Source organism: Aedes albopictus, chromosome 3, assembly GCF_035046485.1.
Source record: "Aedes albopictus strain Foshan chromosome 3, AalbF5, whole genome shotgun sequence".
Lineage (NCBI taxonomy): Eukaryota > Metazoa > Arthropoda > Insecta > Diptera > Culicidae > Aedes > Aedes albopictus.
In genome coordinates, this window is record NC_085138.1 from 439792507 (window position 1) to 439864595 (window position 72089).

Here is a 72089-nt window from a genome sequence, read left to right on the forward strand (position 1 = left end):
GAACCTTATTTGTTGTGGAGGAAATTTGCCTGGCAGTCTAACCTATGCTCAAAACGAGTACAATTAAATTCATGTTTTTCCATTAATTCATGTCAATTACCGCACTATGCACATCAATTTGAAAGCACTTTAACTGACGGCAACAGCCTACTCAAGCGCACCCCACTAGAATATCGAAATAGACTTTAAATTTATAATTTCAATTTCACCACGATATCTCGCACTACAACTGCTCAATCTAAGTTATGTTTTTGTTTTATCTTTCACTTGTCTCCGCATTCTATCCCTACGATCAGCATCGAAGACCACCTTGCGATAGAACCGACAACTGCACTAACAGTGCGGCCAGCTCGATAGGTTTCTTAACAGTCATGGAAAAAACATAGCTTGTTACTTAAGATGTTCACATTTCGGCACCCCTTTACTGGTACACCCCTATAGAAATGACTACAGTTTTGTACCATTGTTCATATGATTTTTCTAAAGCGTGAGCGTAAGATTTGAAGGAGTCGGCTCACTCTTACAGGATTCCGAAAGCATTAAATGGCTGATTAAAACTCGTCAGAGAAACCTGGCATTCCCGACGAAACCCTCGAAGGAATATCTGAATCAACTGCGGGGGGATTTTCATTGGAATTCTCTAAATAATTTATCAAAAATGGGAAAACTTCTGAATAAATTCCTCATGAAATTCCTGAAAAAAATCAATCAATTACTGTAGGAGTCTCTGGGCATATTTCTGGAAGAATACTTCAAGGGATTTCAGAGTAAATTCCTAAGGGGTTTCCAAATGAATTTCTTATGAAATTTCTAGGTGAACTCAAGAAAGAGTTTCTCAAGAAACCTGTAGTCGAATTCCAGTACAAATATCTGAAGGAATTCTTGAAAGAATCCACGGAGGAATACCACAGGTAATACATAAAAAATCCCTGAAACATATTTTGTAAAATTTCTAAGGAATTCCTTTGAAGCATCACAATAAATATTTCTGGAGAAATTTCTGGATAAAATCCGGAAAGAATCTGTAGATAAATTCCTCTAGGTAACCGTAACCTTAGACAAAATCTCGGAAAAATCTGGAAAACTACATGAAGAATTCCTGAAGAAATCTCCGCATAAGTTTATGCAGAAATCATTAAAAAATATCCTGAGGAAACTACTAAAGAGGGAAGAATTTTAGAAGGAATATCCGACACAATCCACACAAAGTTTTCTAAAACAATTATTTTTGACATTTCTTGTTAAATTCATAAAAACTTCCTGGAAAATTCTGATGGAACCTTGAGTAGTTTAGAAAGCAATCTCCGAATAAAACTTTAAATGGTTTCGGGAGTTTTTTTTTGTTAAAAAAACAAAGATTTTTTGAAGAAGTTCCTGAAGGATGTCTTCAGGGAATCCCTCCAAATAAATGTTAATAAATTGCAGGAGGAATCCCTAGATAAAATGCTAAAAGAATTCCCTGCAGATGGATAAATTTCTGACGAATTTTTTGGAGTAATTACTGAAAAATTTTCCTAAATAATTATTGGTGGAGTTTCTTGAGGAACCCTTGGTGGGGTTTCTGAAGCAGACCAAAAACAAACAACAGAATTCGTGAAGTGATTTCTCTTGAAGTTTCTGATGAAATCGTTGAATGAGGTTTCACTGGAGGAATGTTTGAGATATTTCTTGGAAATTTTATCAAAAATCCCGGTATCATTTCTGAAACAATCTTTAAAAATTATTTTGGAGAAATATCAAGAACAGTTTCTCAAAAAATCTCTAAAAAAAGTCTCAACAATAATTCCGAAGGTATCACTGTATCTGGAGTGTTTCTTTTCTTTGGAGAAATTTTAAACATCAAAGTAAGCGAGGGCTGAAAAAGATCTGAGTTCTGAAAAAAAAAACATGCAGGAATTTTTGATAGAACCCCTGCTTGAATTCATGAAAAAAAATCTTGGGATAATGGAGATGTTTCTGGTGATATTTCTAAAAAAAATGTGTACTTGAAAAAAATTCAGAAGGAATTCTTCTATAGATTCCTGAACGAATCTCTTATTGAACTGCTAAAGAAAAAAAACCGTGAAATTCCTGGAGAAATCTCTGAACTGGTTCTGAAAATAATCTCTGTAGGGGTTTCTATAGGAATCGAAGGTGAATTTTCTGAAGAATTTCTCTTTGGGGAATTCCTGGTGTAATTCCTAAAAGAATCGTATGAAATTTTTTAAGAATTATTCCTGAACGTATTTCTGGAGGAGCCCCTCGAGGGTTTCCTAAAGAAATCTCGAAAAGTTTCTCTGAAGCAATCCTTGAAAAACTTTATGCAGGAACTCATTGAATTATGTTTCATAGAACCCTATAAGAATTTCTGAAGAAATTATTAAAGAAATACTTTAAGGAAGCTTAGGAGGAAGTCCCTAAATAATCCTCGGAAGAATATTACAAACAATTTTCAAATCTTTCTGAATGAATCCCTGCAAAAAAAAAAGGAATCGCTGGAGGAATTACTGAAGGCATTCAATTCAAACTCTCTCGGACAATCACCGGAGTGGTGTCCGGAAAAATCCTTTGAAGAATTTCTGATGAAGTCGATGAATGATTTTCTACAGGAATACATGCTTAGAGAAACTTCTTAGAGGATTTTTTGAATAAATGTTTCGATACGTATCTGAAGGAGTTTACGGAGTTATTCTTAAAGCATTCCTCGCAATATTTTTAATAAGTATCCTTTGAGAAATTTTAGAAAGAATCTGTGAAAAAAATTCTGTTAAGAATCACTAGAAAGTTTTCCAAACATCATCTCTAAAAGATGTTTGGAATAATCGCTGGAAGATTTTCTCAAACAATTTTTGGATGAACTGCAAAAGTAATCTTTGGGGGAATTTCTTAAACAGTCTGAGAAAACACAAGGAACTCTTGAACAATTTCCAGGAGAAATATTTTAAGCAAATTCAGAAAGAATTCCAGAAAAAAAAAATCCCTAAAATATAGAACAAATGCTTTGAGCATTTTTTCAGAGAAATCCCAGGAAGGTTTTCTGTGAATATCGCTGGAGATAAATTTGAAGGAATCCATGGAAGATACACAAAGAAATTTTTGAAAGAATCTTAAGACTAATTTCTAAAGAAACTTCTGAAAATCTTCCAGAGTCTTTGTAAAAATTTCAGGAGAAATTTTTCCAGGGTTTTGTAAAGGAATCGAAGAAAAAAAAAATTGATGATATTTCTAAAAGAATCCGTCGAGAATCAACGGTCTCAAATTAAGTCCTGAGCACCTATGGTGGTGCAGAAGGTCGAATGAATTTTCACTTTCTGTAACGGTTTTTGGGTTTCGGGAACAGTAGGTTGTTGGCCAAGGACCCTTACTCACCGTGGAGGGCCTGCTACCTTAGGTATAGCTTCCGGTGGAGGAGTATTCCATACGCTGCAGCTGAATGCCAGAAAAGACTCTGTTTGAGCCGCACCTCTTTGGTGAACAGACGCTCGGGACGTTCCTCCTCAATCTAGCTGAAGTCAGAAAGATAACATTGCCTAGGCTGCATCACCAGATAAGCACACAGCCGTAGCTGGCGGGCTTTGTCATCGATTGATCCAAGGGAACATGAGGTAGGGACATGTGAGGACCAGAGCTTTTTGGATGCTCTTCTTATCGATCTTATTCTTTGTGAAATCTTTTTGAATTCTCTTCGAAAAATCCCTGCAGAAGGAAGGAAACAACTTTCAAAATACCTTTACCAATTAGTTTGTATTATTTTTCTGAAATGCATCAGTTATTCCTTTCAAGAGAACTGCGGCAATTCCTTTAATTCCTAAATTGCTTGCATCGTTTTCAAAAAAGTCCGAAAATTACTTTTCAATTCCTTGAGTCATTATTTTGGGAATCCTTACCGAAAGACATTCAGCATATTCTTTGGGAGATCCTTTAGGAATATCTTTTTGAAATGCTCACGGAAATTTCTATTGAAATTTCTTCGACAAATCCATTGGACTATTTTTCCGGTTTTCCTTAAGGAATTTCTCTATCAGCTCTCATAGGTTTCCTTCGGAAATTTCTTTAAATACAACTTCAATGCAAACTCCCTCGGCAATTCCACTGGGAATTTTTCAGACTAATTTTCGGAAATTTTCTGTGACATTTTCTACCAGAATTCTCCAATGACATTTATATTATAATAATGTGTTCAGATCCCTACGGCTATTCTTCTGAAAATGGCATTTTTTGTGAATTTCCTTTGAAAGTAATTGTTCAAGCATTTTAACTGGAGATTTATGAATTTCCGATGAAATTTTATTGGAAACATTCAAAGGAATGGCCGAAGGAATTCACAATGAAACTGGCGAAGAATTTGTGGGCTTCATGGCCGTGCGGCTAGAGGCGTCAGTCATCTAGACGTTTCGTAAGCCTTGGAGTGTGGGTTCGATTCCCGCTCCAGTCGGGGAAAACTTTTCGTCAAACGGAAAATTCTCCACTGGGCCACTGGGTGTTATGTGTGTTGTCCGTTGTCATATGTTAGTGCTTGTTCAGTCTGTACAACCTCTGGTTGAAGACGGTGTAGTGTCTTTTTTTAAAGAATTAGAAGAATCGGAAATTCCCAAATATATGGCGGGTAGAATTTGTAATTAAATTGTCATAGACCTGCTTCATGTCATAGATCGGAAGTTTTCAAAATAAAATAAGGAATTCCAAAAATGTTTGGAATTCATATAGAAACTGGCAAAGGTATTTACCGTAGAAAGGAATAGCTGAAGGATTGCTGCGTAAATCTTAAAAGAAAGTCCCAACTAGTTTCCGAAGAAATCGTCGAATGAAAACCTAAAGAATTCTAAAGTAGCTGCAAAATAAGGTACAAAGGACTTACGGAAGCAGCCTCAATCAAATTGACAGAGAAATTCTCAAAGCTGTTACAAAAGGAATTCCCATTGGAATATCATAGAAAGTACCGTTGAAAATTTCAGTTTTTTTTTTCAATGCTTTTGTGATTTTTTTATGTATTTGCCAAAAGAAAATTCCAACCACATTACGGAAGGAATAAAACAAATTCCTGTATAAAATAATCACCGAATAAACTTGCAATATTCTTGTTATGTATTGGCTAAGCGAGAAATGCAAGTTCAAAATTGAAACCAAGCACATTCCTAATGTTAACATGTTGTGAGCTTCTGTTTATGTACCATTGCAACTTCTCCCAACTGCTCATGGCCCCAAAGCGCGCGATATATGGTAATGTTTATTTGCTTTGCATAATTTCCTTGCATCTTTCTTTCAATCCAATTGCCATTCCGGCGCATTTACACTCATCCACCCACACGCACATTAATTCTGCCAGAGAGCAAACAGATTTGAACTCCGCGTTCTCTGCAGTTCGTTAGAGGAATAACTAAATCAGCTAGTTTCTGCATCCTCCAGCGCTGATTTGTGCGCAGAGGCAGGAGGCGATATCCAACCAAGCTCACTAACTGAGACTCGAGGAAGAAGCACGGAATGTCCCAACCGAGTCGCGTCGCCACCGAGATTAAACAACGAGAACATATTCAAATGTGTATTTTGCTCTGGCTAAACACGCGACTTGAATTGCTCTCGAAATTGCCTGCCAGAGCAGCTTATTAGGAACGGCGCGAAATCGTATCCATTCCGAGCCAGACGGAAAAGACAAGCCACGGTTTGTTGTTTTCAGAAAATTAAGAAACATGTTAAATAGCCCCGGCTTGACTTCATGTCGTATTTATTGAACTCTAGGGGGCACCCCGTCCGTTCGGAAGCCGTTCGGAAGCTCAATGCTTTTTCAGATTAGAAGGAAAAATAGCGAACATCGGAACAATGGCGCGGTCGTTTCGTATATCACATTCTTGGACATACGTGTAGAATTTTTTGTGGTCTTTTCTCGAGCAGCGCCGTTTTGCAAAACGCGTTCACAAAAAACAGACGGCGGCGCTTTTGGTACTTCACCATTGAGTACTAATTTATCAGTCAAACTATAGGCGCGGGAGTTCATTCAGGATTGCCACCAGGAAAAAAGAATTCGGAGCAGTCCGTCCGTAGTCCGGGAACCGAGGCGAAATGTCACCGGTCATGTTTTATGTATCCGCATGAAATAAATTTCCGCTTCAACGGAGCAGCAGTGACTGAGAGACGGAACCCCCTCGTTTAGGGTTTTGCAAGGCGGGAAATTGCACTTTTGAATGTATGGTTGCCGGGTGGTTCGTTGTTTTTTTGGGGAAGGAAAGCTTTGCCTTGGTTAACGGAAGCTAGAGTTAAGAGATCGTTTGGGGTTTTGTTCGTCGTTGGGAAGAGGTGATTTAGGCAAACGAGGAAGCAAATATCAGCACTGGGCTTTGTTCTGATGAAGTGACTGTGCGGAAAGAGTAGATAAAACTTGATGTTGCTCAGCTTAGTCAAGCCCTTTGAGGTTTTTACCTTTTATGGTTTTATAACAAGTGATGAAAAGTCACAATTTTTCAATGCCTTTCTAGCAAAGTTATGTCTAGTAAATAATGATTGCATAATAGATTCACAACACAATTATCATAATAACTGTGGAAATTTAGAGGTGATTTTACCCAGTGGTAATATTGGATCCAGAATTAATTTGAGATTTTGGGATTTTCGAATTTTGAGACGACGCCGTCATCAACCTAAGAGAAAAGTATAAATTTACTCGTACTGTAATACGTTGCAGTAAATTACCGAGTTCCTTCCTTACGTCAATCATGTGCAAATCCTAAATACCATGACAAATCATCTCAAGCAGAAAATCGTTTCCAAACCGCAAAAATTAGCATCCAAGAGGACACATTCCGCATCGGCGAGCTAATCGTTACGCCAATTAACTAACCGCTGGTGACATCTATATAGCCGAGGCGGTAAACGCACGGGTATTCAGCATGACCATGCTGAGAGTGACGGGTTCGATTCCCGGTCGGTCCAGGATCTTTTCGTAAAGGAAATTTCCTTGACTTCCTTGGGCATAGAGTATCTTCGTGCCTGCCACACGATATGCACATGCAAAATGGTCATTGGCAGAGGAAGCTCTCAGTTAATAACTGTGGAAGTGCTCATAGAACACTAAGCTGAGAAGCAGGCTTTGTCCCAGTGAGGACGTTACGCCAAGAAGAGAGAGAGAGTGGTGACATCCAATCCACAATCAAGAAATTTTAGCCCTGTCTGCTTCTCAACCACGTTCACTATCGTCTTCCATCCGCAAAGCTCTCGCCTCAAACGACAGTCCATGCGTTCATGTTTCCAGATGGAACAGCAGTACTGTAAACTTTTGAGAGACGAATTTCCTGATTAACTGACTGGTTGTTGGTTTGCTTGCGACTTTATGAATATGTAGCTTCCTTCCACCGCGCCAGAGCCGTCCAACTATTCGCTTTGGTCTGGGCAGGAATGTTCTAAGCAACTTCGATGACGCTACTGACGACGACGACGGGTCGGTAATCAAGGCGAAGCTAAGCACAGCACCCACTACGACAATAATTTAATTTCGCTCACTTATGCACACTGTGTTAAGTTTACTGCTTCGGTTGTGTAGAAACTGGATTCTGGGACCAGAACAGTGGCAGCTCAGAATTCAACGTTAGACCCACGGTACCAGATCTCACCAAACAGATAAAGTTGAAAAGACTTCTTGGCTGGAAAATGTGTTTTCATTTTGTATGAAAACAGGATTTAGATATTTTCGGATGTACGAACTTTTGACTACCCCTGATGTGTAGACATACGACTCAGTTCGAGTAACATATGGTAATTATGCACCTTGAAAGCGCCAGAAATTTAGAATTGAAAATCGACAAAAATGTACTACACCCAGGTAGAGGAGAACATCTCATATCGAACATGTTTTGATGCCATATCTCGATGTAATTTTGTTGAAAAAATTAATAAACATCGCACGAATAACAAAAGATGACATGATATCAGTTTTTGGTTTTTGTCAAAATATCTGAAAATTTCTACATAAGAACAAATTTAGTTCTTCTAAACGAAATAGAACACATACACCTAAAGAGATTGCACAATGTTAGTGAAATACCATGTTCCCCTTTCTGAGCTATGGAATTGAAGAACCGTATGCTATTTTTGTCACCATATTCTCATAATTTAATTCGACAGGGCTGAATTACTTAACATTGCACTGCTTTAGTGGTGCAAATGTTTAAAGTTATGGAGAATTTTCATTTTTTTATGGAGCAAATTGTATTTTATGTGGTGCAGTTTGCTAATACTTATGGAGCATTCATCTATTTTCTATGGTGCAATTTCAATTTTTTATGGTGCAATTTAATTTTTCTATGGAGCAATATTCAATTTTCTATGGGTACAATTTTAATTTTTAAGGAGCATTTGCATTTTTCTATGGAGCATTTGTATTTTATTATGGAGCATTTCAGTATTATTTATTGGTGCAAAATTTCACTTTTATTGAGATTTTTTTTTGTTTTACCGGTACATTTTTTATAAAGTATGGAACGTTTTCAATTATTTATGGGTAACATTTCACATTTTCATGGAACATATGTTCATTCTTTATGGAGCGCTTTTTGATTTTCTATGGAGCATTTGCAATTTGTTATGGTTGCATTAACCTTTTGCCGATTCTAACAAAAACTTAATACAATTATAACTTACCATGATATTTATATCTCATTGTGATATAATCATGTTTAACATCTTTGGTGTTTAAAATGGTTATAACTCAATTATATCATATTATGTTATGGATGATGTTTAATAACTCATTGTGAAATCATTTAGTTTTCATTCTTCGATGTTCAGAAAAAAATCTTAAACAATTGTATCAAAATATGATAGAAACTAGTTTTCTTGTAGCTAAAATTTATATCATATTGTGTTATAATTTTGATCTTTTTATAACAAAATAGGTTATTATTGTGATTAGAGCGGTGTACTCTTTGTTACAATTTTAGTTATTTTAACATCATCCTGCATCTAGTTTATAACACAATAAGCTAAAGAAAAATTTAATATCATCATAACACAATGTGTTATAAACTTGATATGTTTTACTAGTCGGGATCGAGGTTACTTATAGTTACTCATCTCTTCAGAATTAAAAAAAGTTAAATACCCCAGTATGAGGTAACGCTTCTTGAAAAACTATAATTCAATTCAAACGCTACGAAATTTGATTATGATGAACCTGGGCGTGTTAGTGGAATCCCTGTAAGTGAAGACGTGTCGTACATGACTCAACTACGAGACACTGAAGATGACCTTACAGTTGACGTCGAAATACGTAGCTATCAAAGGATGCAAATTCTTAGTGGAATTAAAAGGAACAGTACCTAACCCGATTTTCTTTAACTTTTTTCTTTGTGTATCGGACTTCTACCAGGGATTCCTTCAGATGTCCATACGAAAAAAAGGATTTCAGGAATAACTTCGGATTTTTTTTCCGGAGATTCTGTCAGAAAAGCGTTCAGGTATGTCATCAGAAATTCATCCAGATATTTGTTCAAAATTTTCTGCAGAAATTCTTCCGAGGGTTTTCAGGAGTCTTCCAAAAAAAATTATTTATTCTTCCAGGGACTCCTAAAAATCACTCATTGAAATTTTTCACGGAATTAGTCTTCAATTCGAAAATTTTGTTAAGTAAAGTATCGAGAATGCCTTCAGGGGTTTATTTCGAAATTCCATCAGTGATTCTCACAGAAATGTATCACAGAATTATTTAAGAAAATCTTGCAAGGATTACTTCTCAAACTCCTCCGTAAATTTCTTCATAAATTACTCCAGGGATTCTTTCAGGAATTCGTATATTTCTACCGTTTGTCTATTAGTAAAGAATTTGCTGAATAAATAGAAAAATCTTCTCCTTCAGATATCCTTCCGCTATTTGTTTTTCAAAATTATTCCAAAATATTATTCTTTAGTTTCTTCACGGATATTTTCGGAAATTTCTCCAGGAATTCCTTCAGAAATTCCTCTAGGCATTCTTCCACGTTTTTTTTTTTTTTCAAAAAATCTTCTTTAGGACTCGTTTGGAAATTTTCTACATATAAGGATTAAGCTCCAGAGAATTTTACTTCAGAAATTTCGTTAGGTACTTCTTAAGAATGCATTCTTTTGGTAAATCTTTCATGGAGTGCTTCGGTAGCAACACTATTAATTTCTTTAGTAGTTCTCCAAAAAATTCTCCCAGAAATTCATTCAAAATACCTTCAGTTATTTTTCATAAACTTCTCTTTGCATTTCGGCAGAAAATTTTCCAGTGAATCCTTTAGAAATTCGTCTAATATTTTTGTTCAGAAAATCTTCCAAAAACTGCTTAAGAAATTTTTCGCAAGATTTTTTTCGGATATATCTTACTGTATTACCACGAAAACTCTTTTGAGAACTCCTTCACGAATTGTTTCAAAACTTCTTCCAACGATTTATACGGAAATTTTCTTAAGGTTTTGCTTTTGAAGTTCTTACAGGGATTTCCTCATAAATTTCTCAATGAATTCATCCATCATTTTTTAAAAATCTTGGATTGATTTAAGGTTGAAGGATTTATCATTGACATAACCGTCATCATCGAAAATTCTAAAGCAGTTTTCTCGTTCAAAACTTGTTTGTATTGAAAATGTATTCACTGTAATCCTTTCTGCATCCGTAGTACAGTGAATACATTTTCATAGCAGAAATTTAAGCCCTGAACGAGAAAACTGCTTTCGAATTTTCGATGATGACGATTATGTCAATGACGAATCCTTCAACCTTAAACTCCTGCAGTCATTTTTAGAATCTCGTCCAGAGATTCCTTAAGAAATGTCTCATGATATGTATTTGAAAATTTCTCCTGGGATGCCATTTGCCAGAGATTCTTTCAGAAATTCTTCCGATTTTTTTATCTCCACGAAAAAATGTTTAGAAACTTTTCTTCAAATTTCTTCGGAATTTTGTTGCTTGAGAAAGTACTATAGAAATCACTTCATAAATTGGAAATTCTAGGAAACGTCTATAAATCGCGTCACGTAAAAATTGACAATTTTCAACCTCCTCCCTTCTTTGTCAAACTTTTTTGTATGAGATATTTCAAATTTGTATATGAGTCGACACACTTTACTGCACACTTCCTCTGAAAGTGTGACGTAATTTATGGACGTTCACGTACAAGGATTTCAGAAGCTAGCAGCAAGAAGTTTTCAGGGATTTCCTCAGAAATTATTCTAAAGGTATCTCCAATACCAAATTTTCCAAAGGTTCCTTCAAAATCCCCATATGTATTCTTTCAAGGCTTGTTGGAATACCTGTAAGTAAAAGAAAATATAGTTGAAGTCTGTTCCTTTTAGTTTGTGACAGATACGTATTTCGACCTCAACTGGAAAGTCTGCAGTGTCTCGTACTTGGCTCGACCTGAGTCAAGTACGAGACACTGCAGACTGCAGACTGGAAGGTCCCAGTTGAGACACTGCAGACTGGAAGGTCCCAGTTGAGGCCGAAATACCTATCTGTCACAGGATGCAAAACACTTCTTCTTCTTCTTCTTCTTTATGGCTCTACGTCCCCACTGGGACTTGGCCTGCCTCGCTTCAACTTAGTGTTCTTTGAGCATTTCCACAGTTATTAATTGAAGGGCTTCCTTTGCCTGCCATTGCATGAATTTGTATATTGTGAGGCAAGGACAATGATATACTATGCCCAGGGAGTCGAGAAAATTTTCCTGACCGGAACGGGAATCGAACCCGCCGCACAGTGATGCGAGGGCGGAAAAAAGTCGAAAAATCAACTTACGTATTTTGATTCAAATGTATTTTTTCATTTTTTCTCGACATTTGAATAGTCTATTTTCAAAATTTGGTGCCGATTGAACGAAAATTGATTTTTTTCCAGAGCTTTAAAGTGGGTGTAAATCATACTTGAAATTTAAGCTCCCATATAAAATGTATGGAAAACAAAAACAAACTTCCTCTAAGTTTCCAAATATGAGCACACATTTGTACACATTTGACGCTATATTCATTTTGAAGATTTTTTTGTCAGCTTTCAGAAAACCTAGGGGTTATTTTGCGCAAAGTTGCGCAACATATGTTTTTCGGAAAAGAAACAACTAGAAAGCCCTTATGTTGAATGACATTTGACCTCCTGCTTATTGTTAGCGTATTGCTTTACTTATTTTGATAATAAGAGGAGATACATGTATATCTTCAAATTGTTACGATTGTGTTGCTTCCATTTCTTATCTTTTATCATTCCACTTTTTATTTTCAAGGCTCAGATGTCATGAAGCTTTGCGGAGCCATGCAAGCAACTCATACATAGACGAGAGGTCAATGGGAAAACATCTTTATATCTAAATTATTTCCAACATTTTCTCAAATTCTACATTGAAGGATTTCCTATTAATTTGTATCGGCTCAGCTACCATAGCGCATAACAGAGCCGATGTTCGTTGTAGAATGTTAACATTTTCATGTGTGAAAAGTATTTAAGTTATTGTAGTCTGTGTTCGATTTATGACCGTTCCAGAATATTTTTCGTATTTAAAATTTCAATTGCGATGGTGTCTCTTTGGGCCCTGTTTCTTGATTTTCTCGAAGTAAAAAGGACCAATTTTAATTAGAAAGCATGAAAGGACCCTAATATTCAAATCCGATCTTTTGATAAGTTGGTTGGCATGAATTTATCAACAAGCAAAAGTTTGATATTCACGCAAAACGTAACGCGTGGAATGTGTCAAACGCCAAAAAAAGGTAAATTGGCATAGACAATTTTCAGTAAATAACTACAGAAGTCTTTAAAGAACTTTAATTGAAGCTGATGAGCAGATTTTGTTGAAGCTGGAACGTTACGCCAATAAATAGAAGGAAGTTGTTTTTATCGAAATTGTAAACCCACGTATCTAAAATGAAAAAAAAAATACTTGAACTTATTAATCCATGTTAAATATATCAGGTATTGTAATTGTTTGCATTACACACTTCTGGTAAACTTTTTTTTTGTCCTGTGTGAGTAATTACATGCTTTTGTTTTTCTATCGGATATTTTGCCTAATTCAGATAGATGCTAATTTTCGCCACTTCCACAAGCATCAAGCAATAACTCTATGCTCTGGCTTCTTTTACCGGTAGCTGTTCGAAAAATATTTCTTTACAATATTTTTTAGTATTGATTCAACATTTTTTTGTGTTCATGAATATTAGAAACTTATGGAAAATATAAATAAATACATAACTATGTACTGGTACGAAATTGTTTTAGTTGGATCAAAAGTGTAACGATCAAACGAACTGGTTCTTCTGATCATTTAGGAGAACTTCATATAGGAGAACTTCAACGTTTCTCAAACTGAACAATAATTTATTTTAACCGGTTCATAACTAAGTTGGTTTTAGCCAGTTTGCAAAATTATTTAGTTTCGTTGATCTGTCATTCTTTAAAAATAATAATGTTTTTTACACTGACACTGCACAGGCGGAACTTTTTTATTCTTTTCAAAAGTTTATCGGATTAGTGAACCGGCTTTCCTTATCACTTATTTTGGTCCTATGTTTAATCGTTCATAAAAATAAATTAACAATTATAAAGCTGGACAGCAAAATTAATTAACTGGTTCATAAATTATTGTTTTTGATTAACCGGGTCTCAAAATTATCTTTTTTTTTGTCGAATGGGGTCGAATTTCTTGATTTTACCGGTTCGAAAATGAACCGGTTTTCCAATTCACTTATTTTATTTTTTGTGGAAGGTTAGCTATAAGAAGTAGTAATAAAACAACTATCCTCAAGAGATATACTGTAATTATTTAACCGGTTAAAAAATAGATCGGTTAGACAAACCGGTTCAACAAATAATGCATTCTCCACTTGTTTATCATCATAATGTATAGAACATCAGCATAATACCAGTTGGACGAAATCTTTGATTTTACCAGTTCAAAAGTGAACCAGTTTAGCAAACCGGTTCGCAAAATAATACATTTTATTCATGTTTAATTTTCCATGAAAATAAATTATATAAAAAAAATAACAATTTCTAATCGGAATCATAAAATATGTTTTACCGGTTCAAAAATGAATCGGTAAAATGAACCGGTTCGGTGAAATGAACATTTCTATTGTACTGTTCACTTCTCACCCAAAAAAAATCTGTTATCTCCATTGGTTCCCTTTTGGACGTTGGAGGGTAAAAACATTCCCAAATTGTCCACTTCCCCAGGGGAACCAGGATTCCGGAACGGTCCTGAAAGTGGCCAACCTGGTCCAAAAGTTCTGAATTGACTTTTAGTGGTCCTATTTTGCAAAATTATGACAAACGATGTGTCGCAAGATAGGTTTTAAAAAAAATTCAAATTTTCCACTTCCCCAGGGGATCCAGGATTCCGGAACGGTCCTGAAAGTGGCCAATGTGGCCCATAGGAAGTCAACATGACTTCTAGGTAACTTATTCTAATAAATAATAATGTTTTTATAAGCTTTGAACGAATATCATGCATGTTAAGACTTTTTGCCACCTTTTGTATGGAGCCGCATCACTGTGCGCCGTCTCCGGATTGGCGATCCATAGCCTTAACCACTAGGCTAACTGGAGACCTAATGCAAACACATAGTTGGAATTAAAAGGAACAGTATTTAACTCGATACTTCAGACATTCGTTGGGGATTTTCCTTCAGAACATCGTCCATGGATTGGTTGAGAAATTTGCCCAGGAGTTTCTTCAGAAAGTCATCTAAAATTTATCATCGGAAACTCCTCTATTGATTCCAAAAGAAATATCTTCATGGATATCATTGAAAAATAATCCATTGATTCTCTCGGTAATTTCTTAATAAAATGCGATCCTTAAGGCGAAACTGGAAGCAAATCCTCACTTTTTGATTTTTGATTTTTTATTAAATAACGAAGCAATATTTTTAAAATCGGTTTTCGTGCACATGTAGAGTATGGATTAGGGTATCTTCTGAATTTTTTACGCGGTAGAAAATGTTTTTCGTTTTTGCAAAAACCATTTTTGAACAAAATTTCACTAAAAAATTGTTTCTGCAAAAACGAAAAACATTTTCTACCGCGTAAAAAATTCAGAAGATACCCTGATCCATACTTTACATGTGCACGAAAACCGATTTTAAAAATATTGCTTCGTTATTTAATAAAAAATCAAAAACCAAAAAAATGAGGAAATGCTTCCAGTTTCGCCTTAAGGATTTCTTCAGAAATTCAATTTTTTTTTATGAATTTCGTTAGAAAATGTTCCAGGTTGGGATTCAACAATTTCTCTAGAGATTTGTCCAGAAATTTCTCCAAGATTATTGGATTATTGGACATCTTTGATGGATTGCTCCCAAAATCCTTCAGAAGTTCTTCCAGGGATTCCTTTAAAAAATGTCCACATATTACTTTAAAAAATCAACTATGGACTTTTTAAAGCAAATCTTGGATTACTACAAAATTTCTACAAAAATTGCTCCAGAGTTCACCTTCATCCAAATTCATACAAGGATTTTTTATTTTTTTTTTCAAGAGTTCCTTTGAAGATTTTTTCAAGGGTTGTTCTCGAGCACATTTTAAAAAATGGTTCCTTACACTATCGAAGAATCCCCATACGCCCGCTATCCCTCGCCCTTCCCACATGAAACTACTATCGTAAGAATCCCGAAAATATTTGGAGGAATCTGCTCTCTGGAAAAAATCCAGGGAGAAATCCTATAAGGAATATCAAACGAAAACAAAAAGAAATATCTGAGAGAATCCCGGATCGATTATTCTGGAATAATTCCTAAAAAAAAACCAGGAGGAGTCCTGGCTCAAGTTCCTGAAGGAATCCCAGGAGAAATCCATAAAATACTGCTGGAATAGTCCCTAAAAGAAATTCAGAGGGGTCCTTGAGAGAATCCCGGAAAATCTAGGAACACATCCAGAGATTCCTGGAGAAATCATTAAATGAATCTTGGAAAAAAAATGCAGGCAACGCGGTAGAAATCTCCGAAAGAATCCAGCAGATATCTCGGAAACAATCTTCAAATAAATTTCGTGAGGAATGGATGAAAGAGTGCCGTAAGGAAACACGAGAAAAATCCTCAAAGGAATTCCGGGGAAATCCATGAAAAAAAAAATAACTGAAATAATCTCGGAAGGAATTACCAAAACGAATCCTGAAAGGGCTCAGTGAAAGAATTCTGGGAGGAATTCCTAAAGAAATCCCGAAAGAAATGCATGTAAGAATTCCCACAAAGTTTTTTTTTGTTTTCATTAATGTGTATTTTAACTTAAAGCTTAGTCAAAGTCTTTGACTAATCCCTGAAAAGGTCTCAAAACATATCTCTTGAAAAATCCCAGAAGAGATCTTTGTAAGAATTCTAGAGGAAGGAATTCCGGGAGAAATCTCTGAATCATTGAGGGAACCCCAAAATCTCGGTAGAAATTTCTGAAGGAATAATATTTAAAAAAAAACCTCGGGAAGCATCAATGAAGGAATATTGCCGAGAGAAATCCCGGGGAAACCGCGATAGGAATCACGGGAAATATGTTCATTCGATAGAAAACAAAATGAAGAGATCCCGGAATGGAATCTCTAGCTATAATCTCTAAAAAAAATAATCATGGAGGAATCCCTAAGGAATCCCTGAAAGTATGTCGGAGAGAGTCCCGGAAGAAATTCCCAAAGGAATCCCGGGAGAAATCAATAAGAGAATTTCGGAAAGAATCGTGGGAGATGTCTTCAGCAATCCTGGGAAAAAATCCTTGAAAGATACCCCTAAGGAAACCCCGGAAAACCAATGAAGGAATCCTAGATATTCTAGAAAAAAAATCCTAAAGGATGACATTTTTGAAAAAGAAATCCTAAATGAATCCTTTCAAGAATTCTGAAGGGTCGCAGAAAAATCCCTTAGTTAATTTGGGAAATCTTTGATGGAGTTTTATGGAGTTTTGGTAAACATTCCGGAAAAATCCCTGAAAGAATCCTGAGGGAAACAGTTGCCGAAATCTTGGGAGGATTCCTTGACGCAAGCCCAGGAGATATTTTTTAATTAAATCTCGTGAGAAACCCCTGAAGAAATACTGTGAGGATTCAATGAAAAAAACCCGGGTGGATTTCCTGGGAGAAGCCCGGTAGAGATCCCGGAAGAAATCCATAGAAGAATACTTAAGGTGAAGATATGACGAAGCCACACCTCGAATTCTCAAGAGTTGATGTTGATCGATTAGTCACTAACAGTCATAATGAACATAAAGCCTTAAAACATTTCGATCAAGCTAAGGTTGCCGTTTTCTAATGTTTTATCACAATTCTTTTTCTGAATATCTACAGAAAAAAGTTTTGAATATTAACAAGAGCGTAATAGAATATTTCGTGGAATACAGCTTATCGTAAACATATTTCTCACGCGGATTTAAACAATGTTTCATGCACATATAGCATTCCATGAGAGTACATCAAACTTATAATATCTGCTTCGTATTTTCTATTACGAGCGTTCACGATTCAGCTCAACTAGCAGAAATTTACATGACTTTCGCTTGAGTCAGCTCTGGTGCCGCCGCAACTCGAAATATTTGCCGCCGCCATATTGCCCAACAGTCAGTTTTTGCACTCGGTGTCTGAAGTAAAATTGTGCTTTAAAATTTCTTAAATAAAGTGAATGTGCATGTAGGTGGTGACATATACAGTTCTACACATACATATCATTGTGAATATCGTTGTTAAAAGTGTGGTTCTTTGGATCGTGCATTTTACGGAAGCAAGTGAGCAGAAAACCGAAATTGTTGCTGAAATTGTTGATTGCCTCCTGCGTCGTTCATCGCTGTTCCTGGTTGAAACTTTACATAAACCAGAAATATGTTGGAAAATAAATCGATTTTGTTAATTGTAAAAGCTAGTTTATCACTTATTTTCCCGCAATTGAATCTGCTGTAGCAGGTGCCTTGATTGTAAGTTCCGCCGATCGGTGGTGTGTTGCTTTTTTTGCTTTGTTTGATGTCCACTTCAGCAATGGGGCAAACCAAAACAAACGAAACATTCCACGATGCATGAAATTTACATCAATGGCCATAAGTGAGGGTCTGAATTTGAAAGCTCGTGTAATTGTACGCCATTCGCAGCTGCTATCGAATCCATTCCGAGAACGAATGGTCTCCCAGCTAAGAAAAATCAAATATGGTGGAATCGTGAAATCGGGGAAGTGATAAAGGCGCGCAGAAAGGCACTGAGGAAACTCAGAAAACTAAGACACGATGATCCGGGTAAAGAGGTAGCAAGACAACAATTCAACACCATAAAACATGAAGCAAGGAAGATTATTGATGAGGCAAAACAACGCTCCTGGGCAAATTTCCAAGAAATCTTTACAGCTAAATCAAGCACATCCCACCTCTGGCAAAGCTTCAACAAGCTGACGGGAAAACGACGTTCCAAACTCCCAGGACTGATCATCAACGAAGAGCACAAAAACAATCCACATGTGATAGCGGACCACTTCGCAGATTTTTTTGCGAGCACTTGTTCTACGGCAGAATATCCAGAAGCCTTTCTTCGAACCATGCAAGAACAAGGAGAAATCGACCTTCCACTTAGATCACAAGGCGCTTCCCCGATGGACGATAAATTCTCTATTCAAGAACTCTTTTGTGCTCTAGAAAGTGCGAATGGAACATCGGTAGGTGCTGACAGTATTGGATATCCTATGCTGAAGCACCTCCCTTATCAATGTAAAATTGTACTACTGGATGCGTTCAATCGTATTTGGCAGAGCGGTAATATCCCCTCGATATGGAAAGAAAGCATAATAATTCCAATCCCAAAATCTGGTAACGCGACAGAGCCAAATAAGTTTCGACCGATTTCTCTGACAAGTTGTGTCGCCAAAACAATGGAGCGTATGGTGAATCGCCGTTTGATGAACCACCTAGAACGCAACGAAATTCTCAACCACAGACAGTACGCGTTCCGTAAAGGAAAAGGCACCAACTACTACCTAGCAGATCTCGACGAAGTCATCACCAATGCAGCACAAAGAGGAGAGCACTGTGAAATTGTCGCCCTCGACATCAGCAAGGCGTACGACCGAGTATGGCACAGGCACATCATGGAATCCGTCATCGACTGCGATCTGGGGACTAACATGAATCAGTTCATCAACAATTTCCTGCAACATAGAACGGCAAGGGTTAACTTTGCTGGTGTGCTTTCTAAATCAACAGTTCTAGAAAACGGTGTACCCCAAGGCTCTGTTCTTTCTGTCTCCCTTTTCCTATTGGCTATGAATTCGTTGTTCTCAGAAGCTCCAAAAAATGTTAAGATTTTTCTCTATGCGGACGATATTGTCATCGTTTCCACTGGAAAACGCGTGAGTTACCTACGGCGTAGACTCCAAAAGGCTGTGGAGTACATTGAAAATTGGGCTACCAGGATCGGGTTTCAACTATCACCGTCGAAATCGTCAACCATGCATTATTGCAAATTGAAAAGACATCGCAATTGGCATCTAGAGGGAGCAAAAATTTTCCTGGAGGGAAAAGAAATAACCAGACCAAAAACAACTAGAATTCTCGGCGTCATCTTTGATCGGAAATGCACCTTCATTCAGCACACCAAACAATTGAAGGAGGACTGCCGAAGCAGGCTGAATCTCTTGAAAGCAATTTCCAAGAGAGCAGACCGCAAAACTCTCCTTTACATTGGGGGTGCTATTGTAACGTCAAAACTTTTCTATGGATTAGAGTTCCTTCGGAAAGAAAACATTGAAAAGCTTGCACCAACATACAATCAGATCATCAGGATAGCGTCCAGTGCACTTCGAACAACGCCTATTCTTCCACTAGTGGTAGAAGCCGGATGCCTACCCTTCGAGTACCTGGCTACAATTGTTCTAGTAAGAAAGGCATGTGTCTCACTAGAAAAGTCAGCAGCGGAGCCTAACCATATTTGGGCGAAAGCCTGCAGTGCATTCCGAAGTATAACGGGTCTGGAATTGCCAAAGTTATGCAAACTTGTAAACACGCTTCCAAGAGCGTGGAATAAACGAAGCCCGCGCATCGATTGGTCAATAAAAGCAAAAGTCAAAGCTGGACAGGCCCCGCATCTTGCACTCGATGTGTACAGACGTACAATAGAAGAAAAATATCACGATTTTGAACTCTGGTATACTGATGGATCCCTTGCTGAAGGAAAAGTGGGGTATGGTATAATAGGACCGAATACCAGAATGGAAGGCAGTCTGGCAAAACAGTGTTCTGTGTTTACAGCTGAAGCTAAAGCCCTCTCCGAAGCAGTTCAACAAGTCAACAATAGATCTGTAATTTTTAGCGACTCAGCCAGCTGTTTGTCTGCGTTGGAATCAGGAAACTCAAAAAACTGCTACATTCAACGGATCGAAGCAGACATCGCGGATAAAAATGTGCATTTCTGCTGGATTCCCGGGCATTCGGGCATACCGGGTAACGAAGCAGCCGACGACGCAGCACGTTGTGGAAAGAATCATCCAACACATCTCGAAGAAGTTCCATGTCAGGACATCACCAGATGGATTCAGAAGGAAATATTTAAAAAACATCAACTTATATGGAGCCAAAGCCCAAGGAAAACTTTGCAAATCGTTAAAAATAATGTTGCGAGATTCGTAGATAGAGAGAATAAGAGAGAACTGGTAGTTTTGACTAGGTTACGTCTGGGACATGCGCTTTTCACAAAAAAGCATATTTTTGAGAAAAAACCACCAGAAGTGTGCACTTTATGTAATAAGAAATTAACAGTTCACCATTTACTCGCTGCGTGTCAGCGGTATAAGGCCGAAAGGGAGGAATTAGGAATAAGTAATCAACTAAGCGAAATTTTGTGCAATAACAAGCAAGCGGAAGATAAAGTTATAAGGTTCCTAAAAAATATTGAAATGTTCAGTAGCGTATAAGTCGTTTAGTAATAAGCTGTTATGTAAATATAATTTTTCGATAATAAACGTTCAATAGAGACGAATGCCCCCTCTGGGTAAAGTCTCTCAAAAACAAAAAAAAAAAAAAAAAATTGTACGCCATTTTTCGCATTCCCTTTATGTGCAATACAAATGGCTGAAAATTACATGGATTTTTCGAACTGTGTAGACAATTATTAGTTAGGTTAGGTAATATGTAAAATAAGGCATGGTGCACTAATTACGTAACGCTAAAATTATCAATTTCAGACTCCCCCCTCCCCCATGTAACGCTTTTTGTATGAAAGTCAAAAATATTTTGTATGGCTCGTAACGCTAAGCTAGACTCCCCCCTCCCCCTATAGCGTTACGTAATTTGTGTACGATGCCTATGTATTTTTCGCGAACTTTTTTCCTCATGAAATGCTCACTTCCAATCAAACCTGATCTGCATACTCCAGGACCTTTAGCATTCAAAACAGTTTTGCACCCTGGCAACCATTACCATCGCAATCACCTCCGTTCAAGCTCAAACTTTCGCCCGTAAAACATCTTGCAATTAGACTTTATCACCCGTGTGCTTCTGTTATGCACACTTGTTCCGAGTTCCGCAAAAACTCCCCACGAAAGCAATGTGGTGTCTCTTGTGACAATCTGCCATGCGGGAGAAAAGATGCACTTCCAGTGCAAAACATTTTAGATAGTTTCAGGAAAAGTTCAAATTCGCAATGACCTTTCAGGCATATTTTGTTCTTGATTCTTGATACTATTTACGGGCGGATATGTGATTAATATTTGATTCATCATTGGAATAAAATCTATATATATCTATATATATAAAAATGAATTTCCGTCTGTCTGTCTGTCTGTCTGTCTGACCGCTATGCATTCGGAAACTACTGAACCGATCGGTGTGAAATTTTGTATGTGGGTACTGTTAGGGCCGGGGAAGGTTCTTAGCTTGGTGTGAGACCTCTCCGGTCTCTGGAACGGGGGGCTCCCATACAGATGACTTTGTGGGGGACGTCTCTACGGAGCTGCATGTCAAAAAACACAGTAGGCAGGCATTACGACGTTAGCCGGGACAGCTATGTTTCAAAAGTGATTCTATTTAGAAACTTGATGTCGGATCAGCCTCAATCAATCTGCTTAAAAGGGACATTAAAACCATTTTTTTTTTGGCTTCGGATGTCAGTGACAAAGTCGGTCAGAGACAAAGCGAAGGAGACGGACTGGATGTGCCAGCGTCCTGAAAATACCCTGCAGATTTGGCAAAGACAAGGACGACCGCGGAGGGATTGTCACCTTTGAGACCGACGTCTCTCTGAAGGCAAACGTAATGGAACGTAAAACTCGCTTTTGACCCCGGGTGAATCTTGCCGCTCCAGAAGGGGACGTCACTAGGCCCCAAGCAGTTGGTCTGAGCCGTGGCCGCTTCCGGGGTCGGCAAAGAAGGCCTCTTATGCTCCCGGGTCCCAGGGCGTTGTAAGTGTGGGGAAGTTTGCGGATGTGGGTGGTCCTGAAAAGTGGCTACATTCACTTAGTACGTACCAATTTTATTTCTATCTACTCTACAACAGGGGGGTAATGCGACGTGACAGGTATCGTAGGTGGTAGCGTCGTGGCGTCGAGTGGTGTCCAGTAACTGGCACCACGTAGAACTTGACGGTCCGGTGAAGACGACGCTGGACTCCTCTGGACTCGAGACAGAATACATGATCTGGTGCTGTAGGTCGAACTTCTGGACAGCACGAGGCATGGATTCTTCCAGACAAACTATTTGCTAAAAGCCCAGAATGCAACGGGACTCCAGACGAACTTCAGGTGGCCAATTATTTCACGTAGCTGGAATACAAGAGTGGTAAAGGCTTCTGGTACAAAACCTTTCGGAATTATTTTAAAAATGACTCCAATCACTGCTTGGGATTCCTGCATTTCTTCGGGAATTGTTCCAGGATTACTCTGAGAATTCCTTCAGGGATTCGTCTAAAAATTCCTACAGGGATTCGGCCAGGAGTTCCCCAATAAACTCCGCTAGAAATTCCTCCAGGTATTCCCCTAGATATACATCAAGCAATTCATCTAGAGATTACACCAGGAAATCATCAAGGAACTTCTCCAGGAATTCTTTCAGGGAATTGACAAAGAATTCCTCCAGGGAGTCTTCCTGAAAGTTCTCCAGTGATTCTTCAAGAAAACCCTCAAGAAATTCCTCTAAGAATTCCTCTCAGGAGTTCCTTAGAAGATAGCACAAGGAATTTCTCTAGAGATTTCCCCAGAAATTCTCTCAGGTGTGTCTACTGGAATTCCTTCAGAAGCTCCTCCAGGAATGCCTTCAGGAGTTCCTCTAGGGATTGCTCTTGGAATTCCTCCACAAATTCTTTAAGGAATTCCTCCAAGAATTCTTTCAGAAATACCTCCAGGCATTCCTCCAGGGATTTACATGGGGATTTCTCCAGGGATTCCAACCATTCCTTCTGAATTTAATTCTTGGACTTCTTCAGGAATGCTTTTGAGAATTCCACCAGGAATTACCCCAGGAATTCCTGCAGATATTAACTCAGGAATTCCTGCAGAATTTACCTCAGGAACTCTGTATTTCATCCAGGCATTTTTTGCAGGATTGCCACCAAGAATACCTCCAGGAATCACCCCAAGAATTGATCCAGGAATTGATCCAGAAAATTCTCCAGGGATTCCTTTTTGAAATTCTTTCAAGAATTTCTTAATTAATTCCTTCAGGATTTTTTCCGGGAATTCTTCCAGGGTTTCCTAGAGGAGTTTTTCCAGTAATTTCTCCTCCAGGTATTGCTCCAAGGATTCCCCCAGAGATTTCACCAGGGATCCCTCCAGAAATCACACCAGCATTTCCTCCAGGAATTCCATCAGGAATTGGTCCAGGTATCTACCAGAAATTCCTTCAGGGATTCCTCTAAAGATTCTTCCAGAGATTCCTCCAGGAATTCCTTCGATAATTCCTCCAATAATTCATCCAGATGTTCTTCTAAGATTTTTTTCATGGAATTCCTCCAAACATTCCTCTGGAAATTGCTAATGGAATTTCTGCAGGGATTCGTGCGGGAGTTCTTCTGGTATTTCTCTAGAGATACCTCATGAAATTCCTGTAGAAATTCCACTAGGTATTCCTCGAGGAATTTATCCAGAAATTCTTTATAGGATTTCTCCAGGGATTCTACCTGAAAGTTTTCCAACGATTCTTCAAGAAAATCCTCCAAAAATCCCTCCAGGAGTTTATCTGAAGATTTCTCGAGGAATTTCTCTAGATATTCGTCCAGGAATTCGCACAGGCATGTCTCCAGGCATTCCTTCAGGAGCTTCTCTAGGGAATCCTCTAGGGATCGCTCTAGGAATTCCTTTAGGAATACCTCCAGACATTCCTCCAGGAATTCCTCCAGGGATTTTCATAGGGATTTTCATAGGGATTCCTTCAGAGATTCATCCAGGCATTTCTTCAGCATTTGATTCTGGGACTCCTCCAGGAATACCTTTATAAATTCCACCAGGATTTGCCCTAGAAATTACCCAAGAAACTCCTGCAGAAATTACCTAAGGAAATCTTGCAGAATTTAATGCAGTAATTCGTTCAGAAATTAAAACAGCAATTTATTCAAGAAATCATCCTCGCGGAGTTTATACATGCATTATTCCAAGAATCCAGGGATTCCACCAGGAATTGGTTCAAGAGATGCCTCCAGTAATTCCACTAGGTTTTCCAAGTAATTTACCAGTAATATCTCGAGGAATTTACCAGGAATACCTTCAGGGATTTCACTAAAGGTTCTTCCTCCAGTAATTCATCCAGATATTCATCCAATAATTCGTGGAATTACTCCAGAAATACCTCTGGCAATTTCTCTAGGAATTTATTACTCGCACTATCTGTCTTTCTGTCTGACCCTTATGCATTCGGAAACTACTTATCCGATCGGTGTAAAAATTGTGTAGGTAGATATTTTTGGGCCGGGGAAGATTCTTAGCTTGGTGTGAGACCTCTGCGGTTTCCGGAACGGGAGGTTCCCATACAGATAACTTTCAAGTCACACTGTTTAATTTTCTTTACGCACAAACTGCTAAAATGTTTCCTTCTTTTTATCGAAGGTTTTTCTTTCAAGTGGCGCTGTTGTGTAGTTTATAGCAGTTGAACTGTAAATTCTATGGTCGAGTTGTCCGTTTAAGTTACATTGATAAAAAGTTGGTTAGCAACCAAACCACCAAACAGCATTCTTTATTGGAGACAAATGTTCCATTTGGATAACGTGCCTCTGGAGTCGGGTTTCCGATGTTTATACAAATGAGTTTACATACTTGTTGGCAACCCGGACCAGCGCGTTCGGTACCTGCGGTTCAGTACCGCCCGCCCGCTACTATAATTGTCGGTGACAACGATAGGGGGCTACGATAGGGAGAAACGTCACTCTTAATTGTCATTAAAAGCAAACACGAAAAGTGCTAAATCACGAACAGCTAGTTGATTTGTTCCAAATAAATTTCTTAAATTCCTAAATTTGTTACTATCTACTTTGGGTGAATTAATTTGTAAGTATTCTAAATTATGATCTAAATTGTTTCCTAAATAAATTTGTTATTCTAACACCTTAAAACTATAGCACAAACAAATATTGGAATACACTATTGATACACAAAGAACGGATGAATTGTACATGCAGGACTATCAAATGTAAGTAACCTAATATTGTAAAACACATACAAAAATTAACAAAATAAAACGATTTCAGCTTAAAGCTAACCCAGAAAAATAAGTACGGGTTTGACTAAAAGAGGTCCGAAAACTTCGTCCGCTCCGGGTATCAACAGCCATACAACTGAAAATTTTGTCTTCATGGTGGGTGGCTATGTTCATTGTAGAACAAGTTAAGAAAATGAACAAAAACATTAGAAAAACTGTGCAAGAGCAACAATTAAAATGGGCAATACAAGGTTTGCCGGGTCAGTTAATCTTTTATAAAATGTTGGGTAAGCTGGTTCTCCTTACACAAAATTAGTAGTTATCCTGTAAATTTCAGAAATAAATATTGTAAAATAGACTCAAAGTTAGAAAACACATTTGCTGACATGATCTATAAAAGGGTTTCGCTCGTTTTTTTTAAGCTGATAAACTGACATTTTTCTGATAACTGCTCTAAGGTTTTCATTTACGTTTTTTCTTAACAAATACGCTACATATTATAATCCCAAACTGGTCAAAATCAATCTTATATTTAATGATTTTATTAAGAAGCTCGAAGATTGGAATATAAGTTCATAATTCCCACTATCTCTCATCAAATATTAAAGGAAGTACATATACATTAGAAGACAAAATTCGCTGGATTGATTGACATCTTTAGTCATAATTTGAAGCCTTTTTAGATCAAAGTTGAACCATTCGTTCAAATCACGAGAAAGTTAAATAACCATTTCCAACTACAAAGAGCGTTTTTGTTCGAGATTAGAATTGAACATTACTTTAATTCACTCGCAGATTTAAAACACAAATAACTACATCGTTTCCAGTGCCAACCATAATGACCCCCACACCCCACGAACGATCGGAGCCCCTCCCTTTGGTCGCCTCAGTACATATTAGGCAAAGTTGAAAGGTCCTATTGTCCTTTCGCGTCGGAGGCAGCCAGCATCATTAATAATTCATGGGTCAGTGACGGTGCCTCCGGAGAGTGTGCAATTCAATTGTCCAAAATTGGTTTCCTGAAAATTCTGGGCAATTTTAGAATCCCCAAATGAAGCCATCATTATTGACGCTCCAGTGCAACCGATGGTTGCGTTCGTTGGTTGGTTGGTCGGTCATGGATCGCGAATCCGCACCACCACCACACCGCAGCGCATCGCACATGGACGACGCATTTCGCGCTCGATAATTAAAGCGCAATTAATAAGTTAACTTATTAAGTTAACATTTGGAAATCGCTTTCGCACTGGTATTGAATTACCTTGCACCGGATCAATTTGCAATTTAAAATCGTTTAAATTTACACGCAAACCTGGACCACTTTGTCCGTCCCCATGCGCCAACCTTGCCTTCACGGAGCTTCGGGTGGTCTCTGAGTGCTGACTGGGGAGGAGGGTGTCGGCGCGGCGGCGAAAAAATCATTTCCAGGTCAACGGGAGCGCAGCCAAACCAATTTTGAATGATCTGTGGATGAAGACCGAGGATGGGACGGGTGGTGCATGTTAGGGTTACCATATAATGTAACACGTCTTGTGCACCATCCCCATCAAACAAGCTTCAACATATACGTATGCCTTACCCTTCATCAACGCTAAAGCCAACCGCCAAAATGTCCTCACAATGTTAGTTAAATTGGTTTTAATTACAAGTTACTATTGTAGTGTAGGAATCCTGAACCATACCTTGAGGTCAAAAAGACAATTCAGTAAGTCACCCTATCCGCAATGCAGTAGCCAAGCCACAACTGACCGCAAAGCACGTTCACGCAACGAGCAGTATTTGGGATGCTGTTTTCTGCACCTGGCCTTACTAAAGTGCAATATCGACTGCTGCTATCCAATCGAATCCAAGCGGGGCGACAGAGACACTGTCATACAGCAGATATAATAATTGATATTTCGAAGCCACCGTGCAATGTCCTATCCTACACACCTCCCACCGCCGGCCAGTTCCTTCCGCTTCCATGTCGCGCCGCCCCCAACCGATGCTTATTATTATTATCATCGATTTGGCATGTACGCTAGCGAGCCCCGCGCATTTATATGATAATGGCAATAAAAATCATTATGATCACCGATGAGCCGTAATCATCATCGGTCCAACCGGGAAAACGAACTAATTTCGATTCAGCGCTAGCCGGGATGATGGGCAGCGGTCAAATTTTGGCCCAAAGCAGTGAGCTCAATTTCACGGTTCGCTAAGCAAATGATGCTGGAACGAACAGAGCTTCAAGACATCAATGTCCTAAAGCGATGGAAAGTTAAAAATCACCCATCATTTGCGGTGTAACACATAGGCGTCATCTAGGGATTCCAGAATACAAGACTAAGCGCAGTGCAGTGTAGCGTCATATGTTTTCATTATTTAACGCATCATAACTTTGTAAATTAGGGACCATATAGCCGCAGGATTTCAGCATGACCACGCTGAGAGCAACGGGATCGATTCCCGGTCCTTCCAGGAACTATTCGTAACAGAAATGTTCTCGACTAGCTTGGGCAAAGAGTACCATTGCATTAAAAATTCGCTCGCGCTCATCATTTCGTAGGCACAACCGCAAGCGTGCGAGAGATTGGGCATCTAAGCCGAGAGAGAGAGCCGGAAGAATCCCTCTCAGGATTCTGGAAGAATTCCTTGCCTGCACCCTCTCAGGATTCTGGAAGAATCCTTTTCAGGATTCTGGAAAAATCCCGCTCAGGATTCCGGAAGAATCCCTCTCAGGATCCTGGAAGAATCCCTCTCAGGATCCTGGAAGAATCCCTCTCAGGATCCTGGAAGAATCCCTCTCAGGATCCTGGAAGAATCCCTCTCAGGATCCTGGAAGAATCCCTCTCAGGATCCTGGAAGAATCCCTCTCAGGATCCTGGAAGAATCCCTCTCAGGATCCTGGAAGAATCCCTCTCAGGATCCTGGAAGAATCCCTCTCAGGATCCTGGAAGAATCCCTCTCAGGATCCTGGAAGAATCCCTCTCAGGATCCTGGAAGAATCCCTCTCAGGATCCTGGAAGAATCCCTCTCAGGATCCTGGAAGAATCCCTCTCAGGATCCTGGAAGAATCCCTCTCAGGATCCTGGAAGAATCCCTCTCAGGATCCTGGAAGAATCCCTCTCAGGATCCTGGAAGAATCCCTCTCAGGATCCTGGAAGAATCCCTCTCAGGATCCTGGAAGAATCCCTCTCAGGATCCTGGAAGAATCCCTCTCAGGATCCTGGAAGAATCCCTCTCAGGATCCTGGAAGAATCCCTCTCAGAATCCTGGAAGAATCCCTCTCAGGATCCTGGAAGAATCCCTCTCAGGATCCTGGAAGAATCCCTCTCAGGATCCTGGAAGAATCGCTCTCAGGATCCTGGAAGAATCCCTCTCAGGATCCTGGAAGAATCGCTCTCAGGATCCTGGAAGAATCCCTCTCAGGATCCTGGAAGAATCCCTCTCAGGATCCTGGAAGAATCCCTCTCAGGATCCTGGAAGAATCCCTCTCAGGATCCTGGAAGAATCCCTTTCAGGATCCTGGAAGAATCCCTCTCAGGATCCTGGAAGAATCCCTCTCAGGATCCTGGAAGAATCCCTCTCAGGATCCTGGAAGAATCCCTCTCAGGATCCTGGAAGAATCCCTCTCAGGATCCTGGAAGAATCCCTCTCAGGATCCTGGAAGAATCCCTCTCAGGATCCTGGAAGAATCCCTCTCAGGATCCTGGAAGAATCCCTCTCAGGATCCTGGAAGAATCCCTCTCAGGATCCTGGAAGAATCCCTCTCAGGATCCTGGAAGAATCCCTCTCAGGATCCTGGAAGAATCCCTCTCAGGATCCTGGAAGAATCCCTCTCAGGATCCTGGAAGAATCCCTCTCAGGATCCTGGAAGAATCCCTCTCAGGATCCTGGAAGAATCCCTCTCAGGATCCTGGAAGAATCCCTCTCAGGATCCTGGAAGAATCCCTCTCAGGATCCTGGAAGAATCCCTCTCAGGATCCTGGAAGAATCCCTCTCAGGATCCTGGAAGAATCCCTCTCAGGATCCTGGAAGAATCCCTCTCAGGATCCTGGAAGAATCCCTCTCAGGATCCTGGAAGAATCCCTCTCAGGATCCTGGAAGAATCCCTCTCAGGATCCTGGAAGAATCCCTCTCAGGATCCTGGAAGAATCCCTCTCAGGATCCTGGAAGAATCCCTCTCAGGATCCTGGAAGAATCGCTCTCAGGATTCTAGAAGAATCCCTCTCAGGATCCTGGAAGAATCCCTCTCAGGATCCTGGAAGAATCGCTCTCAGGATTCTGGAAGAATCTCTCTTAGGATCCTGGAAGAATCGCTCTCAGGATCCTGGAAGAATCCCTCTCAGGATCCTGGAAGAATCCCTCTCAGGATCCTGGAAGAATCCCTCTCAGGATCCTGGAAGAATCCCTCTCAGGATCCTGGAAGAATCCCTCTCAGGATCCTGGAAGAATCCCTCTCAGGATCCTGGAAGAATCCCTCTCAGGATCCTGGAAGAATCCCCCTCAGGATCCTGGAAGAATCCCTCTCAGGATCCTGGAAGAATCCCTCTCAGGATCCTGGAAGAATCCCTCTCAGGATCCTGGAAGAATCCCTCTCAGGATCCTGGAAGAATCCCTCTCAGGATCCTGGAAGAATCCCTCTCAGGATCCTGGAAGAATCCCTCTCAGGATCCTGGAAGAATCCCTCTCAGGATCCTGGAAGAATCCCTCTCAGGATCCTGGAAGAATCCCTCTCAGGATCCTGGAAGAATCCCTCTCAGGATCCTGGAAGAATCCCTCTCAGGATCCTGGAAGAATCCCTCTCAGGATCCTGGAAGAATCCCTCTCAGGATCCTGGAAGAATCCCTCTCAGGATCCTGGAAGAATCCCTCTCAGGATTCTGGAAGAATCCCTCTCAGGATTCTGGAAGAATCCCTCTCAGGATTCTGGAAGAATCCCTCTCAGGATCCTGGAAGAATCCCTCTCAGGATTCTGGAAGAATCCCTCTCAGGATTCTGGAAGAATCCCTCTCAGGATTCTGGAAGAATCCCTCTCAGGATTCTGGAAGAATCCCTCTCAGGATTCTGGAAGAATCCCTCTCAGGATTCTGGAAGAATCCCTCTCAGGATTCTGGAAGAATCCCTCTCAGGATTCTGGAAGAATCCCTCTCAGGATTCTGGAAGAATCCCTCTCAGGATTCTGGAAGAATCCCTCTCAGGATTCTGGAAGAATCCCTCTCAGGATTCTGGAAGAATCCCTCTCAGGATTGTGGAAGAATCCCTCTCAGGATTCTGGAAGAATCCCTCTCAGGATTCTGGAAGAATCCCCTGCAGGATTCTGGAAGAATCCCCTGCAGGATTCTGGAAGAATCCCCTGCAGGATTCTGGAAGAATCCCCTGCAGGATTCTGGAAGAATCCCCTGCAGGATTCTGGAAGAATCCCCTGCAGGATTCTGGAAGAATCCCCTGCAGGATTCTGGAAGAATCCCCTGCAGGATTCTGGAAGAATCCCCTGCAGGATTCTGGAAGAATCCCCTGCAGGATTCTGGAAGAATCCCCTGCAGGATTCTGGAAGAATCCCCTGCAGGATTCTAGAAGAATAACCTGCAGGATTCTGGAAGAATCCCCTGCAGGATTCTGAAAGAATCCCCTGCAGGATTCTGAAAGAATCCCCTGCAGGATTCTGAAAGAATCCCCTGCAGGATTCTGAAAGAATCCCCTGCAGGATCCTGGAAGAATCCCTCTCAGGATCCTGGAAGAATCCCTCTCAGGATTCTGGAAGAATCCCTTTCAGGATTCTGGAAGAATCGCTCTCAGGATTCTGGAAGAATCCCTCTCAGGATTCTGGAAGAATCCCTCTCAGGATTCTGGAAGAATCCCTTTCAGGATTCTGGAAGAATCCCTTTCAGGATTCTGGAAGAATCCCTCTCAGGATTCTGGGAGAATCCCCTGCAGGATTCTGGGAGAATCCCCTGCAGGATTCTGGGAGAATCCCCTGCAGGATTCTGGGAGAATCCCCTGCAGGATTCTGGAAGAATCCCCTGCAGGATTCTGGAAGAATCCCCTGCAGGATTCTGGAAGAATCCCCTGCAGGATTCTGGAAGAATCCCCTGCAGGATTCTGGAAGAATCCCCTGCAGGATTCTGGAAGAATCCCCTGCAGGATTCTGGAAGAATCCCCTGCAGGATTCTGGAAGAATCCCCTGCAGGATTCTGGAAGAATCCCCTGCAGGATTCTGGAAGAATCCCCTGCAGGATTCTGGAAGAATCCCCTGCAGGATTCTGGAAGAATCCCCTGCAGGATTCTGGAAGAATCCCCTGCAGGATTCTGGAAGCATCCCCTGCAGGATTCTGGAAGAATCCCCTGCAGGATTCTAGAAGAATCCCCTGCAGGATTCTGGAAGAATCCCCTGCAGGATTCTGGAAGAATCCCCTGCAGGATTCTGGAAGAATTCCCTGCAGGATTCTGGAAGAATTCCCTGCAGGATTCTGGAAGAATTCCCTGCAGGATTCTGGAAGAATCCCCTGCAGGATTCTGGAAGAATCCCCTGCAGGATTCTGGAAGAATCCCCTGCAGGATTCTGGAAGAATCCCCTGCAGGATTCTGGAAGAATCCCCTGCAGGATTCTGGAAGAATTCCCTGCAGGATTCTGGAAGAATTCCCTGCAGGATTCTTGAAGAATTCCCTGCAGGATTCTGGAAGAATCCCCTGCAGGATTCTGGAAGAATCCCCTGCAGGATTCTGGAAGAATCCCCTGCAGGATTCTGGAAGAATCCCCTGCAGGATTCTGGAAGAATCCCCTGCAGGATTCTGGAAGAATCCCCTGCAGGATTCTGGAAGAATCCCCTGCAGGATTCTGGAAGAATTCCCTGCAGGATTCTGGAAGAATCCCCTGCAGGATTCTGGAAGAATCCCCTGCAGGATTCTGGAAGAATCCCCTGCAGGATTCTGGAAGAATCCCCTGCAGGATTCTGGAAGAATCCCCTGCAGGATTCTGGAAGAATCCCCTGCAGGATTCTGGAAGAATCCCCTGCAGGATTCTGGAAGAATCCCCTGCAGGATTCTGGAAGAATCCCCTGCAGGATTCTGGAAGAATCCTTCTCAGGATTCTGGAAGAATCCTTCTCAGGATTCTGGAAGAATCCATCTCAGGATTCTGGAAGAATCCATCTCAGGATTCTGGAAGAATCCCTCTCAGGATTCTGGAAGAATCCCTCTCAGGATTCTGGAAGAATCCCTCTCAGGATTCTGGAAGAATCCCTCTCAGGATCCTGGAAGAATCCCTCTCAGGATCCTGGAAGAATCCCTCTCAGGATCCTGGAAGAATCCCTCTCAGGATCCTGGAAGAATCCCTCTCAGGATCCTGGAAGAATCCCTCTCAGGATCCTGGAAGAATCCCTCTCAGGATCCTGGAAGAATCCCTCTCAGGATCCTGGAAGAATCCCTCTCAGGATCCTGGAAGAATCCCTCTCAGGATCCTGGAAGAATCCCTCTCAGGATCCTGGAAGAATCCCTCTCAGGATCCTGGAAGAATCCCTCTCAGGATCCTGGAAGAATCCCTCTCAGGATCCTGGAAGAATCCCTCTCAGGATCCTGGAAGAATCCCTCTCAGGATCCTGGAAGAATCCCTCTCAGGATCCTGGAAGAATCCCTCTCAGGATCCTGGAAGAATCCCTCTCAGGATCCTGGAAGAATCCCTCTCAGGATCCTGGAAGAATCCCTCTCAGGATCCTGGAAGAATCCCTCTCAGGATCCTGGAAGAATCCCTCTCAGGATCCTGGAAGAATCCCTCTCAGGATCCTGGAAGAATCCCTCTCAGGATCCTGGAAGAATCCCTCTCAGGATCCTGGAAAAATCCCTCTCAGGATCCTGGAAGAATCCCTCTCAGGATCCTGGAAGAATCCGTCTCAGGATCCTGGAAGAATCCGTCTCAGGATCCTGGAAGAATCCCTCTCAGGATCCTGGAAGAATCCCTCTCAGGATCCTGGAAGAATCCCTCTCAGGATCCTGGAAGAATCCCTCTCAGGATCCTGGAAGAATCCCTCTCAGGATCCTGGAAGAATCCCTCTCAGGATCCTGGAAGAATCCCTCTCAGGATCCTGGAAGAATCCCTCTCAGGATCCTGGAAGAATCCCTCTCAGGATCCTGGAAGAATCCCTCTCAGGATCCTGGAAGAATCCCTCTCAGGATCCTGGAAGAATCCCTCTCAGGATCCTGGAAGAATCCCTCTCAGGATCCTGGAAGAATCCCTCTCAGGATCCTGGAAGAATCCCTCTCAGGATCCTGGAAGAATCCCTCTCAGGATCCTGGAAGAATCCCTCTCAGGATCCTGGAAGAATCCCTCTCAGGATCCTGGAAGAATCCCTCTCAGGATCCTGGAAGAATCCCTCTCAGGATCCTGGAAGAATCCCTCTCAGGATCCTGGAAGAATCCCTCTCAGGATCCTGGAAGAATCCCTCTCAGGATCCTGGAAGAATCCCTCTCAGGATCCTGGAAGAATCCCTCTCAGGATCCTGGAAGAATCCCTCTCAGGATCCTGGAAGAATCCCTCTCAGGATCCTGGAAGAATCCCTCTCAGGATCCTGGAAGAATCCCTCTCAGGATCCTGGAAGAATCCCTCTCAGGATCCTGGAAGAATCCCTCTCAGGATCCTGGAAGAATCCCTCTCAGGATCCTGGAAGAATCCCTCTCAGGATCCTGGAAGAATCCCTCTCAGGATCCTGGAAGAATCCCTCTCAGGATCCTGGAAGAATCCCTCTCAGGATCCTGGAAGAATCCCTCTCAGGATCCTGGAAGAATCCCTCTCAGGATCCTGGAAGAATCCCTCTCAGGATCCTGGAAGAATCCCTCTCAGGATCCTGGAAGAATCCCTCTCAGGATCCTGGAAGAATCCCTCTCAGGATCCTGGAAGAATCCCTCTCAGGATCCTGGAAGAATCCCTCTCAGGATCCTGGAAGAATCCCTCTCAGGATCCTGGAAGAATCCCTCTCAGGATCCTGGAAGAATCCCTCTCAGGATCCTGGAAGAATCCCTCTCAGGATCCTGGAAGAATCCCTCTCAGGATCCTGGAAGAATCCCTCTCAGGATCCTGGAAGAATCCCTCTCAGGATCCTGGAAGAATCCCTCTCAGGATCCTGGAAGAATCCCTCTCAGGATCCTGGAAGAATCCCTCTCAGGATCCTGGAAGAATCCCTCTCAGGATCCTGGAAGAATCCCTCTCAGGATCCTGGAAGAATCCCTCTCAGGATCCTGGAAAAATCCCTCTCAGGATCCTGGAAGAATCCCTCTCAGGATCCTGGAAGAATCCGTCTCAGGATCCTGGAAGAATCCGTCTCAGGATCCTGGAAGAATCCCTCTCAGGATCCTGGAAGAATCCCTCTCAGGATCCTGGAAGAATCCCTCTCAGGATCCTGGAAGAATCCCTCTCAGGATCCTGGAAGAATCCCTCTCAGGATCCTGGAAGAATCCCTCTCAGGATCCTGGAAGAATCCCTCTCAGGATCCTGGAAGAATCCCTCTCAGGATTCTGGAAGAATCGCTCTCAGGATTCTGGAAGAATCCCTCTCAGGATCCTGGAAGAATCCCTCTCAGGATCCTGGAAGAATCCCTCTCAGGATCCTGGAAGAATCCCTCTCAGGATCCTGGAAGAATCCCTCTCAGGATCCTGGAAGAATCCCTCTCAGGATCCTGGAAGAATCCCTCTCAGGATCCTGGAAGAATCCCTCTCAGGATCCTGGAAGAATCCCTCTCAGGATCCTGGAAGAATCCCTCTCAGGATCCTGGAAGAATCCCTCTCAGGATCCTGGAAGAATCCCTCTCAGGATCCTGGAAGAATCCCTCTCAGGATCCTGGAAGAATCCCTCTCAGGATCCTGGAAGAATCCCTCTCAGGATTCTGGAAGAATCGCTCTCAGCATTCTGGAAGAATCCCTCTCAGGATTCTGGAAGAATCCCTCTCAGGATTCTGGAAGAATCCCTCTCAGGATTTTGGAAAAATCCCTTTCAGGATTCTGGAAGGATCCCTCTCAGGATTCTGGAAGAATCCCCTGCAGGATTCTGGAAGCATCCCCTGCAGGATTCTGAAAGAATCCCCTGCAGGATTCTGGAAGAATCCCCTGCAGGATTCTGAAAGGATCCCCTGCAGGATTCTGGAAGAATCCCCTGCAGGATTCTGGAAGAATCCCCTGCAGGATTCTGGAAGAATCCCCTGCAGGATTCTGGAAGAATTCCCTGCAGGATTCTGGAAGAATCCCCTGCAGGATTCTGGAAGAATCCCCTGCAGGATTCTGGAAGAATCCCCTGCAGGATTCTGGAAGAATTCCCTGCAGGATTCTGGAACAATCCCCTGCAGGATTCTGGACGAATCCCCTTCAGGATTCTGGAAGAATCCCCTGCAGGATTCTGGAAGAATCCTTCTCAGGATTCTGGAAGAATCCTTCTCAGGATTCTGGAAGAATCCTTCTCAGGATTCTGCAAGAATCCTTCTCAGGATTCTGGAAGAATCCTTCTCAGGATTCTGGAAGAATCCTTCTCAGGATTCTGGAAGAATCCTTCTCAGGATTCTGGAAGAATCCTTCTCAGGATTCTGGAAGAATCCATCTCAGGATTCTGGAAGAATCCATCTCAGGATTCTGGAAGAATCCCTCTCAGGATTCTGGAAGAATCCCTCTCAGGGTTCTGGAAGAATCCCTCTCAGGATTCTGGAAGAATCCCTCACAGGATTCTGGAAGAATCTCTCACAGGATTCTGGAAGAATCTCTCACATGATTCTGGAAGATTCTCTCATGGGATTCTTGAAGAACCTCTCACAGGATTCTGGAAGAATCCCTCTCAGGATTCTGGAAGAATCCCTCTCAGAATCTATAAAGAATTCCTGTAGCCTGAAGTAATTCTTCTATATTTTCAAGGAATTTCTTTGGAACAAATTCTCCTGTAGGAAGAAATTTCTAATACCAAGTGTAAATCTACACTAATTTGAAATACACATAAAGTTAAAACACACATAAAGTGAAAATACACATAAATAAAAACAAAAAAATACCTTACACTGCTACAAAAGATTTAATGTAATTTATTCAGTATTACATCAAGTTCAAGATAAAACTGAATCAACAATATTTCTCCATAGTACACGGTTCGTGGCTATCGTTGTTCTTCTCGGTCACGCCCGATGCTCGTCAAGTCACGTTCCACCCGATCCGCCCATCGTGCTCTCTGTGCTCCACACCTTCTTGTGCCAACCGGATCTGTCGCGAACACCAACTTTGCAGGATTGTTGTCCGGGGCATTCTTGCAGCATGCCCTGCCCATCGTATCCTTCCGGCTTTGGCTACCTTTTGGATGCTGGGTTCGCCGTAAAGTGCAGAAAGCTTGTGGTTCATCCTTCTCCGCCACACATCGCTCTCCTGCACACCGCCGAAGATCGTCCTTATCACGTGTCGCTTAAAAACTCCGAGTGCTTGCAAGTCCTCCTCGAGCATGGTCCATGTCTCGTGTCCGTCAGCTCCAGAGGCACATTCTCCCCCATTTGGGAAATGTATGTTATCATTTTACTCCATAGTAGACACTACAAGTAATGAAGTTTATTTTTAAGATCTGAATATAATGACAACGTTCTTCAATAAATGGAGGAAATACTAGTTCAGCAACTATTGCTGCTAGATCTCCTCATTTGGTAATACAATTTGCTGGCACAAATTTCCCAAATGGAGGAGAACGTGCCTTTAGAGCCGACCTACTGATACCTGAATACAATGTGCTAGTTTTATAACAGAATGTGGTTTGACAATGATAATGGTGCCCGCGAATATTCTTGTCTAAATTTATCTAGTCCCAACGCAAGAGCAATGAACTCACGACAAAAGACTAATCGCTACTCAAGAATGCATCGTACTCACTGAAAACACCTGTTCTAACAATTCAACCTGCTCCGAGCACTCTCGGAACGGTCATCACTCCCATTTCAAAGCTCTAGAACCGACTGTGGCCAGCCAGCACCACCGTCAGACAACGTGGCGCCACGCATCACTTGTCCGCACTGTTACCTACACAGAACTAACGAGAATACCCGGGAGCAATTTCCCATGCGCTCACCCGCTACTGATGCTGATGCTGCTGCTGTTGATGTGCTGCTGGTTGTGAAGCTGTGAAAAATCTCGGATTCCGCTAGCAGCCATGCGAAAAACCAACATTTTCGCTCGTTACCAATTTGCCATTGTCCTTGCGACAGCTCCCCTCCCCCTCTCCATCAACAGCTTCATTACCTGTGTGTTGTAGGAACCTACGTTCCTCACTACAACAATACTGCTGGCAGCAAGAGCGTTGGATCAACATCACCCCCTGGAACCGTCCTCTCCCCATCAATCGGTACGCGTCCATTGTTGTTACAAGGAAGTTAGGCGGGCTGGGAGGGAGCTTCCGCTTTTACACGAGTGAGACCGAACAATCAAGCGCATTTTACTTGATTATACGTAATTATGTAAAATTGACGAGCTCCAGTGGTGAGGGCAGCAGCTCGTTGGGAAATGTTCTGCCCACCGGAGGGCGTACGCCTGCCTGGTGCTCTCGCTCTGTGATGTTGCGGAACGGAACGGTATGTGATTGTGGTGACATCGGAACAAGGAATGTGTGCTCAATTCCACAAAATTCGCCGTGCGTTTAGCCAGCGCCCGTCGCGTCGTCGTGAGAATTGCAATCCACCTCGCGCTGATGACCGTCATCTCGTCGGAACCATCATCCCCGCCTCCGGCAGCGGCGAGCGATACAAACCAAACGATGCAGAAAATGCGCCTTAGGACGAACAGCAGTTGTGATTGTTCCCGTTGGCAAAATAGGCGCTATAGCCTTTGCCAATCAACCAACGAACAACGCAACAACGCCACGCTGGTGTGGTGACTGTGTTGGCGCGATGACGACTTGAACTCGGGACTTGCTCCCCCGCCCCGCCCCGCACCGCACATGCTACGTAATCGGACAGTTGGAATTCAAATTAAATTGGAGCAATTTTCCGGGAGGCCTCTGGAAGGCAGGTGCCAATTGAGGGATTAGTAAAATTGTCCGTGAAATTTGTTCGCCCTGTGGATGAGAGTGCTGGATGGCGACTGGTAGGTTTACACAGGCGTAGAATATGGAATGGAACCTTGAGGCTTATGGTGTTGTCAATGATAGATACGTACAAACTGGAACGTTTCACCTTAGTGTTTTCTAACTTACCTTACCGGTCAGACCAAGGCCTGAGTGACTTATGCTGTACATAATGATCATCCGTTCTACTCGGTCCATGGCTGTGTGTCTCCAGTTCCACACTCTGCATAGGGTCCGCAGATCGTCCTCCACTTGGTCGACCCACCTAGCTCGGGTTGCAATCCGACATCCTGATGACGTGACCCGTCCACCGCAGCCTTCCGATTTTCGAAGTGTGGACGATGGTTGGTTCTCTCAGCAGCTCGTGGTTCTATCGCCTTCTCCAAGTCCCGTCTTCCATCAGCCGTGGATGATACGCAACACCTTCCGTTCGAAAACACCAAGGGCGCGTTGGTCCTCTGCACGTAGGGTCCATGTTTCGTGCCCATAGAAGACCTGTCTAATCAGCGTTTTGTAGATAGTTAATTGCGTGTTACGGTGAACATTATTCGATCGTAGATTTCTGCGGAGTCCAAAGTAACCACGATTTCCTGCCACAATGCGCCTCTGAATTTCTCTGCTGGTGTCGTTGTCGGCGGTTACCAGTGAGCCCAAGTACGCGAATTCTTCAACAGCCACGATTTCATCATCGTCGATATAAATTCGGGGTGGCGGGCGCGGAGATTCCTCCATGGAGCCCTTTGCCATCATGTACTTTGTCTTCGACACATTAATGACTAATCCGATTCGCCTGGCTTCACTCTTTAGTCGGATATATGTTTCCGCCATCGTTTAAAATTTACGAGCTATAATATCAATATCATCAACGAAACCAAGCAGCTGAACGGACTTCGTGAAAATCGTTCCACTCGTGTTTATCCCCGCTCTCCTAACCACACTCTCTAAAGCAATGTTGAACAGCAAGCACGAAAGACCATCACCTTGCCGTAACCCTTTGCGAGATTTGAAGGGTCTCGAGAGTGTCCCTGATACTCGAACTACGCACATCACTTTATCCATCGTCGCCTTGATTAATCGTATCAGTTTATCCGGGAGTCCGTATTCGTACATAATCTGCCATAGCAGTTCTCGATCGATTATATCATACGCCGATTTGAAATCGATGAACATGTGATGTGTGGGCACGTTGTATTCTCGGCATTTCTGCAACACCTGGCGGATGGTGAACATCTGGTCCGTTATAGCGCATTCACCCATGAATCCGGCCTGATATTGCCCCATGAACTCTCTTGCAATCGGTGATAGACGGTGGCATAAAATTTGAGAGAGTATCTTGTAGGCAGCGCGCAGTAGTGTAATCGCGCGGTAGTTCCCGCAATCCAACTTGTCGCCCTTTTTGTAGATGGGACACACGATACCTTCCATCCATTCCTCCAGTAATACTTCCTACCCCCAAATCTTAGTAATGACCCAATGTAGTGCTCTCACCAGTGCTTCGGCATCGTATTTTAGAAGCTCGCTTGATAGTTGATCTGCTTCAGCGGCTTTGTTGTTATTTAACCGGTCAACCTCATCCTCAATCTCTTGGAGATCAGGGACCGGAAGTCTTTCGTCCTGTGCACATACTTCTAGATCTGTTACCATGCCACCTTCGGTACTTGCAACGTCGCCATTGAGGTGCTCATCGTAGTGCTGCCGCCACCTCTTGACCACCTCACGCTCGCTCGTGAGAATGTTCCCGTGATTATCTCGGCACATGTCGGCTTGTGGCACGAAGCCTCTGCGCGAGCGGTTCAGCTTCTCGTAGAACATTCGTGTGTTCTTAGCGCGGTACAGCTCTTCCATCGCTTTGCGATCTCGTTCTTCCTGCTGGCGCTTCTTCATCCGGAAGACTGAGTTCTGCCTGTTCCGCGCCTGTCTGTAAAGTGCCGCGTTCGCTCTCGTACGGTGTTGCAGCATTCTCGCCTATGCCGCATTCTTCTCGTTTTTCAACTGTTCACATTCGCCGTCGTACCAGTCGTTTCTGTGATTCAGAGTCGATGAGGATCGTCTTCTTTAATCAGCGGTTTTTGGGCATTGTTGATAAACATTGACTCCCATGCGTATAAGTGGGAAGCTATCCTACAGTTTTTACGAGCTTTGCACTTCCGCAATCTATTTTGTGGTCGGTTTCCACCGTATGAGCCGCCAAACTCGATTCATTGCTCTTCTTAAACTCCACGGCGTTCTTATGTTCCATTATGCGGACTTTGACTTTCCAGCGGGTTCGTCCAATGTAAACCGCCGGATAGTCTTCACAGGGAATCTGGTATATGCCAGACTGCTCGTCAGGTGGAACCTTGTCTTTGAGGTTGCAAAGCAGGTCACGTAAAGTGTTCTCACTTTTGTGAACAACGTGTAACCCTTATCGAGGAATAACTCCTAATTTGATCTGCACTTCGGCTTTATCTGGTAAAGCGGGTACAATAAATTGGCAAAAATCTACCTACGATCGGTTTGCTATCGGCAGCATCATCGGATGCTGAGACGGACTCATAAAAACTGTATGATAGGCCGATTGCACTAGAACTTATTGTTTCGAGCAGTTGTTAGACTGGTACAAAATGCACGTTGTGCGTAAGCAATGGGAGTTTGGGGACGTGTCGTAATAATTGGATGTTTTTCGAAAATGCTTTATGAAATTTTTCACATTTATGACTTTAATGTCTTATTTACTTTGGTACGTCCAATAAACCAGCTAAAAGACCAGTTGAATATACACTGAAGTTTTTTTTACGACGGTAATGGTACCGAGTAAAAAAAAAAACAGCGTTATTTAAAAAAAAACCCTAATTAATCCACCTAGCGGTGATGGCGCCTTTCTCGTGCCTTCGAAACCCCATTTCAATAAAACTCAAGCGAAATGTTAGAAATAAGAAATTAGAAATCATATCGTTTATCTGACTTTTAATGTTTGAGCCTCAAACTCTTAAGAAAAAGACGCCATCTTGAATTTGAAGCCGCCATTTAGGATTAAAGATTGCCATCTTGGATGTTCTGGTCGTTATTTTTGGAATCCAGACATCATCCTCATACCAAATATACCAATAATGCATTGTTTCAGGCCCTAAAACTCCATTATACAGCCGCGATATTGAAATCGGATCCGCCATCTTAAATTTTAGATCGCCATTTTGGATATCCTGATCGCCATTTTGGACTCTGGAAGTCTTCCCCATACCAAATATACCAATATTGCATGGTTTTAGAGCCGAAAACTTCATAAAAGTCGTTAGAGCCTAAATCTCCATCAAACAGCCGCCATCTTGAAACTGAAGCCGCCATCTCGGATCGCCATCTTGTACATTCTGGTCGACATTTTTTGACTCCGGACATCTTCCATGGTTTTAGAGCCATGAACTTCTTTAATTTGAAGCCACCATCTTAGATTTCAGACCGCCATCTTGGATATTCTAGTCACCATTTTAGGAGGCCAGACATCTTCCCCATATTGAATATTCCCATATAGCATGCTTTAAGAGCGTAAATCTCTAGTAAAGAGCCGCCATCTTGAATTTTGAGCCGCCACCTTGAACATTTGGCTGCCATCTTAAATTTTGGGCCGACATCGTGGAGCTTCTGGTCTCCAGTGTTGATTTCCGCACAAAACTCGTCAACCATGCTAAGGGTTACAAAAATTGCCGCAGTTTGATTTATTGCATGATGGGCTAGTTCAGTTTTATATACGGCCAGTTCTACCGGTGCTGGTCCGGATCACTGAAATGGCCATAACTCCGGAACGCCTTGGCCGATCTGGACCATTTGGGATAGCAAAAAAATCCGGTTCGATTGAAGCTATAATCCGAAAAATCGGCCTATAGGAAGTGCCTTAAAAGTGAGTAAACTTATTTCGCATACATACATGCATACATACACACATACAGACATAATCTCAATTCGTTGAACTGAGTTGATTGGTATATGCGGCTTGATCCACCGAGCCCTTTTTCGAAAAATCGTTTTTTGAGTGAACATATAGTTTTTTAGTACACTAAGTGTGCGAGAAAGGAAAAACACTGCTTTCGAGCTTTTTTGCTTTAGTTATCTAACTACACCAATAGATTATATTATATCCGTTAATTTATTCCTTGCTGATATACGATACAAGATGTTTTAACCGGATGGAAATGATTCTGGGTAATTTTCTTTTGGAAATAAATAGATGTTGTTTGTTCCATGGCTGACACAATAAGAAGGCAAGTGCCAGCTTGCCGACAGTATTTATTCGTTCTTCGAACCTAACAATAGTTAGCACATTTCAATGAATGCTTGGTAGCATTCGTTTCGAGGGTGGCATTATTAGTTATTATTTTACCACAGATTCCAAGATCTTTTTGGTAGCAAATTTAATAATCTTTCAAATGTGATAAGTTTGACCATTTTCAAGTTATAGCCAGCTTGAGACAAACAAAGTCATAAACATGTAATGTTCAATTACTACGTAACGGTTGAGATTTGACCATATGCGTAAAACATTTTTTTCACCGGTCGGAACCTGTTTGCTTGCTAACGTCCATAAGGTTATCAACAAATCCTAGCCTTACTGTGTCGCATACATAGGTTCAGTTCAATTTTATATTTAGCCGCTTTCGGAGGGACACCCGGAACTGGGTACGGCACTACCGGCTGTCCCTAATGTGGTCCTGACATATTTCTTTTATAACCAGCAATCAGGTTATCAGAAAAGCCGTTATTTGTTGTATCGCATGCATGGGTTTGGCACTCTTTTATATTTGGCCACATCCGTCAAGACCCCCGGAACCGGTTCCGGACAACTACCGGTTCCAATATGGTCTAATACTGTTTTCCTGCTAATCGTTCATAAGGTCATCGGAAATGCCGCTGTTTGATGTGTCGCATGCATGGGTATGGTACTATTTTATATTTGGCCACTTCCGGTGGGACATCCGGAACCGGTTCCGGAACACTACCGGTTCAGGTATGGTCTGATTCTGTTTTCTTGCTTACCGTTCGTTAGATAATCGAAAATGCCTCTGTTTGATGTGTCGCATGCATCGGTTTGGTACTCGTTTATATTTGGCTACATCCGGCGGAATATCCGGAACCGGTTCTGGAACACTACCGGTTCAGATATGGTCTGATACTGTTTTACTGCTTACCGTTCATCAGGTTAGCGGAAATGCCGCTGTTTGATGTGTCGCATGCATGGGTTTGGTTCACTTTTATATTTGGCCATTTCCGGCGAGACACCCGGAACAGGTTCCGGAATACAACCGACTGTCTCTAATGTGGTCCTAACATATTTATTTGATAATCAGTCATCAGCTTATCAAAAAAGCCGTTATTTGTTGTATCGCATGCATGGGTTTGGTACTCTTTTATATTTGGCCACTTCCGGTGAGACATCCGGAACCGTTTCCGGAACACTACCGGTTCAGATGTGGTCTGAGACTATTTTCCTACTTACCGTTCATCAGGTTATCGTAAATGCCGTGGTTTGATGGGTCGCATGTATGGGTTTGGTGCATTTTCATGTCTGGCCCCTTCCAGGGGTACCGGTTCCGGAACACCTAAATGGCCATAACTCCGAAACGGCTGGACCGATCCGAACCATTTTCAATAGGAAACAATGGGACCAGATTCCGCGTCGAATGAGCCGTCGATCGTTAAAATCGGTTGATATTTACTATCTAAAAGTGAGGTGACCTTTTTTTGTACACATACACACACACATACATACACACACACACACATACACACACACAGACATCATCTCAACTCGTCGAGCTGAGTCGATTGGTATATGAAACTTGCCACTCTGGGGGCTCTATCGAAATTTCATTTTTGGAGTGAACATATAGCCTTTCGGTACACCTTGGTGTACGAGAAAGGCAAAACGTCGTAAAAAAAACCCTTATTAATCCACCTAGCGGTGATGGTGCCTTTCTCGTGCCATAAAATATTCTTTCAACATAACACAAGTGACAAATTAAGTCCACTTAATATTGATATATTTTATATGAGCATGATTTGAAATTTCGATCATTGTGGATTTTTTATGATTCCGGATATCTTCCTCAACTAACCAAGGAGAACAATTTTTCTTGGTTTCAGAGAATAAACTCAAGAAAACAATCGCCGTATTAAATATTGAGGCATCATTTATGTATATATACACTCTTAAAAAATATGAATTTACACAAGACGTAAACCATCAACGTGACTGAATGGCAAATTTGACTCAACTTTACATCCATCATGTAAGTTCGAGTTGGTTACACAAGATGTCAACAAACCTATCTGACCAGATAGGTAGAAACAGTTTTACTTTTATCACCTGCCTCACAACTCGGTGATATAGCCGAGAGGTATAGTACGTGCCACTCAATCAGAGGACCAGAGTTCAAATCCAGTTCATTTTCTCACATACATATGTTAAATGATAAATGATAAATCTCTCGCTTCGGCTCTAGCGATTGCTAGCTCGATTTTATTTGAGATAAAAGACGTAAATTTGTATCAAACGGGCCGCGCTCCTTTTATGTGCATCCAAGTGAACTTAAATTTACATGATTTTTAAGAATGTGACTGCAGTAACACAGAGACGAAAATCAGAACCTTTCAAATGTGTATCAATTGCGTTATTAGCTGCAGCACTAACGTCGAGTAAACGCCGTGATGCATGCAACACCCAAATCACGTTATTTCTTGGCGTTTTACATTTACACCCTAAAACAAAACAACACAGGCTTGCGTACAATGTACACAGATTTGTTTACTCACGGAACTACAAATCAACCCAAATTTAAGTTCTTTTAAACGCAATCCCGCACCTCCGTGAAATTACTCAAATTTGCGTCAAACAGCGATAGTGGTCACTAGGTAGTTCTCGTTTAATCGCTGCAAAATTTCTCACCCAGTGGTAAGTTATATTCACCCAGCGGAGGCCTTATTTGACGTAAATTTGGGTTTAGTCAAGATAACCCAAATTTGGTTTCTTCCACGGAGCCGCACGGATGTGTCGGTGCTCCTCTCTTTGTTTTTGACAACATTCGTGTGGGGAGAGGGAGAAAACAACCCAATGCTGAGTAAAAACTAAAAGCTGTTTAGCCAAATTTGAGTTTTAAAACTTATTCTCTGGGTTTAAATATTTTTCAGTATAGGTACTAGATCAGCCTCCACCCCAGTGTCAAATGTACACAGTTACTTTTCTGGCTCTAGCGCTGGTATGGGAGCAACGTTCATAATTATTAAATAATTTTCTCTCTGAACGATGACATGCATTATCAGGAATCGATCAGTGCAATAATAATTGTTATTTTATTCTCATGTCAGCGCCAGAGCCGGAAAAGTAACTGTGTACATTTGCATTTGACACAGCGGTGAGGCTGATCTAGTAGTACACAAATCTGTGTAACTTCTGTAACCGTTTAGCGGCGCATTTTACCCGAAAAATGAAAAACACATATTTGGTCAATAATTTAAAAAATATATAGCTTAGCTTCTACAATGTTTTTTGATTTCACGTTTTCAATAATTGAAAGAAAACACATTGAACTTTAGGATGCCAGCAATTAAAATGGTCATTATTGAATGTTTCATGACTAAAATCGAGTCATTCCTTAGGGAGCGCATTATACCTCGATCTCCCCTAATAAAAAAGGTAACCATACAGAATTTTGGGTTGCCAACATGAATTTTCACTCGCTGACTATGGATGAATCAATAACGGCATTGCTGGAAAACTCATCAAGTTCAAGTAGCGGCGCAGCCAATTTTTTTTTCCTCTGATGATAGTTTGATATCAAAGTTTTGTTCTAAGTTTTCGATTCTCCCCTATGAGCGCTTGCACGCTGACGTCATCACTGTTTCCTTCTCTTTCTTTCCTTCGGCGTCGGTCCATAAAGCCGTCCTTGCCCTCAAAAAAAATTTGAGGGCAATGTTTACAAATCGTATGAGAATTCGATGAGGTTATGTTTTTGATGCAAGCCTCTATTCTTCATTACACCAATAATGTTTGACACTTCTCAGGTCATTTTGACAGACCCCACTCATACACGAAAAAGATGGATCGGATCATATATTTTACTTTATCGATCTTGTTGCTCTATTTTTCATGCTCATGACCTGGGAGTTGTCAGTCATTTTGAGGTTAGGTTCGTTGGTGTAATAAAGAATAGGGAATTTTTTTTGTAGAATACACTGATATCTCCTTTGTGTTCTGAAAATCATGCTGGGTAGGACAGTCCATATGTCCTACCCAGCATTTTTTGTGGGTAGGATAATATCGTCGCACCACCAAATCGAAGTCGTCACTTGAAGCACATGCGAAGTTGCAGCTGCGAAGTAAATTTGAGTCTGTTTTTTCTGTTGCGCATAATTAAGAGCTACAATATGCACTAATACAAATTGAGTTGCGACAATTCTAAGTAGTTTAAAGACTGCCCCAGAAAGTATGGACGCACCTAGTCTTCAGTTGACTGGGCCTGATCGATGGTTCTTGTTTCGGGCTTCGTTTCGGCTGTTTCTTCTTACTATAGGATCTAAAATTCAAATGTTCTTTGTCACAATGAACATTGGAATTCAAAATGGTAATTTTTTTGGTCATACCCCGCACTGTGTAAGTTAGAACATTTTTTCTTGTGCTCAAATACCTTCATTATTTGTTATTCCAAACGAGGGTTAGCAGGATCTCTATTTTTTACCCAATTTTTGCCTATGCTTAAACGTGTTATCCCCACCGTATTTGCTGATTGCCGGGTGCACGGTTTTCTCACTTACTCCCACCATATTTTGCTCATTTCCTTAGTGATCTTTCTAGCTCTGTTCATCGTTTGTGCACATTTTTTTGATGATGTTCCGCTGAAAGTTCATGTATTTTGAAACAAAAAGCTGGAATCGCAAAAACCGCTATACAAATGCTGAGAAAATAGGTTGACCAACAGGATGTAGCTTTCAAAAAGAACTATTCATGAATAATTTTGAAAAGCCAGTATTTTCTTAGTGCGTCCATACTTTCTGGACCGGTCTTTAAAAATTAATTTTCGCACGTTCGGTCACATCGGATTTCGACCAAAAGCATAATATGTCCTAGCAACTCCTCGCGCCACTTTTAAAGTCTTTAAAAATATCACATCACAAATACCACTTTGTCTGATGGGCCGAACCTGTGGAATAGAGAACATTGGGCTTGTGCCTTTGGTTTTGAAAATGAAAACGTGCACTCATGCAGAAATACTTATTTCCACTTGGCCAATGCAATGAGTTGGTCTTCCAATTTAACGCCCAGATGTATGCAACTTAGCGTTATTACCTACCGTTACTTGGCATGACATTGCCTTACTACATTCATACACCGAGGTAAATTTCTACTCAGTCACTGAGTTGGTCCTACTCAGAAATAGAAACGACTTTTGTTTTCTTACTTAATTTCCGTTAAGTTAAAACTGAGACAACTCAATGAGTTGCCTCACTTCTAACTGAAACGTAGCAGGAAAAAAAATAATTTGGAATAAGTCCATCTCAGTACATGAGTAGAATTTTTTCTCTTAAAACCTCTTAAAACCCAACGGCCAATAAGAACATTAATTTCTCTTATAAGAAAAAATATATGAGGGGGTACCCATAAAAAAGTAACGTTTGGAGAGGGAAGGGGGTTTGGGATAGTTTGACACGTAAAACGCACGGAAAAACACGTGCGAGAGGGGGTGGGGATGTACATTACCAATTTTAGCGTGACGTACGTAATGGATGCTCCATGATGACTGTTTTGATAAGCAGCAGCATCCTGTTCGCCAGATACACTGGGAACATGGCAAAAAATTCTTGGGGAGCGTACATCACGCGTTGATGGAGAGGGGGGGGGGGTTAAGCAAAGTGTGAAAGTGTGAGCATTATTTTTAGAGTTCTCATACAAAAAGTGTGACATAGGGGGAACGGGGTTTGAAAATCAGCAATTTTTGCGTGACAAAATTTATGGACGTTCCCTTGTGATATCACTTTTAGTTTGTTGCATATGAAGTCACCTCGTAAGAGTGATGCACGAATTAGTTTTTTTTTATTTAAAGCAGCAAATCAGCCGCCGCCGTTGAATGTGGGGGTCTAGCCATCGCTAGAACCGGATCAATAGATGAATTATATATATAATGTCGTCCATCCAGTTAATAACTATCCTAGTATAATAATTAAAGGAATACAAGTTTTCATTGTTTTTTATCTAAATTTAATTTGACTCTGAATTTGTACTAGAATCGCATTTGCCACGTGGTTTAAATAAAATGTAATTTTGAATATTAGTTTCCTTAAATTACTACTGGGCTTGAATTCCCTTTAAATTTCATTTGAATATTCGCATCAATTCAAAAGTTCTGAAACCTTAAAAAATCCGAGAAATGCCTGAAATTGTGTTACGTATCGAGAATTTCCAATGTCCTATAGATGCATACGGATATAGGTTTTACAGGTTTGGTTTTCCGAACTTATTTATACAAGCTATTGCAGGCGTGAGGCTAAACTTCCGACGTGGTGGAACTGCTCATGTTTCATTATGAATTTCGAGCTCGTTATTAATAAAAAAAAGCTTAGACCACGATTATTAGGTAATATTTTGAAAACCATTATGAACTGCATGGGAACTGTATGAAATGATTATGTCTTTTGCTGCTTCATAAGGTTAACCTTTTGTAATTCTCTAATAATCAGTTTGCGTAGATCTTACGGTTGCGTTCTGGCGGAATCTGAAGCTACCCGTTTCCGCAGTAGCCAATAATGAGAATCTAATAAAGCGCGTAAATAAATACCCAATTACTCGCATACCTTACCTACGCGTGTTCGAGAACGGTTTTGACGACCGCCGCCCAGGGACCACGCAACCATAATCGATGAACTACCGAACCGCCTCTGCCTCTGTAGGCTGTAGCACGTTAGCGCCGCTCTTTCGTCCTCGTCGTTCTCTCTCACATTCTCTCTTACTCTCGTTCTCGTGGTGTGCTGTGGCGGCCGTCGCGTCGTCGTGGTAGTCACCCACCAAGAGCCTGCTTAACCAAATTACACCTGTCGCTCGGGTGAAAAATGCTGGTCCGGATCACTAAATTGGCCATAACTCCGGAACGCCTTGACCGATCCGAACCATTTTCAATAGCAAACAATGCGGTAAAATTCCGGTTCGATTCGAGCTATAATCCGAAAAATCGGCCAATGGGAAGTGCCTTAAAAGTGAGTGACCTTTTTTGTACACAGACATACATACACACATACACACATACACACATACACACATACAGACATCATCTCAATTCGTCGAACTGAGTTGATTGGTATATGTGACTTGACCCTCCGAGCCTTCTATCGAAAATTCGTTTTTTGAGTGAACATATAGCCTTTCAGTACACTTTGGTGTACGAGAAAGGCAAAACCGTTATTTTAAAACACGTCGTAAAAAAAGTCAAATCATGTTAGATGTGATCCTGACTATTTTGCGCGTGTTTTTGAAAAAAAAAAACTCGGTTTTTTTTACGACGGGTTTTAAAATAACGCGGTTTCTTTACGACGTTTTGCCTTTCTCGTACACTAAGTGTACTGGAAAGGCTATATGTTCACTCCAAAAATGACTTTTTGATAGAAGGCCCGGAGAGTTGAGTCACATATACCAATCAACTCAGCTCGACGAATTGAGGTGATGTCTGTGTGTGTGTATGTGTGTATATGTGTGTGTATGTGTGTGTACAAAACAAACTCACATCAATTTTTGATAGTAAACCTCAACCGATTTTTATGACCGATGGTTCATTCGACGCGGAATCTGGTCCCATTGTTTCCTATTGAAAAAGGTTCGAATCGGTCCAGCCGTTCCGGAGTTATGGCCATTTAACTGTTCCGGATAGGTACCCCAGGAAGGGGTGCCCATGCATGCGACCCATCAAACTGCGGCATTTTCGATATCCTGATGAAAGGTAAGCAGCAAAATAGTTTTAAACCATATCTGAACCGGTAATGCTCCGGAACCGATTTTCTGGTGTCCCGCCGGAAGTAACCAAATAAAAACAAAATGAACCAAACTCATGCATGCGACACATCTAAGAGCGGCTTTTTCGATAAACAGGTGAACGATAAGCAGAAAAATAGTTTCAGGCCATATCTGAACCGGTTGTGTTCCGGAACCGGTTCCGATGTCCCGCTGGATGCGGCCAATTAAAAAAATAATCTCCAACCAGTTACCGGCAGTGTTACAGAATCAGGATTGGATGCTTTGCTGAAATCGATGCAAGCAATTTATATGCGTAACAGAACAAAATTTTGACAAAACTATAGGGATCTCGTCAAATCACACCATTTAGGATTCCTGAGGCGTTATTATGCAGTAGGATGGATCAACTTTGTATAAGAAAATTTGAATTTGATGGCTTCAATCCCGCACAATTTTGATGCAACTGGTTGAGCCATCGCACTCTGTAACATAGTTTGAATGGGTTTTATATTGGTAAATTTCACTTGCTTGTTTTTTTTTGTCAGACTGTACATGAATATATACCAAATGTTATTAAAATATGGCTGAAGTGTGCAGAAAAAAATGTGTCTAATTGTCTTGATAATGATCGGCATCCAGTACTAGTGGAGGTTGTCAAGCAGTCAACAGAGAGTTTCGATATTTTTCAGCTCAACCTAACGTCGCTATGTAAGCCAAAGATTCCAAATTCTATTACGGCTTTCATAAAAGTCTAGTTTTCTTTAATAAGGCAGACACAAATTTCGATGTTCTCCTTTGTCCCCTAAGACAATTTTGGTCGGAATTCAAAATTTTGAGGAAGGACACAAAAAAAAAAATCAAGAATTTTTAAAATTTTAAGGTGGAATAAGAGTTTCCTAGAAAATTCCTTGAAAAAATCCCATGAGTTGAGCGATTAATTGATTGGGTATTTATTCATCAAACCCATTTATTATTTATCACCTCCCAATTGACGAGTCAACGAGCACTGTGACAAAAGAAGAAAATGGAATTTGTTTCGTTCTAAAGTATTCTCAGGATTCAGGATCACTTCGGCTTACGTCGACGGAAAAATCTTGAGTACATATTCGACGAGAAAGGCACTATCACCACTAGGTGGATTAATATGGGTTTTTTGAAATAACGCGGTACCGCGTAAAAAAACACGTAAAAAACCGCGTAAAAACACCGCCTAAAAATCGCGTAAAAAACTTCAGTGTAGTAGAATAGAATACATTTAGGCGCTGTACAAACTGAAAGCACAGCTGTCTGTTGTAATCGCTCTCGTAGTGTCACATTCTACAAAAGAAGTGTAAATTAGATTAATAAGCGGCTGGGGCTGGGGTCTCCAGTTAGCCTAGTGGTTAAGGCTACGGATCGCCAATCCGGAGACGGCAGGTTCGATTCCCGTTATTGACGTGAAAAATTTATCGACTCCCTGGGCATAGTGTATTATTGTCCTTGCCTCTCAATATACAAATTCATGCAATGGCAGGCAAAGAAAGCCCTTCAATTAATAACTGTGGAAGTGCTCAAAGAACACTAAGTTGAAGCGAGGCAGGCCAAGCCCGGTTGGGACGTAGAGCCATAAAAAGAAGAAAAAGAAAGAAGAAGGAGCGGTTATGAATAGAAAAAACAACGTATATTCAGGAAACAAGGTACATTAGAAATAGCTTTATTTTTTTTTTTTGTAGATTGAAAACGATTATGTGTACATTAACATTTTTCTGGAGCAATTGAAGGGGAGTAAGTGACAAAAATCCACTTTCGAGTAAATGAGGTTTAAAATTTTTCACCAATTTTTGATTCCATACAAAATGTATGAAATTTCAAAATCGACCTAATTTTCTCCGAATTATTGTAATAGGGTGACTAAGGGTATCGGCAGGTTTGTTCTCTTCGTCATGGGGGGTTTTGTGGGCCAAATTGCCTGAAATTTGGGCATATAACTCAGCTTGGTTGGGAAGGATTTGAGGCCAAATCTCAGTTCAACAGGTTTCAAAAAACTCCCCAAACATTGCAATAATAATCTTAAAAAAGTTCTTAAAAACCTGAAATCTGAAGATTTTTTTTATAGGCTCAGCACAAAATCGACTGAATGGTCACTTGCATCCCTTTGCATCTAGGCCCCTGAATTGTGAGAATCATAACTAAACCCTCTAATATCCAAATTTTTGATTTTTATCTAATCAACATTTTTCGTCATGTAAAATCGATTTTATCATTAAAACATGTTTATTTTGGAAGATGAATCTTGTTAATTCTCAATTTTGTGAATTTTGGTTTTTGGTTTTTATAATTTCTATTTTTGAACATCCCAACACTTTTATATTTTCCTGGAAGCCTATTTGGCATATCGATTTTTAAAGATGCAAAAATTTTGAGATTTCATGGTTATCGTTAAAATATTTTTTTTTTTTCATGCAAAATTTTATTTTCCAAATAAATTTTAGGAAAACAACTTAGAGGCCCATATAGCCGAGGCGGTAAACGCACGGGTATTCAGCATGACCATGCTGAGGGTGACGGGTTCGATTCTCGGTCGGTCCAGGATCTTTTCGTAAAGAAAATTTCTTTGACTTCCTTGGGCATAGAGTATCTTCGTGCCTGCCACACGATATACGCATGCAAAATGGTCATTGGCAGAGGAAGCTCTCAGTTAATAACTGTGGAAGTGCTCATAGAACACTAAGCTGAGAAGCAGGCTTTGTCCCAATGAGGACGTTACGCCAAGAAGAGAGAGAGAGAGAGAGGAAAACAACTTCAGCTTGTATTCAACTCTCTTAAACTCTTTTTCTATAATAGAATGATTGAGTAAAAATTTAAAATACGTTAATTGATGCGATAATTTACAAAAGAAACAATAACATCTGAAAAGTGACCAAATCATCAATTTTTTTTCAGCAACAAATTGATATCACATTTTGATATCAGTTGGTCTTGACTAAATTTTATTTCAAACTTGGATTTCGTTTTGTTGTCACTTCAAACTATTATAAAAATAAGTTTTTAAGTTATTTCAAAACTTCTAGGCAACCTTGTATACTAACTCTAAGAATGTACCATAAATGTTATTATCTTATGGCATTAAGAATTTCATATCATTCGAAAAACCCCTATATTTAACGATTTTCATTTTTTTTGTACTGATAGCGAAAACAGTTATCAATTTGCTATCACTGATAACAGAAACTGTTAAGGGAACATTTTTCTGCTCTCATTTTTGAGAGCAAACGTTAAAACGACCAAAACGACCACAACCTGAGTCATCATAATTTCTAATATCACAACATCAGAATTAGTTTTCAATTTGCTGTCAGACTTCGCTCGGGTTTTCAACCATACCCATTACACGGTTCCAAAAAAAAAACGGTACTCTAGTAAATTTTAGCTATGTACTGCAAATACCTTGTTTTTTTGAAGTATAGACAACTTTCGCTGTAGTGCTATCAATTATATCCAACATTTGATGAAAGTTTTATAATTTTGGTATTTTTTTATTTCTTCAGTAATTCCAGCGGAAGTTCTTTTGGTAACACCTTTGAAAATAAATTTAGCAATGAATCTGAAAGTTTCTTCGGCAGCTTCTTTAAAATTCCTTCAGCAATTACTTCGGGAACTTCTTCGTGTATTCCTATCATCCCTTTATCAATGTCATTATAAATTTCTTCCGCAATTGCTTTGAGGAATCTTCGGCATCTTCTTTGAAAATTCCTTCCGCCATTTAGTAGTGAATTTCTTCGTTAATCGCCATGAGATTTACTTAGACAATACATTCGTAAATATGAAGCAAGTTCTCCGGCAGTATCTCTGTGATTGATTCTGGCAATGCCCAAAGCAGATCCTATTTTCAAAATTTTCGAAAATTGCTTAAAGAATTTCATTTGAAGTTCAATTGAAAATTTCTCAGTCAATTTTTTGGGAACTTCCTCGCTTATCACTGTGGAAATTTCTTTCTAAATTCAAAAATTTCTTCGGCAACTCTTTCGGATTTTTTTTCCAATTTTTTTTGGAAATAATTTAACCAATATCTTTTGAAACTCGTCAGTATTTTCTTAAAATATTTTCTTAGTAATTTTTATGGAAATGCCTCCATCCATTTAGAAATTTCTTGTGCAACTCTTTTGAATTTCCCTTTAGAAATTTTTGTATGCAAATTCCTTTGCCAATTTATTTTATTTCGGTGGAGCTTCGTTGCCGTGCGGTTTGGGTCACTAAGCTTCAAATCACACCATGCTATGGGGCGAGGGTTCGATTTCCGCTCTCCACTAGTGCATGCTCCGTATGTCCATTGTCTAGTGTTAAGTTGTATCCAGACTGTACAGCCTCTGGCTGAAGACGTTGTCCGTGTCTTTCTTTTCAATACTTTTAAGACAGTCAAATAATTATTTTATTACTTCGAATTCATTTTGAAATTTCTTTGTGAATTCCTTTCCTGACATTCACAGTTGACAATTTCTGAATTTTTTAAAGAAGTTGCTTGATAAAATTGGTGAAAAAACAGCAATAGCAATTCCAAAGGAATATGCCGAAGAATTAGTGGGAAAAAAAATCTAAAACAATTTTCTTAGACATTTTTTCTGTCCGTTCGATTTAGAAAGGGGTATGGGCAGCATGGAAGAAAGATCAGATTTGACAAGATACTTAAACCCATCCGTGAACCTTTTCTGAATGGCCACAGTGAGAATATCACTAAGCATTACTAACATGTGTTTCTGATTTTCTTTTTATGTTTACCTTGCAGTCGTGTGTCAACCACAATTTGTTCAGTAAAATTATCATACATTTAACCCAGTTATAAGTGAATAACAACGCCAAGTAACACACTAGTCATAGAAGAGTAACGGCGACCTGAAGCAATGTAGAAGGTGTAGAGAGGAAAGCCATGGTGTTCAAGACTACAGCATGTCCTCGAAACGCCTGATCGGCGATTATACGGCGGAGACCTATCATGCCATAAGCGACGGAATGCACAATGTTCAGCCTTCAAATAAGCAATTGCCATGAAGTCTCAGTAGAGGTATTTGAAATTTACCTCAACCACTTTTGTACAGCATAAATGTTGTTGCGAAAATCCTTAGTAGAACATAAGTAAGGTGTAGCGATGACTGCTGAACCATACCCAATTTCCCCCGGCCAAGACATGATTTTTTTATAGAAAGAGGAAAGATCAGTGGTGGGTTCTCTGGTTATGTGTGAGTCGACCCACCTAAACCTCATTTTTTTTATCTTCCCTAGCATTTGATACGCTCATTAGGGATGACTTCAAGAAGGAAGAGCTGTACATGAGTACACTCTATTGGTAAGCGGTGCACCAGTTATCGCATTGATCTGTCTTTTCTCTCCTTGAAAATTGTCTCCTGGCTAGTTCTATATATCACACCTCCCCTCCGGAAAAAAATACTGCAGTTCCAGAGGGGAAGCTTTGAAGGTGATTTGTAAGCTAGGATAGTGATTTTTAGTAAGTAGGCACACTCAGATGAATCCTACAATAGGTCCTAACAGGTCAGGTGTTCTCTCAGCCATCAGAAGAGTCTATCCACGTCTATCAAGTGTTACACTAATTTCCAGCTTTCCAGTCATCATATGCATCATCATGCCCTCTAATTACGTGCACCAAATTACAAACTTTACTTTATTTTCTGTTATGTCCTCCATGTTGATAATAACTAACACATGTCAAATTGAAAACCCTTTTTGACTACACACTGTTAAAAAGCTCATTTTCCGGTTACAACCCAGGTGAAACCTAGTAACGCATAGGCAACGCACCCAACCGTCCACCAAGTTCGAATTTGCTTTGATCCACGGTCCACCGACTGAACAACAACCGTCTAGGTACCTGCCTTTCCCCGGCTGCGGGTTCTATTCTGCCCATTTGCACCGCACCACCACCGTGGGTGAAAGTTGTTCCGCATTGTTTCAAGAAAATTTCATGTACATTCACACACATTCCCGGGTTTTAAATTTATCGCGTCCGTTGATTTACCGACCGCTCGCTCGTAGTAGGGTCCTGCCTGAGGAAACGCCATTCATGTGCCTCGTCCCAGAAATTACCACTTTTTACGTGCGCACCCAATTAGGACCGCGGCAGCGGCGCGCGCGGTGGACTTTTATGATCCACACAAAAAGTCGTTTAGAGCACATTTCTCCACTTCCGGAGAGTGAGCGCGGTGCGAATTTACCTCTAACCACCACCCTTTAAACAAGGTGCGGACAAACTTTTCCCGGCAATATATTTTCGGAAATTTTCATAATTGCAAATATCGCTATTGATGTTTTGCGGAGCGTAACCCTCGCGCTTCGAGCGGAGCGGTAGAAAATGGGGCACAAAAAATGTATGGTACTACAATAGAGAATGGGGCTCCGAAGGGCCGGGCGGTGAGTTCTACGGCGACGGTGAAGGCGATTTGCTCCATTTGCGTGAATGTTTTCCGGTACCAGTTTGTCGCCATTCTAACCGTTGGTTGGCTGTTGAAGAAAAGTTTTTAATTAAAAACTCGCTCACCTTGGCATTATTTATGCAAGCGATAAATGCCAAATCTAAAGGAACAAATTGATGGGTGTTTTTCAGAAAGAAAAGAAAATCTAAGAACGTTATACAGTGGGGTGAAAGCACATCTCAACTGTCTTGGATATCAATCGGGTCAAACTTAGCTACATGTGGTATAACAACAGCATGCTACAAAATTCTAAATTATTACAAAAATTACTCTAACAGGCACCTAAGAGCATAATACACGTGAATAAAAATTAATCGTGAATAATTAATTATTCTCAAGCATAATGAATTTGTTGTACTACCATTTTCAAGTCATTGCCATAGAATCTTGGAACTGTTGCCTAATGAGCACTTACAGTTGAATAGATAATATCCTAAATCTTTTACAGAATTTCTACAGAACTCATGTGAAAATTTCAGGAAATTTTCAATGTATTCCTGAAAGAATCCATACAACAATTACTAGAAGTATCGTTGAAAGAAATCCTGAAAGAATATCTAAAACATTACGTAGAGAAATTCCGAGAAGAATTACATAGGGAATCTCTGTATGAGTTACGGCAAGAATCCATAGAGGATTGATTGCTAGAATCACTGGAAAAAAATCATGCAAAAATCCTTGAAGAGCCCCTAAGCCCTTGGAAAACTGCCTAATGAAGTCCTTACAAGAATTAAGGAATACCTGTACGAATGCCTGAAGCAATCTCTGGAAAAAAAATGTAAGTAATTCGGATTGGATCAATTCCCGGAATTCCTTTTATGGATGGTTTTTCTTTAGGGACACCTGGAAGATTCTCTGGAGGAATTCCTGAAGGAATCCTACAAGTAAAGACTTAGGAAAAACTTTGTGAAAAAATTTAGGAGAAATTCTTAAGGGAATCTGAATGCACACTTGGGGAAATTTCGTGAAAAAATCCTGTAAAAAATTTGAAGTAACCGATGGAGACGTTTTTGAAAGAGTTCGTGAAAGGTTTCATGAAGAAATTCGGTAATTTCGAAGAATCAATGGAAGATTCCTGCAATATTATGAAGGAATTATTAGAAAGTTTCTAAAGAAACCCTTGGAAAATTTTCAGGGGGAAGCTCTAGAGAAGTTTCTGAAGCATTATAAAAATGGAAATTTTAAATAAGTTCCAGGAGACATTTTTTATTAAAATTTTGGATGAAGTTTTTAAGAAATTTTGAATTTTTGAATTTCTGGGTTAATATCTGGGGAAATTTCTGAAAGAATGCACGGAAGGATTTTTGAAAGAATCTCTGAAGGCATTTCTGAGAAAATACATGGAAGGTTTGCTAATAAAATCCTTGGAGAAGTTTCTTAACTAATTCATGGAGTAATTTTTGAGACAACCCATGCAACACCGAAGGAATCGGGGGAAAATTTTCCGAAAGGAATTTGTAGCAGCAATTCATGTTAGATTTTCTAAAGGAATAAAGAAAATTGAGAGGAATCTCTAGCACAATTTCTGAATACCTGTAAAATTTCGAAAAAGAATCAGAGATTTTGGGTTTAGAATAATGTCTTCAAGACATTGAAGATTTTTTTTTTTTGAAAATTTATGAAGATTTTGTGAAGGCATACCTGGAAAATTTTCTGAAGGAATTTATGAAGCAGTCCTTGGAAAAAATCTGAGAAAAAATGAAGATTTTCGAAGCAATTGCTGAACAAATTTCTAATGGAATTCTTGAAAGATTTCTTAAAGAGTCCCTTCCTGAAAAATTCTTGGAGGATTTCCAAGAGGAATCTATGAAAAGTAGAATCTATGGAATGGTGGATTTATGGAAGGTTTTAGAAAGGCATCTGTGGATTTATGGTGAAATTTATGGTAGAATCTCTAGAGAACTATCTAAGAGAAACTCTGGAGTATTTTTTTTTAAAGTGACCTACGGAGTTTACTGAGGAACCCAGGATGATTTTTTGAAAGAATTCCTTAGAGGAAATTTTTGTGGAATCTATGTAAGATCTTCTAACGGCATACTTGCTGAAGAATGTTGAAGAATATTTCGACTGTTACCTGAAGAAATTCCTGGAAAACTTTTTCAAGCCTTTTTTTCAATTTATTAAGGAAACTCTATTGAAATGTAGAATTTCTGAAGTAATTTTTGAAGATTTTCTTGAAAAAATCCTCACAACTTCTGTACAAAATCTAAGGATGATTTTTTGAAACAATTAAGTGGAGAAAATTCCTAAAAAATCTTTGGGAGATTCACAAATGGCATGCTTTCATAAATATTTTAAGGACATTTTTTATCAATTTCTGTTTTTTTTTTTCATAGCAATTCTCTGAGGAATTCTGGTGACACTGTAATGGTGAATAATTTAGTGATTTTCTGGATTTTATCGGCATGAGCTGCCGATTTTTATTGTAGGCTTTTTATTCTGCTTAAATGTTTTTTAAAATGCTTTTGGAACCTTGCTGACAAAAATTACTTTAATCGACACCTCTTCCACCTCACTGGTTGGCAGTCCTTTTTCCTACATGATTCACTTTTTATGCATTCTCTATTTAATGCATCTTTCTACTTATGTCTCACTCACTCCTCAACCGTCACTCTACACAGAAAACAGAAAATTTATTTCAGTTAACTTTTCATTATTACTGGTCATTCATAGTTCATTCCATTGATCACTTCTCACTACTCACTTATCATTTCTCCACGCTCTTCATTACTCGTTCTTCACTGTTCGGTTCTCACTGCTAACTTCTCACTACATTCTTTACTGCTCACTTCAAACTACTCTCTTTCCACTTCTCTCTTCTCGCTCCTCACCCATCTCTCTCTTTACTAATCACTTCACGGGTCACTTCTTCCTTATTTCTGACTCTTTGATGCTTACTCCTCACTTCTTATCAGAGAAAAAAAAATGTCAAGACAAGAGTGACACAACACAGGCAACAAAAAATAATGCCGTACGTTTCTTCTTTCACTTCTTTTCCCAACTGCTAACACATAATGACATGTTTTTTTTTCAAATTATTTGTTGGTGATAAAACAGAAGCCTAATTTGTTGCATACTTTCAGCTCATGAATAATCGATTACTACTAACCCAAAATGGAAACTTTTTGATGGTAGACTTTCAGCAGCATTATAGTGTTTACCGACTCGAAGTCACCCGTCGAAAATCACTACAATACACAAGTGGTGTACGATCTTTATCATATTCTGTTCAAGTTGAGACAAACTTTTGTCGCATTGGATTGTCGCAACTAACGCAGGTTGTGACATTGTGATTATTGTTGTGAGATGATTTATACTCAATTTAGTATTCCTACTAATTCATACTTATCATTTCCCACTCTTCATATTTAATTGCTCACTTCACTTTGATTACTTTTCATTTACCCCTCACTTGTCATTGTCATTACTCACTCGCTTTTGGTTACTTCTCACTCTTCATCAATTTACTGCTCTGGCACTACACTTGCCACTTAACATTGCTCCATTCTCATTTTTCATTCTTCGCTGCTCACACCTTAGATTTCCTTGCTCTCTTCTCACTACTTTACTCACTTTGCAGTTCTTTTCTAAGTGCTCACTTCTTGCTCTTCACTTTTACTGCATGCTTTCACTACTCAATTTTCACTGCTCATTTCTCACGACTCATATTAAGTAATCATTGCTCATTTCTACTGCTTATTCTAAACTCATCATTTCTAAATCCGCACTACTTCAAATTTCTCATTGCTTCTCACTCCTTATTTCACATTATTCATTATTCACTGCTCACCCGTTCCAAGTCATAGTTGACTTTTCACTCTTCACTCTGCACTACTAATTTGTCACTCCTCACTGCCTCTCACTCTACACTCTTCACAGGCTACTCCTCTCAGCTTACTCAAACTTCTCATTCCATATTTTACACAGCTTACTCCTCACTTTTCATTGCTCACTCTGAACTCTGGGCACTCCTCATTGCTTATCATTAGCGGGACAACTTTTTAAAAGTGCATATTCAATATGGGACAGCTTTTGAGAATTAAATGAACATGCGACACCTCATGATGACAAACAAAAACATGAAACAAACTGTTCTCATGGAGTTTCCGTATGGGGTCCTGAACCATTTGGGCAGGTGTGTGACGAGCATTGATCATTTGTCATGTGTTCAGATTTTCAGAGACCGCACTCGGTTAGTGGGGTCTTGTACCATATTGTCAGGTGCACCTTTTTTGGGCATTTTACGCTATAACTAGGTAAATTTCTACCCAATTGTTTTGGGGGGAGGGGATCTAAGATGACAAAAAAGTAGCCTACGTAGTTTTTGGACGGCTGAGAAACAGGCTTTGTCTTAGCTGGGACGTAATGCCAATAAGAAGATAAGCAGAAGAATAACTTTGTGAGGAAAAAGCTCCAGCAAAAGTGTGTGAAGTAGGTAATTATGTTTGTTATAATCATCCCTTCATCAATTCTAGGAACCGTATTTACTTGAGCATAATCAGCATCCTGGTCAGTGATCGAAATTAATTTAAAACCCCCACAACTTCCATACAAATGCAAGTGTCCAATGCACGTTTCGAATGCCATCACTTTCCCGTCCAGAAAGCGCCATCAATGTTTGAGACAGTTTAAAAAATATCAGTTTTGGACCGATTCCAAGCGCAGCAAGATTTCTCACCTCATTCATATCTCACGTATTGCTTCTTACTTCCCGATACAGCACAGCACTTAGCACCTCATGGCTGCTGTCATTACCATCCCGTTCTCATCTCTCGCTGTCATCCACGTGCTAGCTGAGGTACTCAGACTGTGCACAGTTGTTCCACACGGTAGCAGCATTGGTGTCAAGCGGTGACAGTGAATCACCGAACCGAACTCCACCTCCATCACCACCTTCGCCACCACCGGAATCGTTCGGTCCAAGTGCGATTCCTCCTTTTGTGGGAAAGTGGAGTACAACGAGTGCTGCTCTGCTCTATACTGCTACTGGCAGCAATCATTTTTCATATCCATCTGCAAGTGACGTGTGTTGTGTTGTATTGCTTCTGGCTTTGTTCCTCAGAGCAGCAGTGGCTGCTTGCTGCTGAAAAGATGAAGCAGCCAGAGATTTGTCTTCCTCCCTCCCAGGGTTCTCGTCCACTTAGGGTTTGTTGTATCGTTTTCCTTGCAACAACCAACGTCCTAATGCTCCGAATATGTATGTGCTGAATGCTGTCGTTATTCTTCCTATATGCACTCATTTTTCTCACTTCGTTTGTCATGCTTTTCTGCCTGTCGCCTGGAATAGAATGCGCTTCGGTCCTGTTCCTGTGTCGTTGGCGATCTGTCCGGGGCAGCTACTGCTAGCTAGAGCTTATGAATATTAAGAGATGTCCTGCTCTTTATCCGGGTGTTTCCGGAAGTGTGCTGAATGATGGCAAATTTAAGCCTGATAGAACTTGGCACAGGTAGGTAGGCACAATGCAAATTCAGGAACTTGAGTTTAGATTTTGTTCGTGTTGCTTGGTGGATAAAAAAAGTATACTTATGATAAAGTATTCAATAAATATATTCAGAATATTTTGTATATGGAAGTGCCGTATGCAAGTAGCTTTGACAGAAAGACTTATTGAGAAAAGGAAAAGTTGACTTCCATCGATGTATTTCTTTAATCGTGCTTCTACATCTTAAGACCCATATTTGTGAGAGTTCTTGAATGACCCAAGACAGGACATCTTTGGAAAATATTACTCAACAAAACTATTTTCCATGGACCAGTAGGATGTTACACCGCATCAGTAATGTCGCAGCAATTCATTGATTACACTTGTAGATCTTAAGGCCTTTCAAACGGATGCTCTTGGATGATCTAGACCACCTATGAATATTAGCCCCCAGTAGAACCATACTTTAATTGCACTGCATCAATATTGTAACAATAATGAGACCTTCACTCGCAAAAGTTCTCGAAAGCTCTTGGATGATGTAGAACATTTTTTAAAATATTTCATTACAGAAACATTCTCCATGGACATAAAGAATGATAAATCGTCATAAAACAGCAATCCGTTGATTTATGCTTGTAGATTTGAACGTCTTTAATCGCAGAAGTTCTTGGTGGTTCTACAACATCTTTGAAAACTACTTCCCTGCAGAACTATGCTCCAGTGGCCTGTAGGGTGTAACACTACATCAGTAATGTAACAACATCTAATGATTATGCTCTTAGATCTGAAGGTGCTCACTTGCGAAAGGTCTTGGATAACCTTAGTTCTTGAAAAATCCTAGAATATCTTTGGAAATTAATTCATTACACTTTACATTCCTCAAGAAACACCTCTAGGAAACCCATTTACCCTTCTTATCCCCCATGCATTACCAAAAAGTGATACATTGTGAGTCAAGTTGCTGTTTATCATTGAAAAACATTTTTCAAATTATTTTTTTTTCTCTCAAAGGGGGTGTATCGCAAATAAGTTGAAAATATTAACTACAGCCTTAAAAAAACTTATTTTCAATAATAATCATTTAATTTGGATTTTCATTAAAAAATGTAACACGTGTTTTTAAAATGGTGTACACTTCCTAAGAATTTTTAATTGCGATTTTTTTTTTGCATAATTATATTTGTTTCCAGAATGCTGATGATGTAGGTAAATTAATGTTTTCAAGAAAAAATCAGCATTCTGTAGCGATTCTTAAAAATTTAGAAACGCTATTTTTTGATAAAAAATACGTCGATTTTTTTTAAGTGGGTATTCAAAACAGAGCGTCAATGTTCCACCAAAGTGTTATTTTGAATAGACCGTTTTTTGAATGTTGAGGATTTTCTGATCAGTGTATAAAATTGGCATAAGTTGAAATTCTCGAAAAAAAATTAAAAATTAAAAAATAACAATATTTTAAAGTCGTTATAGAGTGATATGTTATCTGTACATAACAGCTAACAATAATTTATATTTTCCAGATCAACCGTACAATTTTTTGTTGCTATTAAATGAAAGGAAAACATCAAAAAAGTTTTTTGAACAGATTGCTTTTTGTGTGGTGTATTCAATCAATCGTATTTTCAATAATACTAAATTTTACAAATTTCTTCAGGATATTATAAACTTGATTATATCGTTAAGATTTAATTGAAAACTCGAAATGAAAGAGTAGCTTGAAGATAAAGCATCCCGGACATTTTCAACTATTTTTCGAATCACTCCTCATCATATGATTATGTTATATTTGGAAATATATCTTTTAAAAATATTTGCACCAAATTTAAACAGATTTCAAGAAAATGTGTAGTGATTTCAGCAAAAAAATAATTGCTAAACTAAATACGTATTACAGGTTTAATTTTTTGAAGTTTGTATTTAGAAAAAAATCTAACTTATCATATGACGTACCAATCTAAAAATAATGTAGTTTTTTTCAAACTATTTGAAAAGTTTCTAAAAGAATTTTCCCTAAATATTTTGTTTTGAAATCGTTGTTATTTTTTAACCCAGAAATCATTTTCTGCACAAATTCTGTCAAAAATTTCACAGATAAGTAAAAGGTTTTAAGATCTTAAAGATACAGTGGTACAAATTCGTTTGAATGCACTCGATTTTTGAACGGTAAACTTTACTTAAAGATCATCTGTGTTTCAATGGTATATAATTCGATAGACACAAACGTAATGAACTATCTGCACTAGTAACGAAAAAATATTTTTAATTCGTTTTATTTTTATCAGGGAATAACTATCTAAGTTTTGGAGGAAAATTCGTTTAACCCTTAAAGGATGTGGACAACTTTTTTGCATAGTTTTACCTATAGCTTTTGACCCAGTGGGTGGATTTTCAAAACCAAAATGTTTTTATCAAGGGGATTAGTTGTGCTATCATATTCTTATATGGAGATTATGTTATGCTAGAACATTTTGGAGATATAGCTGGAAATGTAGTATACACCACTTGTTCTTTATTCGATTCCGCATTTATTTCTATGTACCGTCGTGCGGGGTGTCATTGGGCCAAAGTGGGGTGACATTGGGCCACTATTGCGCACATTTAGAATACGACGGGGATGCATATTGTGTGCTAAACTACTAGAATACATAATTCTAAGATACTTTGCATCCACCGTCGGATTCTCTGACTTATATTGAATCCGTGGGATCGATGGACCAATGTTACCCTCTAGGCCCAATGTCACCCCGAACGACGGTACATGTGATATATTTCAATGGAAATTGCACAATATTCTTTGTTTGGGTTGGGGCTGTTAGATAGAAATGTCTTATGTCCTTTTACAGCTGTAACATAGATCTCCAGGTTATCCAAAACGTCCAGATGTTTTGAACTTTGTCTAGTGAATACAAATAGTTGTATTTACTTTTTAAATCACTTGAACTTGCTGAATTACATTCAAATATTCATTTTGAAATATAGAATGATGGCAGTCATGACCTGGTGATGTTCTAGGCAACTTAAAATAGCTCTGGAGTTCTGATTGTAAGGCCTTTACTTGTAATAGTATATCAAACTAATGTATGAATGTCAGAACTGATTTCATTAGATCCATACATGTAAATCAGAGTATGAAAGACTAACTGCACATTAATGGCGATACCTTAGGCCATCCAAATCATTCTGGAGTTAAGGCCATTATATCTACACCCGTATTAACGCACCCGATGCAAAGTTGACCTCAGGTATCCCTGATGCTCTGGAAACTTCTCTCCCGTGACTTGCACTATGTGTATGAATCAAAAGGGCAAACTCTGATGTTTGTGCACTTCTGTTGATATACCATTTCAAATTCAAACCATATTTCTCAACTTCAGAATAGTTCGGATGATCCAGGATGCCTCTATGATGTGTATACGAGTATCATATGATTCAACTGATCATCTATGACTACCATAACGCACTATACCAAGTTTGAAATGCACCCGATGCGTTTTTTTTTTTTACTTAATCATTTATTTAAGGCTCATGCGCCAACAGGCATAACGGAGCCGAATTCAGTTAAAACTATTTACAATTTCATGTTTTTGTCTTATAAACTATGTTAGTTTTGGGGAACCGAAAAACTCGCGGTTTGGTCGAGGTTAGGGGGGAACAAAAATATTTGAGGAAAGGATAGGGTGTTGGGGTTTTTCGTTGACACGTGACAGCTAAGTGTGGCGTATTGCTGCTGGTCAAACGTAGAGTGGACAAACAACCTGTAACGATACAAACAGACGATTTTCGAAAGGGCACGAGGTGGACAAGTGGAGCAACAAGACTGGGTATATCAAACAAAGTCACGAGGTGGACAAGTGGAACAACAAGACGGGGATATCAAACGAAGACTTCAGCTTGCTTCAAGAAGTCGTACACAAGCTTCATATACTCAAGATCAAGTTTACCCAGCACATCTCTAATGTCTTCCTTTTCTGGTTTCCCTCGGGCCCTGAGGGATGCACATAAATCGGATCTGGCAATACCGTATTCGGGACATTCCCACACAACATGGTTGATATCTTGATAGCCTGCACCACAGCTACAACGATTGCTATCTGTGAGCCCTATTCGATAGAAATGCGAGCCCAGAGAGTAGTGATTGGACATAAGTCGACACATTATCTTGATAAAATCTCGACCCATATCCAACCCCTTGAACCACGCCGTCTTCGAAACCTGTGGGAGAATTGAATGTAACCACCTGCCCAACTCTCCTGCATCCCATTTTTGTTGCCAACTGACCAAGGCATGCTGACGAGCAATCGAAAAAAATTCATTAAAGACGATATGACGTTCATAAATATCGCCTTCCATAGCGCCCACCTTGGCGAGTGAGTCCGCTTTCTCATTGCCCGGGATCGAGCAATGCGAAGGGACCCAAACCAAGGTGATGTTATATGCTTGATTCGATAAAGCACTCAAAAATGATCGTATTTCGCTTAGGAAATACGTGGAGTGCTTTACCGGCCTCATTGAACGAATAGCCTCAATTGAACTGAGGCTATCCGTGAAAATGAAATATTGATCAGAGGGAAGAGAGGCGATTCGCTCTAATGCGTAGTGTATAGCCGCCAATTCTGCGACATATACTGAGCAAGGACTTTGAAGTTTATAGGCGGCGCTATGAAGCTCATTAAATACACCAAATCCAGTGGAATCATTTGTTTTTGACCCGTCAGTGAAAAACCTTCTGTCACAACTGATATGACCAAACTTGCTTGCAAAAATTTTTGGAATGTGCTCCGATTGGAGCGGATCTGGGATTCCACGGATTTCTTGCATCATGGTCAGATCAAAACCTATAGTGGAATTGGAGAAGTCTGGGAAGCAATCGCGGTTGGGAACGTTCAATGAAGGGTGAACCTCCAGAGTCATGTACGAGTAGTACACTGTCATAAACTTCGTTTGATGAATTCGTTCGATCAGCTTCTCAAAGTTTTCAATTACCAATGGATTCAGCACCTCACAGCGGATGAGGAACCTTAACGACAGTTCCACGAAACGATCTGATAAAGGGAGTACTGCTGCTAGTACCTCCAAACTCATTGTGTGCGTCGAGTTCATGCAGCCTAACGCGATCCGAAGACAACGATACTGGATACGCTCTAGCTTCAGGATGTGTGTTTTCGCGGCGGACTGAAAGCAAAAGCTACCGTATTCGAGAACCGACAGTATCGTTGTACGATAAAGCTTTATCAGATCTTCCGGGTGGGCTCCCCACCATGTTCCGGTGAGTGTACGCATGAAGTTGATTCGTTTTTGGCACTTCTGATACAGATAATTAATGTGCTTTCCCCAGGTGCCTTTAGAGTCGAACCAGACCCCTAGATACATATGTGAAAGAGCTTGAGAGAGTTCCTTACCCAAAAATTGAAGCTCTAGATCGGCTGGATCTCGCTTCCTAGAAAAGACAACTAACTCAGTTTTCTCCGGAGAGAATTCGATACCCAGCTTTACAGCCCAAGCAGACAAATTGTCCAGAGTATCTTGCAATGGTCCTTGCAGAGCTTCCGTCTCTGGTCCGGTGATAGAAACCACGGCGTCATCCGCAAGCTGTCTTAACGTGCAATTTTCCACGAGACATTCGTCGATATCTCTGACGTAAAAATTGTAAAGAAGAGGGCTTAAGCATGAGCCCTGGGGGAGACCCATGTAACTAATTCGTGAAGTTGCCGAGGTTCCATGAGAGAAAAACATGTGCTTCTCAGACAACAAGTTGTACAAGTAGTTGTTTAAAATCGGAGAAAGCCCACAATCGTGGAGTTTGTCTGAAAGGACATCAACGCAAACTGCATCAAAAGCCCCCTTAATATCCAAAAATACTGAACCCATTTGCTCTTTCTGAGCGTAGGCCAGTTGAATTTCTGTAGAAAGCAGCGCCAGACAATCGCTCGTTCCCTTGCCTCTGCGGAAACCGAATTGAGTATCTGACAGAAGGCCGTTCGATTCAACCCATGTGTCGAGCCGATGGAGAATCATCTTCTCTAGCAGCTTCCGTAAGCACGACAACATCGCAATAGGACGGTACGAGTTGTGATCCGACGCGGGCTTCCCGGGCTTTTGAATGGCGATAACCCTCACTCGTCTCCAGTCATCCGGAACAGTGTTGCTTTCCAAGAATATATTGAACAAATTCAACAAGCGCCTCTTCGCGACGTCTGGGAGGCTTTTGAGCAAGTTGAACTTTATTCTATCCATTCCTGGGGCAGAGTTGTTACATGATAGAAGCGCGAGAGAGAATTCTAGCATCGAAAAGGGTGAATCCATCGCATTCCTTTCGGGTGGATAACGACGAATATTCGCTTGTACTTGGACCGAATCCGGACAGACTTTCTTTGCGAAATCGAAAATCCATCGAGGCGAGCTTTCTCGATCCTCATTTACTGATACCGCGTTGCGCATTCTCCTTCCCACCGTCCAGAGAGTCCGCATTGACGTCTCCCGTGATAAGCCGTTGACGAAATTCCTCCAATAACCACGTTTTTTCGCCTTTACGAGGTTCTTGAAAATCTCGTCAAGAGAGGAATACCGCTCGTAGTTCTCCCGTATACCGCGCTTCCGATATATTTTAAACGCGGCGGACCTATCGCGATAGGCTCCGGTACATTCTTCATCCCACCACAGTGTGGGGGGTCTTCGCCGTATCGAAGTTCCCGGAACCGGCCTACGCTGCGCTTGAAGAGCACTTTCGACGATTAACCCGGACAAGAATTGGTATTCTTCCTGCGGCGGAAGAACGTCAACCGACTGCTCGCCCTCTGAGACCAATTCAGCATATTTGCCCCAGTCGATATGCTTCGTAAGGTCATACGCGACGTCGATCTGGCGAGCCTGACACGAATCATTGGTAACTGAAATTTTGATTGGCAGATGATCACTACCATGGGGATCCTGAATTACATTCCACGTGCAATCCAATGATAGTGAATTCGAACATATTGAGAGGTCTAACATGCTTGGAGGATCTGGAGGTTTAATTCGCGTTGCTTCCCCGGAGTTCAAAATTGTCAAGTTGAAATAGTCGCAGAGGTCATATATCAGGGTTGCGCGATTGTCGTCCTTCGGAGACCCCCAGGCTGTTCCGTGTGCATTAAAATCTCCTAGGATCAACCAAGGCGCAGGCATAGCACAGCATATTTCCGCAAGATCTCTTCGAGATACTCTAGCGCTGGGCGGTATGTACACACTGGCTACACTGAAACTTTTACCTTTTATAGTAACGTGACTTGCAACTATTTCAGTGTCGTTCATCGGGGGGAAATCAATTCTATAAAATGAATGGAGCTTTTTGATCCCCAAGATCACCCCTCCATATCCATCCTCTCGATCACAACGAATAATATTAAAATCGTGGAAGGAGATATCTTTATCGGAAGTAAGCCATGTTTCACTAAGCGCAAATATGTCACAACGTGTTCTGTGAACTAAAAATTTGAAAGCATCCATGTTTTTAATTAAGCTTCTACAATTCCACTGTAGGACTTCTATCATATCTCCGACCTCACTGGACAAATTAGCCATCGAAAGATATGAAAGATTCAAGAATCGGCCAGTTTGAAGCCAGTTGCTTCAGAAGAGGTTTCACAAAAGGAAGTGCTATGTTTATTAAACTTCTTATAGCGGGTGAGATATTCAAAGTTTCGAAGATGATATCCACTATCCCAGAAAGAGTCAATTTTCCAGAAAGGTCGACTGGATTCTGCCGACGTTCCTGTTGACTAGGTTGTTGGGTTTCTGGGCGAAAAACTGGAGCAACTGGGGTTTTAGATGCTCCCGGAAGTGACGGAAAATCTCCAGCCGAAAATTTGAAACCTGGAGGCGATACCTTTTTGGTGTTTCCGCCCCTTCTTGATTTTACCAGAGGGGTTTGAAGAGCTGGTTGAGCAACAGGAACGCTTTGAGAAGCTCGCTGTTGCATGTGCCGTTTTGCAACAGCTCGCTTCCTTTTCGTCCCTGTCTCAATTATAGTGTACTCTACACCACCCTCAGAGTCAGAACCTTGGTCGTTATCCGGCAGGACTGCATAAATATTAGTACTAGTAGAAGGTTGGGCTAATGAAACAGCAGCCGGGGCGATCTTTTTTAGCATTTCTGCATAAGATCGCCTTGACCGCTGTTTTAAGGAGTTTATGGAATGTTTCTCCCGCTCTATATACTTCGGGCATGCACTGAGCTCGTGGGGAGGAGATTCGCCACAAGTGGCACATTTTGGCTCCGTATTGCAGGAGCCCTCCGCGTGTTGTTCACCACACATACTGCAACGTGGTTTATTGCAACAGTAAAGTGCGGTGTGGCCCAACTGCTGACATTTTGTACAGTGCATTACCTTCGGTTCGTAGAGACGAACAGGTAGTCGAAGAAGCCCAACCACGAGAACGCTCGGAAGAGCGGAGCCGGAGAAGGTCACCCGGAAAGAGTTGGACGGTTGTTTTGAGCCGTCAGATTGTGCCTTGTTCATTTGAACGGCCTCAAGTACTGGAACCAGTGGGACGGCACGATTTTTAAACCCACCAGCTCCAGACATGATTGCAGCACAGGTTAAATTATCTTCGGTGACCACTCCGTAGCACTCTATCTCGAGGCTAGGCAGATATGTTTTATATTCCCGCGTAAAGAGCTCAAAGTTAGCGATCTTGTTCGCTTGTTCGCGGTCACTTACCGTGACACGCAGCTTGTCACGGCTGGGTGAGTCTATCTCCAGAACCCCACGAAACGATTTTGCCAGATCATTTGCGATTTGTAATTTGTTTAATTTTTTTCCATTCGGTTTGGGCCGAAAGAAAACCAGAAAGGGACCCTTAGATCCGGGTGGATAAACTTTCGTGCGGGGGCTCACCGGGTTAGAAGAAGATCCAGGGGCAGAGGAGAATACAGGTGGCTGAGAGGAAATACAAGGCTGAGATAAATTTGTAGCCAAGGGAGTTTTTACCATGGGCTGGGACCGTGTTTCTTTCATCAAAGAACTAATTGGAACAATTCCGGAAGAAACAACACAACGTACATGGGGAACCCCTGGATCGTTTTCATGATCGCCAGTCTCCATGGCATCAGAATTCTGAATTTGTTCTATTGAAATAGTGGACAGACCCGATGCGTTATTACGAGTGTAGATATAAAGGCCTTAACTTCAGAATGATTTGGATGGCCTAAGGTATCGCCATTGATGTGCAATTAGTCTTTTATACTCTGATTTACATGTATGGATCTAAACAAATCAGTTCTGACATTCATACATTAGTTTGATATACTATTACAGGTAAAGGCCTGACAATCAGAACTCCAGAGCTAATTTAAGTTGCCTAGAACATCACCAGGTCATGACTGCCATCATTCTATATTTCAAAATGTATATTTGAATGTAATTCAGCACAAGTGATTTAAAAAGCAAACACAACTATTTGTATTCAGTAGATAAAGTTCAAAACTTCAGGACGTTTTGGATAACCTGGAGATCTATGTTACAGCTGTAAAAGGACATAAGACGGTTCTATAACATTTACCCGAAAGACATTTACCCGAATGACATTTACCCGAAAACCATTTACCCGAATGTAACATATACCCGAATGCCAAATACTCGAATGCGACATTTACCCGAACGCGACATTTACCCGAATGCGAC

At 40.7% G+C, this 72089-nt stretch overlaps 1 protein-coding gene across 1 annotated transcript; it reads left to right on the top strand.

Moving 5' to 3' along the window:
• The first annotated feature begins 18791 nt into the window (after positions 1–18791).
• Positions 18792–55868, top strand: LOC134291066 (uncharacterized). Its single transcript, XM_062858348.1, has 3 exons — positions 18792–19088; positions 37751–37862; positions 55801–55868. Exons 1-3 carry the CDS (start codon positions 18792–18794, stop codon positions 55866–55868), a joined length of 477 nt encoding a protein of 158 aa, XP_062714332.1.
• Positions 55869–72089: the final 16221 nt, after the last annotated feature.

What these genes read in the sequence shown, in the direction of transcription:
- LOC134291066 (XM_062858348.1), top strand. Translation starts at nt 18,792, where the DNA reads ATGGAGCGTATGGTGAATCGCCGTTTGATGAACCACCTAGAACGCAAC. An exon ending in TGCAACATAGAACGGCAAGG is followed by an intron (nt 19,089 to 37,750) that starts GTTAACTTTGCT and finishes CTCCATCAACAG; the next exon opens with CTTCATTACCTGTGTGTTGT. An exon ending in CGTCCTCTCCCCATCAATCG is followed by an intron (nt 37,863 to 55,800) that starts GTACGCGTCCAT and finishes TATCTTCCCTAG; the next exon opens with CATTTGATACGCTCATTAGG.